The following is a 63,568-nucleotide window of genomic DNA, read 5'->3' as shown; positions in this document are numbered from 1 at the left end:
CCCCTCGCCCTTCTTGTACAGCGGTGAGGAGATGGATATTAGGATTTGATGCCCCTCTGCTTTCCATAATGGGCGATACCCAGATTCACCGGAAAGCAGAGAGACTTCAAGCAGGGGTTCTCCAGCCATGATGTAGGTAGAGAAACCACCCACCCAGGTTACCAGGGGGCACAAAAAGTTGCTCTTGGTAACTTTAAGAGCCAAAATTAAGTCCCAGAATTCATCACTTTACAATTTAACAAGGTGAGGGAGAGGCGGCATTACACTGTGAGCCTTGTGGGGGTGGGGAAATAGTTTGTAAGAGTATCACGGTTTGCTTTCAGTCTGTAGAATCAGTAATATATATACAGTAGAACCCCCATTTTACATTTTTTCAGGGGACCAGGAAAAATTATGTAAAATCAGGGAATATGTAAAATCTGGGAAATGTGTTAAAGTAACTTTTTCTTCAAGTACTGAAAGGATATAAGCACAGGAGTCCGTTTTACTTTGAGATACAATATTTACTGTGTTAAAGGGGTTGTTCACCTTTGAGATAACTTTTAGTATAACGTAGAGAATTATATTCTGAGACCCTTTGCAATTAGTTTTAATTTTTTATTATTTGTGGTTTTTGAGTTATTTAGCTTTTTGTTCAGCAGCTCATCAATTTGCATTTTAAGTAATCTGGTAACTAGGGTCCAAATTACCATAGCCACCATGCAATGATTTGAACAAGCGACTGGAATATGAATATGAGTGGACCTGAATAGGAAGATTAGTAATAAAAAGTAACAATAACAATACATTTCTAGCCTTACTGAGCATTTGCTTTTTAGTAGGGGTCAGCGACGCCCATTTGAAAGCTGCAACGAGTCAGAAGAAAAAGACAAATAACTATAAAACAATAGGTAAATAAATAATTAAAACCAGTTTAAAAGTTGCTTAGAACTTAGATTCTATAGCATACTAAAAGTTACCTGAAAGGTGAACCACCCCTTTAATAACAAGGGTTAAAGGAGAACTAAACCCTAAAAATGAGTAGAGCTTAAAATGCCATGTTTTATATACTGAACTTATTGCACCAGCCTAAAGTTTCGGCTTGTCAATAGCAGCAATGATCCAGGACTTCAAACTTGTCACAGGGGGTCACCATCTTGTCTGTGACACTCACATGCTCAGTGGGCTCTGATTGGCTGTTGAGAAGCTAAGCTTAGGGCTCGTCACTAATTATCCAGCAGAAAATGAGCTTCCCCTGTAATATAAGCTGATGCTACAGGGCTGATTATTAAATTCTGATGCTAATTGCACTGGTTTCTGTGCTGCCATGTAGTAATTATCTGTATTAATTACTAATCAGCCTTATATTGTGACATTTCTATTCTATGTGTACTGTATATTGTGAGTGGGTCCCTAAGCTCAGTAAGTGACAGCAGCACAGAGCATGTGCAGTGAATCAGTAGAAAAGAGGATGGGGAGCTACTGGGGCATCTTTGGAGACACAGATCTTTACTGCTAAAATGCTTTGGTTGCCTGGGGCTGGTACAGAAAACATAATGTACAACATTTCTAGCCTACTTTTTTAGTTAAGCTTTCCTTGTTCTTTAAGCATTGCAGACTCTCTGTCAGTCACATACACAACCTAAAGCAATAAGTGATTGGCGCAGGACTGTATAAGGGGCAATTAGTCATTAGAAATGTGCAGGTCGAGAAAAATCATGACCCGGAATCGCAATCGGCTGACCCGCCGATGACATCACAAAATGGCAGGGGCATGAGCAAGCCTATAAAACAGAAAGTCGAAAGCCATCAGTCTTAGGTCAGAAGAGCTCAACCCAAATCTGCCCACGATCCACAAGAAGAGCAGCAAGGTGGCCGACCCGCGGGTATTGGGCCAACCCCACATCACTAATGGTCATAAGCCACAAGGCTGCCGTGCTGCTTCCCACAGCAAGTTCCATGCCACTGTGGGCACAACCCAAAACCCTTCAGGATCCCCTGACGCAGTTCACGCTTCACAGTGTGTCTTATACTTATTATACGTAAACTTATAGCCTCCGTACATACAAAAAGAGAGAGTAACTTCTGCAGTAATAATTTTAGGGTGTGGTACCTGCAAACCACAAAGCACACGGCGGTGAAATTAGCCCTAGTTATGACAGCGATGAGTCACAATAATCATGGTGTAAAGAGAAAGGGAAGCAATGTAATCACCCCGGGGGATACAGAAATGTAACATCCTGCAGTATTCCAGGTAATATAGCATTAAGCTCAGCATGTGGGAGGTGCTTCCAGATTTAAAGGGCAACTTAACCCAAATGTTTTACTCACCACACGAGACTTGACGTAAAATAAAACAGAAGATTTTTATTTAGAATACGAACACCAGGACACTCAACAGACACTCCAGCACACACTTGTTCAAAGACGCTTCCAGTTCAATTTTCTTCAAGGAATCACTGCAGAGTAGGCACACCTGCCATAGGATCTTGGATCACACCTAACCGACTAGTGGTCCGATATATGCTCCACCCGTATCCCCCCACTCTCTGATAGTGGCCCGATACCTCTTGGGTGATATCCCTCCACTCTTCCAGGTTAGGACCCTTTTCCATCCAATTCCTGTCCAGAGACTCAGGTGTTCTTTCCTACCTTGTCCTAAACTATCACTGATTCCCTGACTTACGGAGTGCCCGTAGGAAACTAATTCCACTTCCTCCTTGATGGGGCCACAGCTGCCCTTACTAACTATCCTCACTATCTCGTGCACCTAGTGCTCGCTTTACTTAAAATCTTTCCTATTCTAACTTTTCCTATCTATCAATGTTGTCTTCACTCACCGATCAGCTGATGTCCTTCTGTCAAGCCCTCCCATCAAGACTGCTCACCTTGGGCGGGGCACCTCCTTTTATAGCCTTTGTGTGCTCTATAGTGGCCTCTAGTGGCTGGGGAAGAAATTACAACTAAACTAAGAACTAAAGCTCTACTGGCGATTTACACAAATTACACTCAACACTTTTACAAACACACAACATTTCACAATCAAACACATTTTTTGTCACATATCACACTTACATCTGGTTCACCCCCTTACAAGCAGGTGTACTTTTCTGCTTTGGGATTAGATTCACTGGAGCCCCCCAGTGATTTTAGCAGTGTGATATATATATAAACTATAAAACCCCTGTCCTGGAAGGAGCACAGTCCACTAAAAATTAGTGATGAGTGAATTCTGTGAATTCTGTTTCAGTTTGCCAAAATAATTTGGAAAACTGCTGAAAAATTCACTAAATGGTGAAAAAATCGAGAAACGCAACAATTTTTATGCATGAGACTTTTTTTCTCACTTCAAATGCATAAGTCAAAGGGTATTTTTTTTGCGGTGACTTTTTTGTCTTGGCAACTTATCGTACTAATGCATTAAAGTCAGTGAGCGTTTTTTCTGAAGTTATATCTCACTCAAAATGCATTAAATTCAATGGGTATTTGCATTAAATGGGGGACTAAATTATAAACTAGAATAAGGCTAGAAATGCTGTATTTTGTATACTAAACATAAACATGAACTTACTGCACCACAATACTAATCAAACAAATGATTTATGCTTTCAAAGTTGGCCACAGGGGGTCACCATCTTGTAACTTTGTTAAACATCTTTGCAAGACCAAGACTGTGCACATGCTCAGTGTGGTCTGGGCTGCTTAGGGATCGTCATAAATTATCAAAACAGCACAAGTCAAATAATATCTGCCAGAAGCCGATACAGCAAGACTGATTAATAATCAGAATATGCAGACTGCACTGGGTCCTGTGTTATTGTGTAATCTAATGTGGATTTTATAGTTTTTGTATTTAATACAAACTTTCTCAAACTCTGCAGAACCAGTGGCTGCAGCAAAATAATCCTCCAAATAGAATACCAGTATTTCTGTTCAAATCTGGCTCCATGATCTCTGTCCCTGCAGCTGGAGTTGGAAACAATAAAGGGGATGTAAAGACAAAAATAAAATCCAATACAAATCTCTACACAGTCACTGACTGCTCTACAGGGTAACAAACAAAGCTGCTTGAGTTCTGGACTGTCTGACAATTCCTATCCACAGCAGTAAATGGAGAATTTCACTGCATACAGTTGGGTTTCTCATAAAAACGGTACACATTTTTTAATTAAAGTATATTGGAGATTATTGGGTTTCTTTTTTTATCAAAGAAAATAAAAATGGGATTTTATTTTTTTGCCTTTACATGCCCTTTAAAGTTGAATGTCTGTGTATTTCCTAAATTAACATTTTACATTTGTTCTTTAGAAATCCTTTCCGCTGTTTCATGTGCCAAGTCTCACCCCGTGCAGCTCCTTTTCTTCCCCTGTTATTTGAGTGCAACGTGGTGCCACAAATACAGCAGGAACCCGCCGGTGAGTTGCAGTTCTACTATAATAACCTTGTAATAATAATAACCGTAATCCGCCCTTCCTCGACTCCCACATCCTTCCTCTCCATAGTTCTTGTTCCTCTGCATCTTGGGATTTCTGAAGGCCGCCCCTCTATGAGGAACACGTGCCTATATTGCACTCTGCAAGCCGTCACAGTTCTTCTGTTTAGGGATGCACTGAATCCAGGATTCGGTTGGGGATTCGGCCAGGATTCTGCCTTTTTCAGCAGGATTCAGATTCGGGCAGGATCCAGAATCCTTGTGCCTGGCCGAACTGAATCTTAATTTGCATATGTAAATTAGGGTCGGTTAGGGAAATCACATAACTTTTCGTCACAAAAGAATAATTTTTTCCATGTTTTCCTTTCTTGTCCCTAATTTGCATATGCAAATTAGGATTCGGATTTGGTTCTGTGTTCTGCCGAATCTTTCACAGAGGATTCGGGGATTCGTCAGAATCCCAAATAGTGGATTTGGTGCATCCCTAATTCTGTAAGAAATTAATATTCAAACTGTTAGTCCTTTGGGGTATTTTGTTAAATAATGACAAAAAATTAAATGGCTGACAATTAAACACGTCAGTTATTGATAACGACTTTTGTCACAGTGGGCTGGGCATGATACCGTTAGTATAGACACCCAGAGATCAGGTGGAGCAGTACCACAATACATTGCTGCCAGCGCTGCTATAAAAGTAGAATGTACTGAATGGCGAATAGTATGCCAGGATGGGAAGGTGGCAGCATGGAAGCTCCAGTGAGATTTGATGGTGACTATTAGAGGGTTATTTACTAAAATCCAAATGTATCTATTTTTTTATTAAACAAAACTCGACCAAACGCCCAGCCACGATTTTGCCTTATTTATTATTAAAATAACTCAAATAAATCTGGATCACGGTAAGACTAAAACTAAAATTGATCGATTTTTTCATTTTATTGGCCAAATATCCAGAATTTTTCGGATAATCGGGCTAAACCCAGCGCAGATAGCGATATCATCAAAATGGGATAGGGACATCTGCTATTGACGTATACAGGACCTAGACAGGTTTTAGATGCCACATTTTCAGATTCTGGCCTTTTGCAGCATCGGATATAATAAATCTCGAAAAATTCGAGTTTTTCTATTCCATGAAAAAATTTGTGCTTTTGCCCAAAAAAGTCTGACCATAAAAATTTGAGTTTTAGTAAATAACCCCCTTTATGTATGGGACTAAATGGGACTAAATGGCAGCATGACCATGAGGTTTAGGGGACACTTATAGAAGTGGTTAATCATCACAGAAAAAACTATGGTGAACCCATAGAAATGAATAGAATGTGAGTTTTACTGTGACGAGCTATAATTTTGCACTTTGATAAATCTGCGCCGTAGTATTTTAAAGCGGTGGTTCTCCTTTAAGTAAACTTTTAGCATGTTATAGAACGGCCGCTTCGAAGCAACTTTTCAATTGCCCTTCATGGTTTATTTTTTATAGTTTTTTTTCAATGTATTTGCCTTCTTCTTCTGATTCTTTTTAGCATTCAAATGGAGGTCACTGACCCCATCTAAAAAAACAAATGCTCTGTAAGGCTACAAATATATTGTTATTGCTACTTTTTATTACTCATCTTTCTATTCAGGCCTCTCCTATTCCTATTCCAGTCTCTTATTCAAATCAATGCCTGGTTGCTGGGGTAATTTGGACTCTAGCAACCAGATTGCTGAATTTACAAACTGGAGAGCTGCTGAATAAAAAGCTAAATAACTCAAAAACCACAAATAATAACACATGCAAACCAAATGCAAATTGTCTCAGAATATCACTCTCTACATCATACTAAAAGTTAATTTAAAGGTGGGCTTATGTATTTGTTTGCTCAATAGACTAACAATCAAATAACATGGGGAGCTCAAGGAGGACCAATTGAATTTCCTTACCTTCCTGACTGATATGTAACCAACCCAGATTATCTTTCAATGCGGGAGGACATGCACTTGATCGAGCGTGGTCATGTCAGCTGGCAATCTCAGCCCAAGCGTGGTCAGCTTTATAATACAACTGCTGATTTATGACACATAGGGGGTTATTTGTTCAAATCCGAATGTTAAAATCTTGAAAGATTCCAACAATTCGGGAAAAAGACAGAAAAATTCGAGCAATTTAGGTTTTATCACAAAATTTTCTGCGATCCAATTAAATCGAGTTCTTAATAAATAATTAATAAATAAGCTAAAATCGGGCATGGGAATTTGGTCGTGGTTTTTTTAAAATAAAAAATGAGATAAATTCGGATTTTAGTAAATAACCCCCATAAACTGCATACAGTCTTTGCTTTTATTTTCCATCTTGCACTAGACTGTTCAAAACCCGACTGCTGATTGGTTGCAACTGGTAAATGCCATTTATTTCCTGCAGTCTTGTCTGTAAATGAGACCCACGGCGCTGTTCAATACACATGCACACTTGCCGGGTGCCAGGAGGTCTGCAACCAACAAACATATGAATTAGTACAAACAGCAAAATAACTCCAGCTGATTTCATGTAGAACAGTACAACTGGGTACCTCGTGGACACCGGCACCACACTGCCTCCTAGTGGAACGTGTGATTATTTGTCATTAGATATACAGTGACAGATTAGATATACAATGACCCAATCTAAAAGAGCTAATTTAGGAAGAAAAGAAAAACAGCTGTGGTCCAGCCATTCCTCTAGTTAGGTGCTCTCTCTCTCAGAGTAACTGGACTTACTGGCACCCCCTGAACTACTCTGCCCTAAGCCTTTACACCAACACTGCAGTCTACACTCTAGGGTAGGACTATACGAACGATTTTGGAGCGATCAGACGCACTGCACAAAAACGCAGGATCAATGCTGCGACTTCCTCCGACAATGCATTTACTTACCTTATTTCCGTTGCATCCGATTTGACGCCTGCATTTTTACGTTGGATCGCTCCAAAATCATCCCTAGGCTAGGGTTGCCACCTGTTCAGTTTTGACCCAAATAGCTTTGTTTTTCTAAGGTCTGTTCGGGTCTCAACTTTCTGTTTGGTTTTCTGCCTTGTGAAACCTGAACAATAATTTTGCTAATCACGTCAGGGATTCACAATAGGCCCTGGCATTCCAAGTACACAGAGGCCCAAGCAGCCCCCCAGCTTTGTCGGATGGTGTCGCAGCGTTGATCTGACGCGACACGACTGTCAGATGTAGACGATGCGCTCTGTGTCTGCATCCGACAGTCGTGTCACATCGGATCAACGATGTAACACCATCCGACAAAGCTATTACTTACCTTATTTCTGTCGCATCTGGCTATTAGACCTTATGTGGGGGCTCACCAGTCATACATCAGGGATACTAGTGATTTTTTGACTATATTGACAAGTGTTCCACAGGATATGGACGGGGTCTGGTTGGTGACTCTGGACGTTGAGAGCCTCTACACCTCCATCCCACATGATGGGGGTGTGGAGGCTGTCGCGAGTTACTAAAGGATGACTCCATGGATGGTTCTCAGAAAAAAATTGTTGTACAATGTTTGGAATTACTCTTACACAATAATTATTTCCAATTTGAGAACGATTTTTATATGCAAATACGAGGCACTGCGATGGGGTCCAATGTTGCCCCCGCATACGCAAACATTTTCATGAACCAATTCGTAACTAAATTTGTATATATTAATGGATTGTTTAAAACACATTGTAAAAAATGGTTACGTTACATAGATGACGTGTTTGCGTTGTGGGCAGGGCCATATTGGACTCTTGAGATATTTGTTCAAGAAATAAATAATGCCTTACCCTTTATAAAAATTTTCCCTAAATGCACATCTGGAGGAGATCCGGTTTTTAGATACCAGGGTCTATAAGCAGGGTGGATGCCTAATGACAGATCTGTATGTAAAACCCACAGACCGAAACTTATTGTCACACTATCGTTCTTTTCATCCGCCACAATTAAAAAGATCATTACCCAAATCTCAATTAAGCAGAGTAAAGTGAATAGGGACCTCAAGTGAAATAGCAGACAAGAGATTGACGGAAATGTATAACAAATTTTGTGAGAGGGAATACCCAGATAATCTCTTAAATAGACAACTAGAGGAGATAAAAAGTCAGGAAAGATCAGAGATGCTTAAAGAGAAGGAAAAGAATAGGGAAAACCATGTCACATTTGTAACACAATATAACACCTTGAGTAAACAGGTTGCTAATATTCTACGACGACATTGACCACTAGTTAAGGATAACCTACCCCAAGTAACGGCATTCGACAGACCCCCAGTTATAGCCTATAAGAAAGGGAGGTTGCTTGGTTCGATGCTAGTGCATTCAGATATTGGAAAAAATAGTAAACAAAAGAATATGGAAATAGGGGGAGAGTAGGGTCTTATCCTTGTCTTAATTGCAACTGTTGCTCTAATGTACAAGTAGGGGAATGTATTTTTCACCCCAGAAAAGGTAACCCCATTAAAATAAGAGGCCTTTATACTTGTGGTTCCACATATGCAGTGTATGTGATCAAATGTCCATGTGGACTAGCATATGCGGGTCAAACCAAGAGAACGGTCCTTGAACGGATACGAGAACACAAATCTGCAATTAACACCGGAAAAAAAGATCAAGCAGTGGCCGGGCACTTTATCGAGCATGCTCACAGGGTCAATCAGTTAAAATTTCAGATTGTAGAGACCATTGAGCCTAAGCGTCAGGGAGGGGACAGGTTAAAGGAGTTATTATACAAGGAGGCATATTGTATTAGAAAACTTGAAACCCTGGAACCAGGGGGCCTAAATAAAGAATATGACTTGAGTCCCATTTTCCGATGATTTTAATATTTTTCTGACTGGGTTTTTATACTGATTTTATTTGTTTTATTATCTTTTTATGTCGTACAGATAATTTCACATTAGACATTTGGTCTTGATATTGTGCACTTGTTTGCATAATTATATGTTGATTGTTCCATGTTAATTGAATTAGTTTGCACAAATGACCACTAGATGGTGTAATAGAGTATTAGTAGCACTATTGAATCACATGTTGGTTAACTTGATAAAAGACCATTTGGTCTGAAACGTTGCTGTAATGCCCCTGGACCAATAAAGGCCGTTTTATTGAAAACTGTGGGTGCTGGACTAATTTCTGTGACCAACTTTGAAATCATAAATCATTTGTTTGATTAGGCTTGTGGTGCAGTAAGTTCATGTTTATGTTTAGTATACAAAATACAGCATTTCTAGCCTTATTCTATTTTACACTTTACTTCCCCTTTAAAGTCAATGGGTGTCTGAATAATTTTAACGTGTGCCAATTTTATGCGCGCGCTTATTCTAACGTGCAACAATTTTTTTTGTTGCAGTGAAAAATCCGCCGTGACAAAAAAAAAAATTTGTGCCTGGAGAATTTTTTCGCCTCTTCACTAGCCACAACCCACAGATTGTCAGTCCCGGCCTGTGGCCAATAAATGAAAACCAATTAAATACCAAGATACTCACCTTGACATGCTTAGTTATTATGAAGTGAAGTTCATTACATTACATTACAGTTCATTACAGAAGCAGAAATAAGCAAATCAATCATAAATCATATTTCTAAATGAGCATTGCTGTACTTCAGAGCTTTCTGGATAACTGATTTCTGTATAATAGATCCCATACCTGTAGTTAAAGGATTGGTCTTACTCATCAGGCAGAATAGATAGAGGTAGGGTTTTCAGCCGTGTAGGTTTCAACTGTACGTCTCAGTTTGTCAAAGGGCTGTCCCATTTAAAACATTGCAAAAACTGGACAGAAATCCAGCCAGTTGCATATAGGTGATGCAATAACCTTGACCCAGCATCATAACTCCTTAACATCATCTGATGTCATCATGCCAATCCCAACATCACTGCTCCACCCCCAATGTTATCTGCCCCGCCCCCATTGTTCGGGTTTAGCCATTGGCAAAGGTGGCAACCCTACTCTAGGCTCTGTAGGTGCTTCTCCTCTGGGCTCCAGAGTCCCTTTGGTCTCTTGTGGAAATCCCCAATCGCATACCTCCCAACAGTTGAAAAATTAATAAAAACTTCTGCAGTGCACAGTGCAGTGACTTTTTGGCCACACCCATTTATGACCACACCCCCTTATTACCATGTCCATTTACAAAATTTGCCAGGGTATGAAAGTTTGAACACATTTCTGGGAGTTTTACAGCAATGTTTTATGTGTTTGGCTAATGAAGAGCTAGTCTCAGTTCTCCCAAGAAACCTGCTTATCTTAAAGGAACAGTAACACCACAAAATTAAAATGTTTTAAAGTAATATAAATATAATGTAGTGTTGCCCTGCACTGGTAAAACTGATGTGTTTGCTTCAGAAGCACTACTATTGTTTATATAAATAAGCTGCTGTGTAGCAATGGGGGCAGCCATTCAAAGGAGAAAAGGCTCAGGTAACACAGCAGATAAGCTCTGTAGAACACAATGGTGTTATCTGTTATCCACTATTTAACCTGTGCCATATAGACTTTTTTAGCCATTGCTACACAGCAGCTTATTTATATAAACAATAGTAGTGTTTCTGAAGCAAACACTTCAGTTTTACCAGTGCAGGGCAACACTACATTATATTTGTATTACTTTAAAACACTTTCATTTTTTGATGTTACCATTCCTTTAAATAGTTATAAATGATACTTAGCTTATCTTAAATTGTTACAAAAGTATCTAAGTGCAGCGGATTACTGTTCTGGGTTCTCTGCCAACAAGCCTTTTATTTAATTACATTTCAGAAACTTTGTATAATTTTCTGACTGTTCGGTGCATGAGGTCAAAGAGAATTTTGGGACATTTCAGTAACAATCCGGGACGGCGGGCTGAGCTGTCAAAATCGGGACTGTCCTGCAGAAAACGAGAGGTATGTTGTTGGGCTCATTGCAACACGTGAGCAGTTGCCTGGTAATTAACCAGTGTCAAACTTATTTTTGAATTCCGGGCTTTAGTTGCCTGAAAACCATATGTGCTGACAAACAGCACAACCTATATGCTGTCAGAACCCAAATTTGGCAGCCCCAAGAACTTTTTGCATGCTTTTATTTCCCAACAGTCTATAGGGATCCCCACTGAGAAGTCTGATTCTCATTGCCTTTTCATCAATGCAATTATGGGATTTTACCACAAGAGGTCACAGCTCTCCTTTCTTTTGTACCAAATAAACCCCAGTGACACCACAAACATTTGCAAATAACGTTCAAAGGGGTTATTTACTAAACTCCAAATTTATCTCATTATTTCATTAAAAAGAAAAAACACCCCCAAACTCCCATGCCAGATTTCGCAAAAATCGAGAGACCTGAATCATCCAATTTTGCTGACTTTTTTCCTGAAATGCTCGATTGTTTCCTGAATTTTTCGGATTTTCGGGCGAAACGCAAACCGTGATAAATTCAAATTGAGATAAGTGCCTTTCTCATTGACTTATACAGAACCTCGACTGGTCTGAGATGGCGGATTTTGTGATTAGGGCTTTTTGCAGCATTGGGGTATAATAAATATAAAAAAAAAAAAATGTATTCAACAAAATAATTTCAGTTTTGGCCCCAAAAAGCCCAAGCAGATAAATTTGAGGTTTAGTAAATAACCCCCTCAATGTTTATTTTGAAAACTGTGAAATTATGAAATTTTCAGACCAGACATTAAGGGGCAGATTTACCTAGGGTCGAATATCGAGGGTTAACCCTCAATATTCGACTGTCGAATGTAAATCCTTCAACTTCGAATATCGAAGTCAAAGGAATTACCGCAAATAGGTTGATCGAACGATCGAATGAAAAATCGATTAAGAACGATTAAATCCTTCAAATCGATTTTAATCCATCGATCGAATGATTTTTCTTTGACCCAAAAATTGTTACAAAGCCTATGGGGACCTTTCCCATAGGCTAACATGGCACCTCGGTAGGTTTTAGGTGGCGAACTAGGGGGTCGAAGTTTTTTTTAAAGAGACAGTACTTCGACTATCGAATAGTCGAACGATTTTTAGTTTGAATCATTTGATTCGATGTCGTAGTCAAAGTAGCCAATTCGATGGTCGAAGAAGCCAAAAAAACATTCGAAATTCAAAGTTTTTTTTATTCTATTCCTTCACTCGAGCTAAGTAAATGGGCCCCTAAATAAACCCAATAGGTTTGTTTTGCCTCCAATAAGGATTAATTATATCTTAGTTGGAATCAAGTACAAGCTACTGTTTTATTATTACAGAGAAAAAGGAAATCATTGTTAAAAATTTATTTGGATAAAATGGAGTCTATGGGAAACAACCATCCGGTAATTTGGACCTTTCTGGATAATGGTTTCCAGATAACAGTTCTTATATTTGTACCATTTTGCCAGCAACAGTATTACTTCTCTGTTTGTTATTTTATCAAGTCTCGACCTTGTGCTGCTATAGAAGTGGAATATGTGCATTAAAGTGCATGTGTGCCTATGGGAGAAAATGGAAACATTTATTTATTTACCCAGACCCATAACTGACACCATCTCAGGCTCAGAAATAAGAGAACTGAGCCATAAACCACAAATAATTAAAATAATTAAAGGGGTTGTTCACCTTTGAGTTAACTTTTTAGTATGATGTAGAGAGTGATATTTTGAGACAATTTGCAATTGGTTTTCATTTTATATTATTATTTATAATTTTATGAATAGGAGAGGTCTGAATAGAAAGATGAGTAATAAAACGTAGCAATAACAATACATTTGTAGCCTTACAGAACATTTACTTTTTAGATGGGTCGGTGACCCCTCATTTGAAAACTGGGAAGACAAATAAGTAGGCAAATAATTAAAAACTATTAAACAAAATTGATAATGAAGAGCAGCTGAAAACTTGCTTAGAGTTAGCCATTCTATAACATACTGAAAGTTAACTTAAAGTGATTCTGACTAGGGATGTAGCGAACTGTTCGCCGGCGAACTAGTTCGCGCGAACTTCGACTGTTCGCGTCCGCCGAATGTTCGCGAACGTCGCGCGACGTTCGCCAATATGTGTTCGCGTTCGATTCGAACAAAAATCGTTTGACCATTCGACCATTCGATTCCTTCGACCGCTAAAATCGAAGGATTTTCGTTCGAATCGAACGATCAAAGCCATTCGATTGAATGAAATCATTCGATCGAATGGTTTCGATCGTTCGATTCGAACGAAAATCCTTCGATCGAACGATTAAAATCCTTCGATCGTTCGAATCGAACGATTTTGCGGATGTTCGAAGTTCGCGAACTGTTCGCGAACTGTTCGCATTTTTGCCGGTGTTCGCGAACGGCGTTCGCGAACACATAAACGGCAGTTCGCTACATCCCTAATTCTGACACTAAAAAACTCTTCAAAATATAAACGTACATTAAAAGTTACCTATAGGTTATGTTGATAGGTAATGTAAAAGCATTGAGCAAATACTTTTATAGCAAGATTATAAATAGTATGCAAAGCAATCTTATGATAGATTTAAAAAAAAAAAAAAAGCTTCATTTCTGGTGTCAGTAGCTCTTTAAGGTGAACCACTCCTTTAACGAAGAGTTTGGAAAGTTCAGTTAAAGGAACAGTAACATCAAAAAATGAAAGTAAATAAAAAATATAATGCAGTGTTGCTCTGCACTGCACTGGTAAAACTGATGTGTTTGCTTCAGAAACACTACTATTGTTTATATAAATAAGCTGCTGTGTAGCAACGGGGCAGCCATTCAAAGGAGAAAAGGCTCAGGTTACACAGCAGATAAACTCTGTAGAACATAATGGTGTTCTTTTATCCACTATTAGCACAATTCTTCTGTTCTGTAGTACAATTTCAGATATGGCTACACAGAATCTTGTTTATATGAACTATAATAGTGTTTCTGAAGCAAACAGATCAGTTTTACCAGTGCAGGAATAGTTTGAATATTCGACCATTCGATAATCAAAGTACTGTCTCTTTAAAAAAAACTTCGACTTCAATACTTCGCCAAATTAAACCTGCCAAAGTGCTATGTTAGCCTATGAGGACCTTCTAGAGCAGTTTTCGTTCAATTGAATGATTTTACTTTGACCGCAAAACGGTCAAATTCAGTGAAAAAAACTTCGACTTCGATATTCAAAGTCGATGTAAAGCCATTCGATTGTCGAATTTCGAAGTATTTATTACTTTGAAATTTGACCCTTGATAAATCTGCCCCAAAGTGTATTATTACAGGGGAAACTATTTCTATGAATATAGGTCTTTAGAGAACAATCATTATTCCGCCCCATCTTTGTACAACTGTCACGATTAGAGTGGGTGCTGTTTGGCCGAGGCATTAGGCAGAGAGTGGCAGTGAGTGTCAGCATGTTGTCCACTTATTTCCAGCTCAGTAGATCATTTAAATAGTGTAGTGAGCCAAGCGTGAAACATGCACAGCAAACGTGAATATCCATCCCTGTACATTTGCTTAGGTTAATATATAGGAATAGAGGTCACTTTCACTTCCCAGCGAACCTATCCCCAATAATTACTGAATGGCAGAGACGCTTCAAAACAAAAAGCAAAAAGGGAGGCCCGATCTATGTGCAGGATATTTTGAATACATTTTATACATACTTTTATAAGTATAAGTGATCTTCATCTTGTTTATTGCAGACATTGTGGCACTGTAGGACAGCCTCTTCTTTGGGGCGACTAATCTCCCCAAACTGCATTCCTCTGCCTTCCAACTGCAAGAATGAAAAATCGCCAGCGGCATGGCACTCACGGAGGCAACTTTGTGCGACTACGGAAAACGAAGCGCTGCGAGTGCCATGCTGCTGGCGATTTTTTGGCACCCCCAAAAAGGTTCTAGATGCCTTCTGCAGATGATTCTACTTAGTCTTTCTGCATGCACTTCAGCCTTGAATGCTTTTCTGCTCGCTTGACGTCAAGCACCTTTCATTAGACGCCTCTCCGATAAGTCAGAAGAATTTGTTCCGTCACCTTAGATCATGTTGTACGCTATGCTAGAATGGCTTCTGGTCTATTATTAGCCGTCTTGCAGAGAAAGAACTCTACGGGAGAAGTGTCTGGTCTCCAAGGGACTTCTGGCGGGTGCTAGTTGTAGGACAGTGGCCCAGACAAGGGCCTCAGAATATCATCAGAAGTCCTGAAATAAACACTGTGTATAAGTGGTGTTGAAATGTCTTCACACCCTTTGCGCAATGAACTTATCATTCCTTATCATAAACCACTCGTCAGCTAATTCCATATTGCCTTCCTAATAGCACGCAGAGTGCACAGCATCTGAAAAATGACTTCCAGTTTATTGTAAATACTTAACTCTACCTTAAGCTGGTTACGTAGGAACTAATGCCTCTTATGACATTTTCCCCCGACAGATACCTTACGGAGTTCTTTCGCTTATAAGAAAACACTGATACCTTTGTTACAGTTCAGATTGTAACCAGTGTTGCCAATGTTTCCCTTAGGATGTACGCACGAACATTGATTTTGTTCAATTCGGGGCTGATTCACTATGGGTCGAATATCGAGGGTTAATTAACCCTTGATATTCGACTAGGAATTGAAATCCTTCGACTTCGAATATCGAAGTCGAAGGGTTTAGCGCAGAAAATTCGATCGAACGATCGAAGGATTATTCCTTCGATCGAACGATTCGAAGGATTTTAATCCAACGATCGAAGGAATATCCTTTGATCAAAAAAACTTAGGCAAGCCTATGGGGACCTTCCCCATAGGCTAACATTGACTTCGGTAGCTTTTATATAGCGAACTAGGGGGTCGAAGTTTTTTTTAAAGAGACAGTACTTCGACTATCGAATGGTCGAATAGTCGAACGATTTTTAGTTCGAATCCTTCGATTCAAAGTCGTAGTCGAAGGTCGAAGTAGCCCATTCATTGGTCGAAGTAGCCCAAAAAAACCTTCGAAATTCGAAGTTTTTTTACTTCGAATCCTTCACTCGAATTTAGTGAATCAGCCCCTTCATCTACTTATTTCCTCAAGTTACTAAATTGCATCTTCTCTGTCATCCGGTGTCGGTTTGAGACAGGATTCAAGACTGGGACAAATCCTTAGTTCTATTATTATGGAAATAATATGCAGTGCAATTACCATCATTTTGCAATCTACAGTTTGGGGTGTGAGCAGCAAAACAATCACAACTGCACCTCCTGTTACATGAAGGGTGAACACCTGGGCCATGACCTGGTTTATTCATGGGTCAGTGATTCTTTCTCAGAAACGCATCAGTAAGCATTTCTAAGTTTTAGTCACCTGAACAATAGATTACCATTCAGGTCAATAGAGGGGCAATGGCCCTGACCACCAAAGGAAACAATTTATTTTTGAAAACATGTTTTTTTTTCCATTATCCTCATATTTGGAATTATGGTTTGGGTTGGATTCAGAATTTGGACAACTCGTTTGCATAGGGTCCAAATTCTAGAAGTTTTGCCTTTGGTGCATCCTCATAAGCAAGTGATGTAAAAACACGTTCAAGACCCAAGTCACTACAAACCCAACTTTCTCTACCACTCAAATGAGTTACACCAGTGGCTCTGGAGCAGCATGTAATCCACAACCACAACCCAAACGTTGGAGACCCCTGAGTTAGACAATATTTGAGGCAGGAGGAAAGGCACAGAAAACAGGAGGGTGCAGGCTGTGTGTTGTGTACAAGGTAGGTTACTGCTACTAGAATCATAAAAAGAATGTTCAGTGGCGAATACAGTAATGGATGGGGTTGACTTACTCAGAAAAAAGGGGGGTCCAGGTGCTTAAGCCCCAGACCTTCAGCTCGGGGAGGCAATTTGTTGCAAATAGAAAAATAATGAAGGGCTGGCACATTCCAGACCACACTCCACAATTGACATAGTTAAAAAAGATATTTATTGTGGCAAAAACATTACAGCAAAAGCCTTACGCGTTTCATGCCTTGGGGGCACTTAATCATAGGCTAAACAAACACTGAAACATACAGTCACATTTAAATGAAAAAGGACCAATCAACACATGTGTTTGGCTGCCAATCAAGAATATGGGCAGTACTAAGAGAATGGCCAATCAAGAATATTGTAAGAGAGGCCAATCCCCAACATGGTTATAATTTAGGTTTATCCGTCAAGTAGTTTACGTATAAACTTTCAAATACAAAAATTAAAAACACGCAGAAATATTTTTGCCAAAAAGTTATCAAAGCAGTTGAACAGCAATAACGTCATTTATAATTTATAATTTTATAGTTTTAAAGATTAGGTGACAAAGATTATAGTATTAAATACATATATAAGATGAACATTTATTTTTTGTTATTATTAAACAAAGCAGGAAACATTGTATTCCAGATACATGCCGTAAGGCTGTCCGGGTTCTAAAAAGAATATCCACTTTGCTTCTTGTTTTAGAAGTTTGTTTACAATGTTCCAACCTCTGATTACAGAAAAGAAAGAAAGAGATCTATTGGTGCAGATGTCAAAATGGCCACAGTGGTAAAGCTATTTGGATCCTTTATATATTATGGACATTTTCTCTAATTCTCTGTTTTAATGTACGACTTGTTTGTCCAACATATTGTTGGAGACATTTTTTACTTGTAATAAGATATACAACATTTTTAGAATTACAATTAATGTATTGTCTAATGTTTAGTGTTGCCACCCAGCCGTTTTTTTTACCGGCCTAGCCAAGGCCGGGGCCAGTATTACAAATTTACTGGCAATGTAGTTGCCGGTAAATTTGTAATACACCTAAAGAAAGCCCGTAGCCTGCCCCCGGCCTGCTCCAAACTCACCTTTTTTCCTGGGCTTCTTGCCAAATGTGTGTGTTTGGCCCCGCCTCTTTGACGTTACGACCCGGCCAGCCAATAGCATGTCACGGCCCCGCCCCTTTAGCATCACGGCCCTGCCCTTTTAACCCCGCCCCCTCCACCAGCCGGTGAAGATTATTTTAAAAGGTGGCAACCCTACTAATGTTGTATATCTTATTGGTCCTGGAAGACTGAAAAGTTGTGGTTCTATTCACATAGTTACCTGTGATGCATTTACGAGCTCCACATTTATACATACCCTGTGTATTCAACCAGATGTCATAGTAAATTCAGAGCTTAGACTTGGAGATACTGCTACTAACCTGCATTATCCCATGGGATCACTGAGAGTATAGCTAGAATAAAGAATATATCTAAAATCTCTTCCCAAAAAACAAAAACTGGGCCACAAAGGAAATTAAACTAGTCGTATGAGCACAAGGAATTAGATTCACCCATGTAAGCCCAAAAATAATTTTAACAGCAATTTTCTTTTCCCTAAAAATATACATTGAAAACAATATGAAATTGATTAAATTGATCCACCCAAGAAACATGGTAGTCATGCCTCCCAACTTTCCCGTTTTTCGAGAGACAGTCCCGATTTTGACTTTTGATCTCCTGCACTGAACAGCAAGAAAAAGATACAAAGTTTCTAAAACTTAATTGGCAGAGAGCCTAGATTATGTGGCAGGTGCACTTAGATACTTTTGCAACAATTTAAGATAAGCAAAGAAACAATTGTAACAATTTAAGATAAGCAGGTCTCTTGGGGAAACTGTGACTTGCAGCTTAAAGGGCAATTCACCTTCATTAGCAAAACTGTAACAACACATAAAACACAGAAATGTGTTCAAACTTTCATAACCTGTCAAATTTTGTAAAATGAACATGGTAATTAGGGGTTTGGCCACAAAATGGGCATGGTCAATTAATTTGCCTCTCTACACACGCCAAATCTTTTTGTCCCTCTTTCTGTTTCCAAAATGTTGGGAGGTATGAGAAGTGGTGGTAGAAAGCATAACAACAAGATGGAAGTAGGTCTGTTCCGTTGGCTTACACAGTCAGGCCCGGATTTGTGGAAAGGCCACCTAGGCCCGGGCCTAGGGCGGCAGGATTTTAGGGGGGTGGCATGCTGCCCAACCACACCCACATTGGTTCAAAAACACTGGGGATGCGCAGGAGATACAATCTCCATGAAGATTTGCACGAATAAAGGGAAGGGGACAGGGACGACGAACGGCAGTGGGCCTAGGGGCGTCCGCTATGTAAATCCGGCCCTGTACACAGTGAGCATGACCCCAAACAGTTGTTATGTTATTTGTCTCCTCAACCCAACAAATAGTAATGCATTGTGCCATTTACCCCATGTTGATAAAACCTAACAAATATTTTAATTGCATCAGGTGCGATTGGCAGATCAGTGGTAACTCTGGTAATAAGGGTTATGTCCATTTTTAACTCTCTTACCCAGTTCTATAAGGCAAAGTAAAATAAGAGGCCAAGGCATGATTCCCACACCAGTCAGAAAGGGATCACACTCAGCAGTGTAGAAGAACCCAGCAAAATGGAAAGTTACAAAAGCAACCTATCCTGCTAGCTTCAGATGAAGGGGCAAATTCACTAAGCGATGAAAATACTCTAGCGACGCATTCGCCGCACTTCGCCAGGCGAATATTCGCCAGGGCGCCGCTAATTCGCTGAAATCCGAAGTTGCGCTCACGGTGGCGAACGGTAGCGAATTTTCGCAAGCGTTAATTCATCAAGCAAAGCGAAGTTACGTTAGCGATGCCTAATTTGCATACGGCGCCAAGTTAAACTTGAATGGACGTATATGTAGCGGCAAATACATTACACTACACAAGCCTGGGAAACCTTCATAAAATAAAATAGAGATGTTATTTTGCCCTATACATGTGCCCACTGTATAGTTTATGTGCCATATGTTAGGAAATGTAGGGGGGAAGGAGGGTACCCCCAAAAAAATTTACGATCTTTTTCAGCCAATCACCCTTAAAAAAGGAAAAAACGCCAGTGTTTTTTGGAACTTAGAAAAAATTTCAACTATTTTTGAAGCAATCCCTATCTACTCTATTGCACTTGCCTAGTCTGAGGTGGAGAAAGCAAGTCTGGCGCAAGAGGTAACGTTCAGTAAAATGCGCAAGTTAATGAATTAGCGTAGCTACATTGACCCTTCGCCAAAGCGTAACTTCGCCTGGCATAAAGGTGCGAAGTAGCGCTAGTGTAGGTCCACTTCGCTAGCGAATTTACGCCAGCGCCCGGCGCCCGAATTTGCGCTAATGTTAGGCGCTTTGCGCTTTAGTGAATTTGCCCCGAAATGTGCTACACAAGAGCTCCCAAACATTTTTACCCAAAAGCCACATTCAAATGTAAAAAGAGTCCGGGAGCATAAATATGTTCCTGGGTGGTGCAAAAGTGCTGTGAGCACATTTGCGCCTGGCGAAGTGTAGCGATGGGTGCAAAGTGGTCGCTGGCGACAATTCGCCCTTTAGTAAATCTGCCCCAAAGTGTTTGCTAAATTAGACTTAATTGACTTTTCACTCTCATTCTTTGGTCAGAACGTTGCTCAATCCTAATATACGGACCAAATTTATCTCTCATCTCTCTGTCAATGCCAACCTGGCGCACTGTCTACCGGCCAGAACTTCCTTGCGCTGGTTTTAAGCAAGTGCGGGTAACTAGCTTAGAGGGCACTCTGTACCCGAGCTCAGAATAATAACACTGCAGATTGTCTTTGGGAATCGGTGAAATGTTTTGACGTTAAGAAGATGGGATTAGTGATTGAAACTGTGTCGTTTTAATCTCTATTCCTCCAGCTGGAAAGCCAATCTGCTCTCTATGTGCTCTGACCTTGAGGCCCAGGCATGCTGACAGCACATTATGGCTCCAGCAGCGCAACACAGACAGGCAGATGTTGAACAGAAAGGAATTGCCCATTATAGTAGCACCTCTCAGGCATGAGATGTCACCACCACCTCAATATCGTTCTATCCATGATAACGCATTTGACTCCTTCTCCAAAGAAATTGTTCTATATGCATCTCCGTCAGACATGAATCTATGGACAGGCAACGAAGGCTGTGACCAGGGAGTTGGATTTTTAGGGGTGTCAGGCCCCCCACAATTCCTGCAGTAGATTAAATACGTGGAGGTCACCTCAAAAGCAGGAGTTACAGTTCTTATTAGGCATGTAGTAGCACTCTTTTTATCCAAAGGCAAGGATTAAAACCCTTTGTTTTTTGGATCTCCTTTCAGTAAGTCCACCGTTTTATTAGCTCTGTGCCTTCTATGTAATAAATACAAGAAAATATGATTGTTTTTCCTGGAAAGGTATGCGGCATTGCTCCATAGACCTCTGGCCACTTAATCCAATGAACAAGCAAAGAGCTATTATAAGCAGGCCTTGATCGGCATTAGCCTCATGTATGGGAACAATTGATCGGCAAGAGCTGTAATATAGGAAAGTAAATTACATTTCCAGCTTTGACTGGTTCAAGGCCACTATTTATATCTAAGCTCACGGTTTAAATGTGGTCTTGTAAATTCTGTGCCTGTAAAAAGGCTAAGAGGCGTATTTATGGAGATTCGAGATGGCCATTGCTAGAAACTCCTTCTTGGCCTAGAACGGATATCGACTACATGTCAATTTTTTTGTACGCACCCATAAATCATAAGATATAAAACAACAAATGATAAGAGGGGCTAAACAGGGGTAACCTCTCACATCCATGTAGGTTCTGCTTGCACCCACAGCTCTGGCAAGAAAGTTTGGCGATGGCTGTGGTACCAAAACGAGGTTTGACGTAGGTACTGTATTATGGATCAGAAACTATAAACTTATGACAAAAATCTTTTGGGACTAACATTTGTTTAGCTTTCAGTGGTGGATAAAGGCTACCTGGTGGTCTGTTGCTACACTAGACTTGGCTTTGCTAAATTTCTCAAGACTACAGACCTCCTGTGCTGCTGGTTTGTAAGGAGATGAACTATGGGCTCTAATGGGACCTTTCAGTTACTGCTTGAGAGGCCAAGCAATGTTATGTATCTATGTATTTGTGTACCATGGGAAGCAGAATGGCGTAGGTAGGGGGTGAGAACAAACTGTGTGTGCTGGGGCCCCCCAAAGATTCAGATTCTACAAATTTCACTTCCTTTAGGTGTAGGAAAAATAGTCCTATACTCCCCATTTACAATGGACAGTGGATCTGGAGTCTCGTAAAGCAGGTTCTGTCGCCCATGGAAAAACGAAACCTAAACACCCAAATATCCTTCTACTCTGTAAGTCTCTTACCAATATCACATATCTGTTAGTGATGAGCAAATCTTTACGTCTGTTTTGTACATTTTTTGGTGAAGCAAAAAAGTGAAAATCCACGCAGAACACATTGGTGTCTTTGGGGACTTTTTTGAGGCAACTTTTTCCATGTAGAACACATTCACGTCTTTGGGTATTTTGTTGCCATGTCTTTTTTTTTTGTGGCAAAATTGTTCATGACTGAAAAAATGTTGCTGAATTTTGCCACAAATCCATACCTGCCAAAAAATGTGTTCATCAATAATATTTATTTGCCAGCAACCAGAATCTGAAAGATGCATGCATGAAAAAAGGCCCTGCCTCTCCCTAGACCAGGAGCGCTCTTACTTTACTAATGCGGGGTCTACTTGAAGTGATGATGTTCCATTACTTTCACAGGTTTCAAAGTCAACACCCTTCACCACCAAATCACTTTAATCTGATGCACGTCCAATGGTTTCCACCTTCAATCCGTTCAATCAGACCACATTAGTTATTGACGGCACCAGTCAATGGTTTCTTTGATTAAAATGCCTTTATTAGGACATGGGCCTATATCCTAATAAAGGCATTTTAATCAAAGAAACCATTGACTGGTGCCGTCAATAACTAATGTGGCCATTATGATCTACATCAGGAATCCCCAACATTTTGAACCTTTTGAACGTGTGAACAACATTCAGAAGAAAAAGCAGTTGGAGAGCAACACTGGCATGAAAAATGTTCTTAGTGGTGCCAAATAAGTGCTGTGATTGGCCATTTGGTAGCCCCTATTTGGACTGTCAACCTACATTGAGGCTCTGTTTGGGAATACACATGGTTTTTATACAACTAAAACTTGCCTCCAAGCCTGGAATCCAAAAATAAGCACCTGCTTTGAGGCCACTGGGAGCTACATCCAAGGGGTTGGAGAGCTACTGATTGGGGATCACTGATCTACATCCATAAAAGCATTGTTAGCATTCTGTTCCATGGAAAACATTACTTTAATATTGATGTATAAGAAAATGTATATTGCTATATTTAACAAACAACTATTTCTTATGTTACCTTAATGTAATAAATATCTGAATGAAAAGCATGAAACAGGAGGGTGTTTTAGACAAGCTGTTAGTTGACAGTGCTTTGAGATCTACTGATCACCAGCTAAAAGTCTACTGGTAGATCCAGATCTACTTTTTGGACACCCCTGCCCTAGACAGTGGTCTGAAGCAAAGGACAAGTTAGGATTCCCAATAACTTTTTTTTTAGCAGGTACTGATTTACAGGTGAACAGGTTAATATGGAGAAAAGGCAACCAAAGTGGGCAGCTGGAAATCCAAGTTGATACTTGGCCTTATAGTACCATCCTGCATTAGTAAGAATATTCTTCATTCTCCTGAAGCCCAGGTAAGCCAGTACCCAGCTGCCCAGGCCTCCCTAGAGTCCCTGAAGGGTCTCTGCACACCCTGCTGCACACCAACCCTCTATACCACTTTGCCAGAATCTCTCTCAGCTGATCGTTGTGCCCTGCTGAGCTCAGCGGTGCAAGTATTTTCTCTTCCGCACCTCCAGTGACTGCTCTTATAATTGCAGGTGCATTTGTCAGCAGAAGGAACTCACACAAAACCACCAGGGACCACCTCCCTTACAACAAGAAGAGATTTTACATCACTACAGTATGAAAGTCTGCAGCAAAAGGTACAGGAAAAAGCTGCCACAAAGTGAACTTAAGGGCGAATACTGCACAGGAATTGGTTCAAACAGGAAATGAGAGCCACAAGCCTGGAGGCCAAGCACAGAGGAGACAACAAAGCAGCAGATCAGAGCAGGTAGCAGAGACAGCAGTGTCTGAGAAGAAATGTCAAGAAGGACAGACTGCCAGAGACAAGGGTGAGTACTTACATATAAATCTTTCTGACTCCGGCACTGATTCTTCTCAGGCAAATAGTGAGTTTTGAAGGGAATATGACATAAATTACACTTGAGAAATGTTTAAAAGTTTTTAAAAAACAAGAAAATTAGGATGAGAGCTAAAAAAATTTACGGATAAGAAATTTGATGGTTACAGTACATGTATGGGATACATTATCTAGAAACCCATTATCCAGAATGCTGTGAATTACGAGAAGGCTGTCTCCCATAGACTCCATTTTATACAAATAAGCCATATTTTTAAAAAGATTTATTTTCTCTCTGTAATAATAAAACTGTAGCTTGTACTTGATCCAAACTAAGATATAATTAATCCTTATTGGAGGCAAAACCAGCCTATTGGATTTATTTAATGTTTACATGATTTTCTAGTAGACTTAAGGTATGACAATCCAAATTATGTAATTATCTGTTATCCATAGCATTATGGTTAACAGGTCCCCTACCTGTATTATTATTAAATGGAAGGTAATGCCACACTGAGTTTTGGTCAAAAAGACATGTAGGTGTGGATTGAAGGTTTGGGTAGGAGCTGAAAGGGGGAAAAATAAGGAAATAGATAAAGTATTGGCAATTATTTTAAAAACAAAAAAAGTTCTAGGGCTTTAATGAGATGCTTGTTCCTACTGTTGGGGGTAACCACCCATCATTTGACTATTAAAAAGAGGAATCTCTTGGAGTAATGCTAACCAGAGTACTAACACCAATTAAATCTAAATTAGGAAAGCTGCAAAATGTATTCAAAACAGGTTTTCTGAAGGTTTTACAATCTTTGTGCAGAATCCAGTGCAAAAGTCGTCATATGATAATAGAAAAGCTAGAAAAATAAGTTTCTCTGGGCAGGAGAGTTGAACTATTTAAATGAAAACCCTCAAAATAAATACTTAACCAACACATAGTTTATATTAAGTTAAGTGACCTTAAAGGGGTTGTTGTTTGAAATAACTTTAGTATGATGTAGTGATATTCTGAGACAATTTGCAATTGTTTTCATTTTTTATTGTTTGTGTTTTTTGAGTTAATTAGCTTTTTATTCAGCGGCTCTTTAATTTGCATCTTAAGCAATGGGGTAACTAGGGTCCAAATTTTCCTAGCAACCATGCATTGATATGAATAAGAGACTGGAATAGGAGAGGCCTGAATAGAAAGATCAGTAATAATAAGTAACAATAACAACACATTTGTAGTCTTACAGAGCATTTGTTTTTTAGAAGGGAGTCAGTGACCCCCATTTGAAAGGTGCAAAGAGTCAGAAGAAAAAGGCAAATAACTATAAAACTGAAATAAATAATGAAAACCAATTTTATAAGTTGCTTAGAATTGGATGTTCTATAACATAATAGTTATCGTAAAGGTGAACCACCCCCTTTAAAGAATCTTCACAAACTGGTATATATATATATATATATATATATATATATATATATATATATATATATATATATATATATATATATATATATATGTAGAAAAACGCTTGCACTCAAATCCAGTCTTGGAGATACTGTGGGTGCTCGGAACATTGGAGTGCGGGTCCTTATCGAATGATTATATATATATATATATATATATATATATATATATATATATATATATATATATATATATATATATATATATATATATTATATCAGTAAATATTGCCCGTTTACATCTCATACCTTGAGCCACCATTTTGTGCTGGTCTCTGCGCTGCCTCAGAGATCACCTGACCAGAAATAATGCAGCTCTAACTGTAACGGGAAGAAGTGTGGGAGTAAAAGCCAGAACTTTGTCCATTAATTGGTTTATGTGACCAGGCCGGATTGGCAATCTGTGGGTTCTGACAAATGCCAGCGGGGCTGCTGGCTGTAGACAGTCACTATTTATTGGACTTGTGGGGGATTACTTGGGCCTCTGTGTATTGGAATGTCAGGACCTGTATGTGACCGAACATGTATGTGTGCCCTTGGTTTGTTTGTGTGTGCTGTGAATTGTATGATCCCAGGAGGTGGCCTTTAGCACATAAAATGGCAATTTTATATTTAGAATCACCCAATGGCACATACTACTAATAGAGTTGTCACCTTTTGGCCCAGTTGAATCCAGACAAGGGCAGAACTGTGATGCAATGGGGGTGGGGCTGTGATGCTGCAGGGGCGGGTTGTGGCTTTGGGGGTGGGGCTATGGCATGGTGATCCGCGATTGTCTGATCGCCACATCAATCATAGTTTTGACTCGGGCAGCCCTTCAAAAAAGCAGCTGTCAAGGTCAAAACCTTGGGAGAGAAGTGGGAACCCTAACTACTAAAAATATATATTTTTATAAAAATGGTGTATTTAGATGAAGCAGGGTTTTACATATGAGCTGTATTATGCAATATCTTTTTGTATTGACCTACATTGATCAGGGGGGGATTCAAATACCTTTAATAAACCCTCAATAGATGGGCTGGTTATCTTCTCTTTAGGGGAAGTGCTTATGTTAGAAACAGGAATACAGGCTCATTCAGCACCTGTCATACCCCAAAAAGTTTGGTAAATTATGCAAGGAGGTAGTCCACTAAGTTCAATTTCAATGATTTGATCAAGCCTTAGAGATAGTGAAGGAACAGACAAGACAAATGCTGATGCCACATGAGGCTGATCTCTAACTGCTGAAGAATGAGCCCCAATGCTGGCATCAGCCTTCCTCCTTGCTTGAACCATTGCATTGGCCCAGGTGCAGGCACACGTGCCAGATTTTGTCACCAAAGAGCGAGAGTTACAGGCAAGAAGGAACAGGCCCGGATTTGTGACAAGGCCACAAAGGCCCGGGCCTAGGGCAGCACGATTTTAGGGACGGCACGGTCTTGCCTGGGTGTGCTGGAAATAGAAATCCGGCTCTGAGGAGGAAGGCTGATGCCAGCGTAGGGGCTGATTCTCGGCCTGTGTTTTTTATCAGGCTGAGATTCAGCCCCATGGGGCATCAGCAATATTTGATATAGATTCAGCTGATTGTTAGTATCTTTACATCCAGAAATCTTCAGCTTCCTACGTTGCTTTTTTCATAATGGTGGATGGGTATCTGTCCATGGGTTCCAGAATATCCTGCACGTTTTCGTAGCTCATTTTTACATTGGTGCTTATCAATCAAAACTGGTCCTCACAGTATCTCCCATTATCTTGATCATTTCCTAGTGGCAGGTCAATAAGGAACATTGGTATGCAAGAATTATTAGCAAGCCTAGAGGCCCTGCTAATGAAATTTGGGGTACCAGCTGCTAAGGAATAAACAGCGGAACACTGCACAAAATTATCGTTTTTATGAACAGACTCTGACTTTCACTCAACTAACTCCGGTACTGTTAGGGATTCTTAACTTTGTTTTAAAGGATGTTCCTAAAAAGGAAAGTTTGTAAGCAAAGGCAAAATCATATAGTAAAATAAGACAAACAAAAATGTAAAGGAAGTCCTAATGGCAACTGAATCCTTAAACAAGGAACCTAAGGTTTTCTTTCTCATAGTGGTGGCCCTGGAACGTGGGCCAAGGCACAAAGATGTTTTCTGGACAGACAATACGAGCATAGTAAGTATAATTAGTAACTGTAATTTTTAGGGCTTCCCACATAGCAGGTATTGAAAATATGCTTGCAGATTAAATGAGGCTTCTGTTCTTCTTCAGGCCTCAAGAAGGCTTCAGTGTTGAAAATGGAAGGTTATGAGGCCTATAGTTCTTGTGGGGTATATATATGTATGTATATATAACCCCAATCCAGCAAAAACAAAAAAATCATACTTGGTGGGTTGTACAGCCTGTTTTTTATAGGAGGCATGTTCTGTTTTTTTTATTCTCGGTATTAAGACCACAGAATATTTTCTGTTGTAGCTGAGTCTGTGGTAAAACCACAGGCTTGCACTACATTTCTACTTCCTCTTCAAGTGCAAGACATTGTCTAGAGTTTATTATCACTTGTATTTGTTTGTATACCTGGAATATGTTCTTGGTGACAGGTAAAGTGAGGCCATTCAGGGTTTGGTTGCCTAAAGTGAACAGACATTGGGAATTTGCACTCGGATGCTGCAGCCTCTAGGGTTGCAGTGATATGTAATTTAGTAACATCTGAGGGGTTTGCAGGTTATGTAGAGATTGTTCAGCAGGAAAAAAACAACAAAAATAGTGATTAAAACTAGTCTAAAGCAGTTTGGATCACAAAGTTGGTATTACAAATTTATTTAAAGAAATGCTGTTCTGCTGGGTCCCATCGGTATATGTTCCTCCATGTTCTTCATAACTGATGGTATCAGGACTTATTATTAAAGGGGAACTCTGGCTTCCAAACCAAAATTTGATAAAGAGGCCCACTTAACACAGAAACCCCTAATATACCCATCACAGTTACCTGTTTCTTCAAAAGTATGAATAAATGCCATTTTCTATGCTGAAATCCAGTTGTTTAACAATTCTTCTCTTTCTGCATCATTCGAAATCCTGGCAGGGAAGAAGGGACTAAATATTGATGTTACAAATTGTAACAACTTCTCCACAGCTTACAGACAGCATGCAGGAACTACATAACCCACAATGCATTGCACTGTGATGTTCTGTTCCTTACTGAAATCACATGTACCGAATGCATATTAGGACATCTTCAGGGGAAATCCATCCCCTGTATGAGATCTCCTATGCTAGAGGAATGCAGCGTTGCCTGCTTTTACACTCACCCCTCCTCAAAACAGATGTCACACCTCATTCCTCCCTTCTCAGCTTTCAGGTCCTGCTCCTCACTCCTCCCTCCTCAGCCATCAGTCCTGGGTCCTCGCTCCTCCCTCCTCAGCCATCCGTCCTGGGTCCTAGCTTCTCCCTCCTCAGCTGTCAGCTGTAGCGTGAATTTGATTGCTGCAATTAAAAAACCTAAAACGCTTATTGGCTAAAACAAATGGCAAGAACAAGTAACTTTAATCAGGGCGCAGGGCTGAATATGCGCACCCTGAGGAGTGAGGCGCAAGAGCTGATGACTGAGGGAGAAGCTAGGACCCAGGACAGATGGCTGAGGAGGGAGGAGTGAGGAATGAAGACCCAGGACGGATGGCTGAAGAGGGAGGAGTGAGGAGCAAGAGCTGACGGCTGAGGAGGGAGGAGCGAGGTGCGACATCAGCCTCGGAGGAAGGGTGAGTAAAAAAGCATGCCATGTCGTATTCCTCTTGCTTAGGACAGCGCATGTAGGACAATGATTTCCCCTGGTGATGTCCTAAAATGCGTTCCGTACACGTGTGCAGGGAATTGTAGGGTTTGGAGGATGCAGGCTAAGGACAGATGGCTGTTGATACAAAGTAACAGTAGTCAGCCAGCTCAGCAAAGTAGTCAGACAGATCAGCAGGAGAGCAGGTGGCTAGGCTTAGGGAACTGTTCCAAAAATCATGAAAAATCATTAAAAATTATGAAAAGTCTGCATATTTTTGAATTGATGTATATTGCAAAGTTGCTTGAAATTATGTTTACTTTTCAAAAAGCTTAAGCTATGTTTGTGTGGAGTTCCCTATTAAGTTATTTTCATTAAACCTCACTTTCACCTTTTCATGGTTTCCAGACTGTTCTGCTATTTACGGGAATACACCAGGTTACCCAGTGCTTATTTTTATATTTTTACCTGGTGTACTCTGGTGAGTCCAGAGATAAGAGCAAATAGCCTACATAGATGAAACCAGACACAGCAGAGGAAGAGGCCGAACCTGAATGGGGAAGAAAATAAATGTGGGTCAGGGCCTAGTGACAGGAAGATGACAGTGTCTTCACTTTCTCATATTCAGCAGAGCATTGAAAAGGAGGAAACCCAGAATCTGGTGATGTCCATGAGTTCAAGACTTCAGGCTGTCATTGCCAGCAAAGGGTTTTCAACCAAGATTTAGAAATTAACATTTTATTTTCAGTTTTTTAATATAAATTAAATTAAAGCTGAAAGTCTGCAGTTCAACTGCATCTGAGTTGTTTCATTTAAAATTCATTGTGGTCATGTACAGAACCAAAATTAGAAAAAAGTTGTCTCTGCCCAAAGATTTATGGGCCTAAGTGTACATCTGGTTCCCTACGATGCTGAATGTTGGAACCTGCATAATATGTTTGCAAACAGTGGAAGCCGCTTAGCATATAAATATATTTTCTTGCTCATCGTGAATTGTAAGCTGCATTATTGGGTAATAATGTCAGAGGTTAAGGCTTCTATTAGTTTGCAGATTATTATATAACTGGCAGATGGATCCCAATTTCTTTCCTTAATTCCCGTCATGCTGATTAAAGATAATATTGGGGGGACGGATCTTACAACTTACCCCCATTGTGCCAATGCCGCACTCTCAGCCCTCCAGCTGCTGGATTTTTGTAATAAAAGCATCTTGGCTAGAGGTAAGGGACAGGGTGTTAGCATCTATCTAATGCCAGTGGGACTTGTGGAGGATGAAGGGTAGATAAACGAATGAGGCGTGAATTTTTTTTTTATTATTATATACTAAAGGGATAGCTTAAAGCAGTGATCCCCAACCAGTAGCTCATGTATACCTCCCAACATTTTGTAAATAAGAGGGAAAAAAAAGTTGTGTAGCCCATTTTGTGGCCAAACTAATTACCATGTTCATTTTACAAAATTTGGCAGGTTATGAAAGTTTGAACCTATTTCTATGTTTTTTTTTCAGTTATTACGGTTTTGCTAATGAAGTTGAATTGCCCTTTAAGCTGTGTGTCTATTTTTTCCCAAGGGACCTGTTATCTTATATAGCTCGAAATTATTACAAAAGTATCTTATCTGCAGCTGTGTCTGTTCTGGGCTCTCTGCCAAAAGCCAATTAAGTTAGAAACTTTCTGTTCAGTGCAGAGAAAAACTGGACTTTCCAGTACAAAAGAGGGACTGTGGGTTGAGCTGTCAAAAGAGGGACTGTCCCTCTAAAAACGGGACAGTTGGGAGGTATGTACAACATGTTGCTCACCAGCCCCTTGGATGTTGCTCCCAGTGGCCTCAATTCCAGGTTTGGAGGCAAGTTTTAGTTGTATAAGAACAGTTGTACTGCCAAACAGAGTCTACTGTAGGCTGCCAGTCCACATAGGGACTACCAAATAGCCAATCACAGCCCTTATTTGGCTTGCCAGGAAGTTTTTGCATGCCTGTGTTGCTCCCCAACTCTTTTTATTATTGAATGTGGCTCATGGATAACAAAGGTTGGGAGACAGTACATTGCCAGCCTCAATTATAAAATTAGGACAAAACATGGGTGCAAAGCACTACAATTTTATACTTTGTATCATGCCTCCTTGTAATTTGCATTTAGGGCCCATAGGCAGGGTGTATTTAACTATTTACCATATAGGCACTCGAAGACCTAGGGCAGCAACTTTAAGGGGGGTGTCCTATATGCCTGCATGGTAAAAACCTACTTCCCTTGCTGCCAGGTAGTTTCCTATTAAATACAATAGGAGAGGTGGGGGTAGGGGGCCCATCTAGTGTAGCACTGTGACATCACATGCTTGCACAGCATGCCGTGACATCACATCCACTGATGTCATGCGGGGGAGCTTGCAGGTTCCATGCTAGGGTAGAACTGGACCTGAATACACTACTGCCTATAGGTGCAACTCACCTTCCTCATTTTCCAAATCATGGGGCACAAGACTGCACCTCTCAGTGCTCATCTAATGTGCATTTGCATCCTGGGGAAAAGCAAAGTCAGGATGGAAAGGGCAGGGCCTAATGCGGGTTCTGCCTCCTGATGCTCAGTAATTTACACATCTGAATGGATCTAGCACTGCCATATGCAGGTACCCCCCCTGTGTCATCACCCTACGAGATCTGCAAGCCAAAAAGTGGAAAACAAAGTCCTTCCATATTATCACCACAACTAAACTACAGAACCCTGTACAACATTAATTACAAAAGGGATGATAAAGAAGAAAGGGAACAGTGTGATTTTTACATCTTTATTTGCATCAGTTCAATTGCATTGCATTTAGTTCATTTGCACCATAGTAGTAGGGTATGACAGAGAAATATGTTGTGCATTTTACACAAGGACTAAACCACTTCCAACATCAGCAACACTGCTGAAAATGTCATTTGGCAAAATGTTTGTGGGCAAAAAAAAAATATACAAATTATTTCCCGTATAGTTTTTTGCAGTGTATCAGGATTGTTGAGGTTTTATCTCATACACACAAGTTCAGATCCCACCCCCTGAACTGAACTCACACCTGCAATTCTTCATTATAGTGGTACAATAGGGATGTACTAAATCCAGCATTCGGTTTGGAATCTTAAAGGGATACTGTCATCAGTGAATGAATCAGTTAATAGTGCTACTCCAGCAGAATTCTGCAATGAAATCCATTTCTCAAAAGAGCAAACAGATTTTTTTATATTCAATTTTGAAATCTGACATGGGGCTAGACATATTGTCAATTTCCCAGCTGCCCCTGGTCATGTGACTTGTGCCTGCTTTCTGGCAGGCTGCTGTTTTTCCTTCTCGATGTAACTGAATGTGTCTCAGTGGGACTAGGGTTACCACCCGGCCGGTATTTTACCGGCCTAGCCGGTAAAACACCTGCCAAGGCCGGGGCCAGTATTACAAATTTACCGGCAATGCAGTTGCCGGTAATTTGTAATATCCTTTAAAAAAAAGCCCTCGGCCTGCCCCCATTTGCGCAGAACGTACCTTTTTTGTAGTCTTCTTTGCATCGCCGCAATGTTGCTCCGCCCCTTTTTGCGGCTCACTGTGAAGCACCGCCCCTTTTTGCATCATGGCCCACCTCCTTTTTGTACCCGCCCCCCACCAGCCGGTTATTTTTTTCATTAAAGGTGGCAACCCTAAGTGGGACGTGAGTTTTTACTATTGAGTGCTGTTCTTAGATCTACCAGTCATCTGTTATCTTGTGTTAGGGAGCTGTTATCATTTACCTTCCCATTGTTCTTTTGTTTGGCTGCTGGGGGGGAATAGGGAGGGGGTGATATCACTCCAACTTGCAGTACAGCAGTAAGGAGTGATTGAATTTTATCAGAGCACATGACTTGGGGCAGCTGGGAAATTGACAATATGTCTAGCCCCATGTCAGATTTCAAAATTGAATATAAAAAATCTGTTTGCTCTTTTGAGAAATGGATTTCAGTGCAGAATTCTGCTGGAGCAGCACTATTAACTGATTCATTTAAAAAAAAAAACATTTTTCCATGACAGTATCCCTTTAAATGATTATCCAAACGAAACCTGAACCCTTAAAAGTCACGTAAAGCTCTCGAAAACTGAATGCGACGATGTTCTGTTCATAATTGATCATTGGAATATTCAAATTATGGTTTGTTTCTACAGCATATTTTGGATTGGCCCCAATCTTAACCAGCCAAATCCAATAATGATGGACTCACCCCTACATTACAGTAAAGTGTAAGAGCCCTGCAGCTTTTTACCAAAAGAGTTTGAGCATAATATCCCCTCTGTAGAACGAACTCTGCAGATATTCATATTTGGCACTTTAAGATAAAATCATTTGTGGATCCGGGAAAGTGACCCCTATTTGACGCTGCTGTTTAATACTTGAGGAATCTTGTATATTCTGCAGCTTCTAGGCTTTTCCATTTATATTGCAGACTGTTGGGTTTTCCGTGCACCTCACTTAGCTCTTTTGGGGAAAGTCGCTGCAGGGCCCTACTTTGATTTCATTGATTTATGTCATGAGAAAGGGAAACGACTATGAAAATATACAGTACCTCTTCCTGGTTTCTATTATTCATACTGATGACATTTACAAGAAAGCAAACCTGCTGTAAAAACCTACTCCACCAAACCTAATTAAGCTCAAATAACCTTCTTTGTATGAACTTCGCTTTCAGGTCAGTTTTACATCTGTTTCCACTTGCTACGGACTGCTTATATAGTCGGGTAAATCTCTAATCAATACATCTTTACTCTGCATCATAAACGGAAAAAAAAAAAATGGATTGAGATTGTAAGAAACACACAGTAAAACCCTCTTTTACGCAAAGCAACCCTTTAAACATGGGTTGAAATCAATATTCCGTCTATAGCAGTAGCAAAGTATAGGGAAGATACAGTATAAGGTAAAGGGGTTTTACGCTTTGTACGAAATCTAATGGCATTCGGGTTTGAAGCATGAGCTTATTCGGGTCAACTTTCAGGCTACACTTCATGGAAGTCGTTACAATACTCTCCCAATTAGACAAGAACATCTAGCCATATTTAGGAGTATTTAAATTACAATTTGCATATCTTTTATTTCTCAGTCGATATTTATATAAAACGTACCAGTGCTGTACTGTATGTGTGACTCATGAACACCCATCTTTTTGTTTACCTGAGCCACCAAACAAAAGAAAAAGAAAGGAAACCTGTGCAAAGAACCAAAGATAGAAAATCTTGATGTCAAGATCATTTGGTTTTAGGAAGGTCCTTCTCATTGAATGAATGACATTCCTCCACCTTCATGTAGAAGAGTAACAGTTCATGGGAAACTCTTTTGGTTCATTGGTTGCTTAATCCACGTAGTCCCTTTTTTAACTTGTCTTGGGCGCGAAATGCTTCTTAATGGATGGAAGTTCAAGTTGATAGTCAGTAGAACCCATCTAATTGAGATTTCAGTTCTTCAAGCAGAAGATCATGTCAGTAATATTTCCTCCAGGGGATCAGGAACTCCAAGCATGCCAAGCTCATGGGACATATTAGGAACGGATAACATTGTGTTCACAAGGGTAGGGGACTCTTCGTCGCTAATGCAGTTCAGCGCAACTTCATTCTCGTAACAAAAAGAACTGCGACCCACCAGCGCATATTTCCTCTCTGAAAGTTCTTTCGCGCTGCAAGTGGGCATGCTGGGTACTTCATATGTGCTGTTAAAGTGAAGGTAATCCACCTCGTAATAATTGCGTTTCTCAAAGAGTACTGGCTCGAAGCGACTTCCCCACAAGATCTCAGAGGGAAGGTAAGAACTTCGACATTGTGTGGTCATGGCTGTGGCCTCCACCATGCCTTCAAGGATTACAACCAACTCAAAGTTAGCTGCCTCCAACTCATCCTTGCCGATCTCATATAGCGGGGATTCTTCATCAATCTCATGAACAATGGTTACCGGAGACACCAGGAAGATTCTGTCTACGCCGCTGTCAAACCCAACATTGATATCAGTGTGATCCAGAGGGAGGTACTCGCCTTCAGGGGTGACACGAGGCTGGTTAAGAAAATAAGAATGCAGGTCAATATCACAACGTTTAATTAGAAAAACAATGCCTATTTATATACGTTCTAAAGGTGGGTTTTCATTTTGTTGTATCCAAAGAACTGGCCCCCTGTGCATTATAGATCAATAACTATTGTACAGATCAGTTGTCAAAAACATTCTGTTTATCTAAGTCAACTTCTGTGGCTTATTCTTAATCCCTAAGCAGTTAATGTTGTAATGTAAAACATGGCTTCAAAATGAATATCTTAAGTAGTTGAAAGAAGGGTATATCTGCCGGACTAGCTGCGCCTGCACATGTTCCATGTTTCAGCAGCAAATTGGATCCAGCTTCGACCAGAAAAGGGACAAAATCATGAGGCTTTGTGATGTGATTTGTTGGAATCCACTTAAAAAAGATTTGTACAGTTTGCGGTGCACATGGCAGCCAGTGTGTCTCTAAAATTAGATGCAGATTGTATTGCGTGTGTATTTTTAGTTACCTATATATATATATATATATATATATATATATATATATATATATATATATATATATATATATATATATATATATATCACTCTATGTTCAGGCAGCTCTTTACAGCAGAATTATACATTCATAGAACAGACAGGGGGTAGTACAATAATAATCACAAAAGTCTCACAATTGGTTCACAAGAAAAGAACATTTGTCTTTAATCATGGTCTGTTAAGTGCTTAGCTTTCTCTTCGGGACAGATAGATATGAGAGAGAGAGAGAGAGAGAGAGAGAGAGGGATGGATGGATAGACAGACAGACAGACAGACAGACAGATAGATACAGTAGATAGATAGCTCACCACTATTTTTTAAAAACCATTAGGCTGGGGTGCAATGAGGCTGTGACCACAAAATACATATAGTCAAATACAAGATTCCTCTGCACTCAACCCATTATCAATATATTTAAGACAGAGACATTTTGTGTATTTGACTATATGTATTTTGTGGTCACAGCCTCATTGCACCCCCGCCTAATGGTTTTTAAAAACTAGTGGTGAGCACAACTTTCCCCTGTTTGTTATAGTTATACAAGAGCAGTGACCAGCTCCATGTTGTAGCTCCCACCCTTCCCAGCTATAGTCAGGTGATCCCACTGGTGTCTAATAAAAGGGCAGCCAAGTTTGGGAGTTTTACTTTGAAAGCAGCAAGTTAAGTTGCAGGTAAAACCAAGTCCCTTTGTAAAATGTATAATGAAGCAATAGAATTCTTAATGAATCAGATAAAATTGAGCATAGGACTGGCCAGATATGGGATGACTTTGACGTAGTTGGCCAGCTTAAATATATTGCAATATATGGACAAACAATCCCTGTTTTGTTTAAAGGGTAAGACATTTTTTAGTAGCAGTATGCACAAAATGTCTCTGTCTTATATATAAATATATATATATATATATATATATATATATATATATATATATATATATATATATAGATAATAGATTGATAGATAATAGATTGATATATAATATATAGAGAGAAAAAGATAGACAGACAGACAGATAGATAGATAGATAGATAGATAGATAGATAGATAGATAGATAGATAGATAGATAATAGAGAGAAAAAGATAGATAGATAGATGATAGATAGATAGATTTATGTTTTTATCTTTAAATATTTTTGACTTTTACTGCTGTTAGGCTTGTCCTCACTAATCATTCCATTAGTGATACATAATTAATATAGTTTACGTTATACAGTATAGTTTAATATAGCAAATGTTCAGGAGCCAGGCTAGTAGACAAACCTTGGGTAATGTTTTGGCAGAGGTTTTTGGTATTTTTGGTTCAACTTGCCCTTTCAGGTCCAACATTTGGTAATCCAATATCTAGGGCAGCAAATAAGCCTTCCCCCCAAAATTTACACTAACCTTCAAGATGGGCTTTCAAGAGTAATTAGAAGAGCAAAGCTGTATTCTCCCCAAATACAAACTGGCCTTTATGTTGGTTCCCAGCCATTGGTTCTGACCTGCCTAGAGGATCAAGCCACAAAGTTTAGGAACCACTGTTCTAATGCAAGACTACATGGATTGTCTGCTAGATGACTTTTGTCTAAGGCTGCACTGCTGGCCCCTATGTGGCTGCAAAAACACACCCAGAATGGCTGTCTCAGATTGCAGTGTCGGACTGGCCCATTAGGATTCCAGGAAAACTCCCAGTGGGCCCAGGTGTCAGTGGGCCTCTTGCTTCTAACCATGTGGCTTATTTCATGGTCATTCCCTATTTCTTTCAAGGCCTTAATAAATGAAGAATAAAGAATAGTATGTAGAGATGAAAGATTTAGGAGAATAAAGAGGTTGCGTGAAGAGAGGAAGAATAATAGTTTGGAAAGTGGGCCCATGGACTAAGGTTTTCTGGTGGGCCCCTGACATCCCAGTCGACACTGCCTGATTGTTTATGTTTGGACTATGTTTGCAGTGGGATACAGAAGACAGTATAGGTGACTATCCCCTAGTAATTTAAACACCATGCCCCATATGTAATAATAGGCATTAAGTTTGCTCAGGAGCAGTAACCCATAGCAACCAATTAGAAGTTTGTGTCCAAGAAATTCTACCTGTGATTGGTTGCTATAGGTTACTGCCCCTGGGCAAACTTAGTGGCTTTAATTACATAACCCCCCCCCCCCATGACTCTTCTTTGACTGTATCCCATTAAAAAGCAAGCTGAGATTTGGCATCTTGGCCCACTCTGAACTAGTATTTTCTGCAGGTGTATAAATGACTGTGGAGAAAAAACCTTGAACCCCCTGTATGTGTAATTATTGATAGACAGGGGTTCTGATGGTCAGCACACACAAACACATTAGATTTTCAGCATTTATTTCTGTTATGAATCCCAATCTGTGCACTGACAGGCAGAGAAGTGGAGAAATGACCTGTGTGCTATTAGCTTTAGTTCCTATAGGCTGATATAGAACTGTAAGAAATAAAGATTGTGTCTATCAATAAATATTGAATTTACAGTTGTTAGAAAGACCAATACAATCTATAAATTTGAACCAGGTATTTTGTATATTGGTTGCTACAGGGATATCATGAGCCACAGCCTTTGTCTGTACATCTAGGGGCAGATTTATCAAGGGTCGAATTTCGAAGTAGAAAAAGCTTTGAAATTCGACCATCGAATTGGAATACTTCGGATATGGAAGTCGAAGTTTTTTTTACATCGAATTTGGCCATTTGTGGTCAAAGTAAAATCACTCGATCGAACGAAAAAATCCTTTGAAACTAAACGATTCAAAGTATTTCATTCATCGATCAAACAATTTTTCTTTGACTTCAAAAAACTTAGAAAAATGCTCTAGAAGGTCCCCGTAGGCTAACATAGCACTTCGGCAGGCTTAATTTGGCGAAATATTGAAGTCAAAGTTTTTTTAAAGAGACAGTACTTCGATTATCGAATGGTCGAATAGTCAAAGTTGAAGTCATAGTATCCTATTCGATGGTCGAAGTATCCAAAAAAATTACTTCGAATTTCGAATTTTTTTTTACTTAGAAAATTCCCTCAAATTCACTTCGACCCTTGATAAATCTGCCCCCTAGTATTACAGGAATGGGATCCGTTACCTAAAAACCTGTTATCCAAAAAGCTCCGATTTACATTAAGGTCATCTCCCATGGTTCCAAGCATTCTAGATAATACATAGGTCCCATGCCTGTACAGCATAGTTTTCACAAAAGATGAAAGATGTTTTTGCATATGGTGGGAGAGAGCATTAAAAACATATACAGGTATGGGACCTGTTATACAGAATGCTCCAAACCTGGAGTTTTCAGGATAACGGATCTTTCCATATGTTTGTGAAGATTCTCATTCATCCAGGTCATGGCATATCTGTGGAAATAAGCCAAATCAACTGGACTTGCTGTGCTTTTCTTGTAGAAGTTTCCCCAGGCATCCAACTTGTTTTCTCAATTCAGGGTCCACCAAACCTATACTGTTAACTAAATATCTGAGCTTATCTGGTATCATTTGCATTAGAGCTACCCCAAATACTTCCATTTTCATGTGCTAATCAAAGTAATATTAAAGGAGAAGGAAAGTGACCAAAGCAGTTTATGGCCAATAGATTAGCCACAATAGTGCAAGCTATAACACTATATTTATTCTGCAGAATGCTTTATTATAGCTGAGTAAACAACTCTAGGAGCGCTCTGTTTGTTTAGGATAGCAGCTACCATATTAGCTTGGTGTGACATCACTTCCTGCCTGAGTCTCTCCCTGCTCACTCATAGCTCTGGGCTCAGATTACAGCAGGGAGGGGAGGAGGGAGGGGAAAAAGTAGGGGGAGATAGAGAGGAGCAAACTGAGCATGCTCAAGCCCTAGCCCTGGAGGTATATGCTGAAAACAGGAAGTCTGATACAGAAGCCCATGAGTACACAATAGAAGGAAAGAAATGTGGTGTTTCTTTTGACAGAGGACTCAGAGCAGCATTACTTTGAGGGTTTACTGGTGTATTTATATAGACCTTTCTGATAAAGTTTACTTAATTTTAGCCTTTCCTTCTCCTTTAAACAAAGCCATATTGCATAAAAATAAACCAATGCGCTACACAAGAATCGATAAAACATTACGGACAATATGATGAACATCAAGAGAATTCCAAAGAATATAAACATACGACAACCACTAGTCTACAAAGAAAGAGTTGACTTGACTTGACAATACAAAGCAAAGCTCCATTGGCCTATAGTAGAGAGCAGTAGGGAACTACATGATAGAAGGGAAGAGATTCAACAGAAACTGGAAACTAAAACCACACTGCCTGCCACTCCATGTCTTAATCCCTAGTATACAGTTTATTCTCAGCAGAAGACCTCTCTTATCCAGAGGTCAACATATTAATTGTACAACATCTTAGGAATGCATTGTCCATCTATTCCTCCTGTGACCACCTTCAAGTTCCTCTTCCAGCTACATCTCCTCAGTGATCTGCTTTAACTGTCCTCATGAAAATGTTCTCTCTGATGCTAGCAATAGACTATCACAACTCCTTCTATCAATATACAGTTATGGGACCTGTTATCCAGAATGCTCGGGACCTGAGGTTTTCTGTATAAGGGATCTCTCTGTAATTTGGCTCTCCATAGCTCAATTCTGCTAAAAACCTTGTTAACATTAAAGGGGTTATTTATCAAAGGTCGAATTTTAGAGTTTATTATACCGAGAATTCATAACTCGAGAATGGTTTCTAATTTAAGAAAAAACTCGATTCATCTGGGCCGATTCACTAACTTCGAGAGAAGGATTCGAAGTAAAAAAAACTTCGAATTTCGAAGTGTTTTTTGGGCTACTTCGACCATCGAATGGGCTACTATGACCTTCAACTACGACTTCGAATCGAAGGAATCGAATTAAAAATCGTTCGGCTATTCGACCATTCGATAGTTGAAGTACTGTCTCTTTAAGAAAAATCTTCGACCCCCTAGTTCGCCATCTAAAAGCTACCGAACTCAATGTTAGCCTATGGGGAAGGTCCCCATAGGCTTTCCTAAGTTTTTTTTATCGAAGGATATTCCTTCGATCGTTGGATTTAAATCCTTCGAATCGTTTGATTCGAAGGATTCAATCGTTCGATCGAAGGAATAATCCTTCGATCGAACTATTTGCGCTAAAATCCTTCGACTTCGATATTTAAAGTCGAAAGATTTTAATTCCCAGTCGAATATTGAGGGTTAATTAACCCTCGATATTCGACCCTTTGTGAATCGGCCCCATCATGTTCGGAGTTAACCCGAATGCTTGAATTAATCGAGTTTTCGGCAGGAGAAAACTTGAATGGCTCTAATTGTTTGAATTTTCAGGCAAAACCCTCCGAAAAAAAAACATCATGGCTATTAACACCTTCAAATGGCTCAAGGTACTTCTGCCATTGACTCCTACATGACCTCAACAGGTTTTAGATGGAGCTATTTCCAGGGTTGGGTTATAATAAATCTTGAAAAATTTGCTTTTTTTAAATTGAAAAATGCGATGTTTGACCAACAAAAGAACCTCGAATTTTCGTTGAAAACACAACTCAGTAGGCTGGTTTTGCTTCCAATAAGGATTAATTATTTCTTAGTTGGGATCAAGTACAAGCTATTGTTTTGTTATTACAGAGAAAAGGGAATAATGATTATAATTATCCGATCAATATGGAGTCTATGGGAGACGACCTTTTCGTAAATTGGTGCTTTCTGGATACTGGCTTTCCTGATAACGAATCCTACACCTGTACTCTGGTTCAGTACTAGAACTGTCTCCACTTTGCTTTACAAATGATGGATTTATATAACATGTGTTTTCCAAATCTGCTCCCCTTCAGTTTTTTCAGTCCTGTGCAGATGTATCTTATATTACATTATATCCATATATGAGGCATAAATATATATACATGTATCAGTACAGCATGGAGAGGGGAAAGGGACAACATCTTGAACTGCTATATTGTTTACGGACATGTTATTATGGAATTAATGGCAGCATAGCAAATAGAGGGCTGGGTTGTTGAGGGCATATGACCTGAATAAACTAACAGCAGATGGAGTCGATTGAACATCCTCTTTCAGCCCTGCCCTAAGGCAAGTTTCATTTTCCATGAATTCTCCCATTAATACACAGTAAAGATACAGTAGGATGTCAGAGTAGCCCAGCTAGATTTGCATGTAGCCACGTTGCGTGCCTTAGTGCAGGTTTTTGCTCACTTAAAAGCATTAATTAAGGTCATAAAGAATTGTGCTAATCTGCTGAAATCTAGGGAGGAAGTCTTGGCGTAGGCAAGTGACATTTCACATACTCTTCATATGAATAATTGCAAATATAATGAGAGATTTACACTTTTGCAGAAACATTTCTGTAGACCCTTTCACTTTGCTTTTAATGAACGCTATAGTTCGTATAGTACAGGTATAGGATCTGTTATCTGGCAACCCGTTATCCAGAAAGCTCTGAATTACGGAAAGGCCATCTTCCATAGACTCTAATTTATCCAAATAATCATGATTTATAAAAAAAATTATTTCCTTTTTCTCTGCAATAATAAAACAGTTCCTTGTACTTGATCCAAACTAAGAGATAATTAATCCTTATTGGAATCAAATCCACCCTATACAGTTTATTTAAAGGATAAGTAAACCTTTAAAATAAGTGAATGTATAATTAATGAGGGGGCTATTCTTAGTGATTTTGCAATGTGCATTCATTATTTATTTTGTTTTTATTCCAAGATATTAAGGGATACACTTAGGGGCAGATTCATTAAGGGTCGAATTTCGAAGTTAAAAATACTTCGAAATTCGACTCTCGAATTGAAATCCTTCGACTTCGAATATCGAAGTCGAAGGATTTAGCGCTAAACGTTCGTTCGATCGATCGAAGGATTTTTCGTTCGATCGAACGATTAAATCCTTCGAATCGAACGATTCGAAGGATTTTAATCCAACGATCGAAGGAAAATCCTTCGATCAAAAAAAGGTTAGCAAACCTATGGGGACCTTCCCCATAGGCTAACATTGACTTCGGTAGGTTTTATCTGCCGAAGTAGGGGGTCGAAGTTTTTTTTAAAGGGAAAGTACTTCGACTATCGAATGGTCGAATAGTCGAATGATTTTTCGTTCGATTCGTTCGATTTCGTTCGTATTCGAACGAATTTAACCAATTCGATGGTCGAAGTACCCAAAAAATACTTCGAAATTCGAATTTTTTTCATTCGAATCCTTCACTCGAGCTTAGTGAATCGGCCCCTTACTGTTAATATGAATGAATTGTGTTACAACAGCACCACCTGCTGGTCAGTTTCCCACCAGTCTGACCAGCAAGTAGTCAAGGAAGTTGTCAGGAGAAAGAAAGAGGCTGATGTTCTTCTGCTTACGAATAAAATTAGAAACCTTTCTCACATCTTTCCTAAGCAGAAGAACATCAGCCTCTTTCTTTCTCCTGACAACTTCCTTGACTACTTGCTGGTCAGACTGGTGGGAAACTGACCAGCAGGTGGCGATGTTGTAACAAAATTCATTCATGTTAACAGTAAGTGTATCCCTTAATATCTTGGGATAAAAACAAAATAAATAATGAATGTATATTGCAAAAGTGCTTAGAATAGCTCCCTCATCCATTTTACATTCACTTATTTTGAAGGTTTATTTATCCTTTAATGTTTACATGATTTTCTAGTATTTGGAGATACAAATTACAGAAAGATCCATTATCCGGAATACCCCAGGTCCCAAGCATTCTAGACAAAAGGCCCCATACTGAATAGTTTTCTCTGTTCATCACAGAATAGCTATTTTCCCTAGAATTGAAATTTACCTGAAGAAGCTGCGCTCGGACATGCGCTTCCACCAAGTGGCTCTTGCGAAGGTTTGCGACCCTCCACATGAGGCATAGCTTCTCATCTCTTAATGCAATCACAGCATTTTCCGTGAAAACAAGAGTTTCATTCCTCTTTTTGGGTTTGGCTATTTTTGCCATGATGGCTCCAATGATGAAGGCATCAATAATACACCCCACAATACACTGGAGGACCACAGTCAACACAGCCATTGGGCATTCCTCCGTCACGCTTCTGAATCCGTAGCCGATAGAAGTTTGTGTCTCTAATGAAAACAGGAAGGCGGCCATAAAACTAGTGACTTGTAAAAAGCAGGGGGAATTGTGTGCCTCCTCAGAGCCAGGTTCGGGTGGTGGTGCCAGGTCCCCATGCAATGAGGCAATTAACCAGAAAGTAAAACCAAAAATGAGCCATGAGACCACAAATGTAAAGGAAAAAATGAGGAACATCCATCTCCAGCGTATGTCAACGCATGTGGTAAAAAGGTCCGTTAGGTAGCGTTGGCTTTTCTCACTGAGATTGATAAATTCTACATTGCAATGTCCATCTTTCTGGACGAATCGACTGCGCTGGCGAGTAGGTTTCGTATGCACTTTGCCATTGCGGTAGGGGGTAGGCCTCATCGCCTGTGTCAGTTGTGATTCCTCTTCCTCGCGGAGTGGGTCAGGGATATCTGTACTGAATCGACGGATGGCACGTGCTACCCCCATGGCCAGTGCACCCCGGGGGAGGATGGTGGTGCTAGCCAGCTTGGCTGAGAAGGTGCCAGATGGATGAGAATGTTGGTATCCTGGTGGTTTAAAGGCACAGAGTGTTCATCTTGCAGTGCTTTTAGCCAACCCTATACCAACAGAGAAAGCAATATATTAATACATTATTTAAAAACACATGCATAGCAATCCTGATTGGATGACTGGTGCTGCCTGATGCTGTATTATTATCATCTGTACATATTGGGCACATGTTTTTTTTACACACTATATGGTTTTGGCCAGAATTCCAGCATCTTTGCATGGGCAGCAACATTGCTCCTGCAAGTGATCCTCTAATGCAGTGGTTCCCGAATTAAGGTATTGCTCCACACAGGGAAGATTAGCAACTTGGCTGAAAGATCAAGGGACAGTTAGGATCATATTTGGCTAGAATGCATTACTGTTACTGAAGCCCAACTTAAAGTTCAATTCAAGGAAAATTGATGCTGAACACTTATTTTATGTCTTAGATCAGTGATTCCCAACCAGTGGCTCTTGTACAACATGTTGAGCACCAACCCCTTTGGCTGTTGCTCCCAGTCAGGCCCGGATTTGTGGCGAGGCCACATAGGCCCGGGCCTAGGGTGGCACATTTTTGGGGGCGGCATGCCGCCCAGCCACTCTGTGGGGAGCCTGTGCTCCCCAGTGCTCCGGTGCTCGCACGCTGGCGCTTTTGCACCAGCGTGTGGTAGTGTGGGCGGGTGCTAGGACCGCGCGGAGCGCACGGCCTAGGGGAGCCCGTCCAGCGAATCCGGTGCTGCTCCCAGTGGCCTCAAAGCAGGAGCTTATTTTTAAATTCCAGGCTTGGAGGCAAGTTTTGGTTGTATAAAACCAGATACACTACCAAACAGAGCCTAGAGGCTACCATATAGCCAATCATAGCCCTTTTTTGTCACCCTTTTTTTGTGTTGCTCCCCAACTCTTTTTACAAATGAATGTGGCTCACAGGTAAAAAAAGATTGGGGACCCCTGTCTTAGATATTCTGGAAACTATGGCTGATAGAGCAATGTTATCATATGTGTGTAATCTTGTTGTTGGCTAATGGTCATGGTCAAATGTTTGCCGAATCTGAATCCTGCTGAAAAAGACAGAATCCTGGCCGAATCCAGAACCGAATCCTGTATTCGGTGCATCCCTAGTTATAGCTCTCTCAACATGTAACAGCAGCATGACACAGATGTGTCTGTCTTTTTTGCACCTAACATACAATGCACTGTGTTTAAACGGGGCCCTTAATGTATATCTTAGTAAATTTGCATTTTTTATTAAGTTTAAGGATGAGGCAACCTTCAACTTTCTACCTTCTGCAGAATCAAATAACTCCGCATCCCTTCTGTCCAAGCTCAACTATCTGAAGAATGGTGGGGCTTCCATAAATTCTCGATGGAGATTCAAAGATCCCTTATTATCACTATAGCGCCTGCTACCAAATGACCCATCTCTTTGCTCCTCGTGATTATATTACAATTCATTTAACCATCAGCAGTAATGCTTAAATACAGGTTTATCCTAAGGGAAGCCTCTTAGCACTTCTTTGTTGACTTGTTTGTGTTTACCTTGAGGCTATTGTCCCAGCACCTCCCACTGCAATTCTGTCTCCTTGTGTGACATAAGCCTTATCTGACAGTTTCCTACTGTTACTATATAGTTACTTCCCCAAGAAAAATTATTAAATATATGGTTCAGGTACTTCTTTCCTTTTATTTGTTTTCTGGTGCTAGTATTATAATTAGGATGTAAAGATAAATGCACATATATACTATGATAATAATACATTTGTATTGGTATCTTTTAGTGTGCGTCACTGCTAAGTTGGTCGTTCTGAGCATCACAATAAGGCAGCACCCCATCTACAAAATCTGCATTTTTTAAAATAAAATAACTTAATGGATTAGGGATGTCCACGTCATTCTTTCACTCTGAAAGTCAGTTTCATGACAAATTTCATATAGTTTAGGGGGTCCTAAAATAGTTTTGCTGTGGGATCCAGCATCTTGTAGTTGCAGTACTGTTGAAAGTCAACACATCTACAAAAAAGTGATTAGTCACTGCATTAGCATTATCGATGTGCCTTTCAAACTTTTTGGGTTCTGGTCCCCCTCTTTAAAGACCAACCTTTATTCAGGGTTCCCCTGGACAATGGGGTTACAGATAGTTCTAAGAGTAGCTAAGATTTATCTCCAAATCTCACCCTAATAGGTGTTCAAGTTGGGCTTCTAGCAGTATCTTATTAGGCATCTCCAGAAAGCTCACTCTACCAGGCCTTTAGACTGGTTCCCCATCCTTGATCTGTTTCAGGCACCCTCCAGTTTGGGAACCATTTCTGTACTATTTGTTTGACACTCATTCTTAAAGCAATTGATAGAGTAATACTAAAGTTGTGTAATCTCATTGGCAAACCTGATCATTTTTCCTGAAATAAGTAGAACTGTAACAGAAATAGGCACCGATCTATTGGGTCATACTGGCTTTAGTATATATAGTCATAAATCCAGTTGGTGGTGTTACTGAATCCCTTGAAGGAAACAAGTGGGCTTTTTTCTGATGGCCAATAACATGGTCTGATATCACTCAGCTGAAATCATGATTGAAATCCACCATATATAAAACTGTCCAGATTCTGATTAGAATGTTGGAGCTGATGTCGAAATTTACCATATAGACAAATACAAGAGGTCCTCTGCACTCAATCCATTATCAATATATAATACACAAAAGCCATGAATATCTTGTAAATTATATCCTTATAAACGGTGAGTACTGATGTCATCAGTTATAAACGGTGAGTTCTGATGTCATCAGTTATAAACGGTGAATAGTGATGTCATTTCTGTCACATGACTCACTGAAACTTGTGTATTATAATAAATAAAGTACCCCCAGTTGCAAAATATGAGGATATTAGAAGTTACCTCAGAGTTCCATGACCTGTATAAAAACGTTTGGCATTCGGCCTTGTGTTTTTATATGGTTATGAAACTCCTCGGTAACATAATATCCTTATCATTTACAATAGGGGGTACTTTATCCACTATATTAAAGACATTGAGACATTTTGTGCCTTAAGCTACTAAAAAATGCCTTACCCTTTAAACAAAACAGGAGTTGTTTGTCCATTTATTGCAATATATTGAAGTTGGCCAACTACGTCAAAGTCATCCCTGGTCTGGCCAGTCCTACACTCAACTTCCATCTGATTCATTAAGAATTCTATTGCTTCATTATACATTTTACACAGGGACTAAGTTTTACCTGCAACTTACTTTCTGCTTTCAAGGTTAAAACTCCCAGATATGGTTGTCCTTTTATTGGCCACCACTGGGATCACCTGACTACAGCTGGAAGGGTGGGAGCTACAGTCCGGTGAGCTCAGTGGTGGCCAATGGGTTGAGTGTAGAGGACTCTTGTATTTGTCTATATGAATTTTGTGGTCACAGCCTCATTGCACCCTCCCCCTAATAGTTTAAAAATTAGTGGTGAGCACAACTTTCCCTTGTTTCTTATAGTCAAACGTGACCATATATTTTTTTATAGTCAAAATTGACCATACGTGCCCATGCTTGACCTCTTATTGCCCTACTTGCACAAGTGACAACCTTAACGTATAAAACTGCACCGAGAATGGAAATAAGAGGTAAGTCTAGAATTGTATTGTGGAGGTGCGGCTGAGCTCCTAGATGTATAGCTCCTCTAATATTTCCACTAGAGAGAACTTTCAGTGCAGTGTATGTTTCATGGGAAACTGTGTAAACATTTGGGCTTGTAAAAAAGAATAACTAAATGATGGGTGTAAGGCTAACAGGAACCAGGCATAAAGTTGTGTTCTCCTTGTGTTTTATGTCCAATGCTATGTCGTTCTTTATTAAAGTCAGTGGATTGAAGTTGCGTTAAATTACAACAGTCGTTTAGTTTTCATATTTTGATTGGAATTAAATACATATGAGCAAATCCGCACCGTGTCCTCCGGTCTATGTGGGTCAAATCCTTCTCGTGGCTTTGGCCCTCGTGACAGCTAGAGACCTCACACACACACACATACACACACACACTTGTCTCCACACAAGAGCTGCTTATGTTTCCATATAAAGCAGATGTGAAGCTTAGTGGCAGCAGACGAGGAATTTCATGACAATGTCATATCTAATCTCCGACAAGGTATCCAGTTTAAATGTGAGGTCAGTGATGCAGCAAGAAAAGGAAAGGCTCTGATTCCCATGTTGACAGCAACGTGAGAAAGCGATGGTCCTTATTCCAAACGGTGGAGGTTGAGATTGTTTAATGTTACATTTAAAAAGGCCTTACTAGTTTATTAACTGCAAGTTCTTTTGAAATCCCAGGGAGTTACAGGAGAACTAAATCCTAAAAATGAATAAGGTTAAAAATGCCATATTTTATATATTAAACTTATTGCACCAGCCTAAAGTTTCAGCTTGTCAATAGCAGCAATGATCCAGGACTTCAAACTTGTCACAGGGGGTCACCATCTTGGAAAGTGTCTGTGACACTCACATGCTCAGTGGGCTCTGAGCAGCTGTTGAGAAGCTAAGCTTAGGGCTCGTCACTAATTATCCAGCAGAAGATGAAGTTGGTCTGTAATATAAGCTGATGCTACAGGGCTGATTATTAAATTTGATGCTAATTGCAATGGTTTCTGTGCTGCCATGTAGTAATCATCTGTATTAATTACTAATAAGCCTTATATTGTGACATTTCTATTCTATGTGTACTGTATATTGTGAGTGGGTCCCTAAGCTCAGTAAGTGACAGCAGCACAGAGCATGTGCAGTGAATCAGCAGAAAAGAAGATGGGGAGCTACTGGGGCATCTTACTGCTAAAGGGCTGTGGTTGCCTTGGGCTGGTACAGAAGCACAAAACATGATCCATATCAATTACATGGAATGGAAATTCAGACCCTAGCAACCAGATTGCTGGAATTGAAAACTGGAGAGCTGCTGAATAAAAAGCTAAATAACTCAAAAACCACAAGTAATAAAAAATTAGAACCAATTGCAAATTGTCTCAGAATTTCACTCTCATGTGTCATACTAAAAGTTAACTCAAAGCTGAACAACCCCTTTAAATAAAGTACAGTCCAAAGTATGGACTGCATTTTAAATTTTTTTTCAATAAACAATTATTTTTACTTTCATATTTGTGGCCCTGCGGATTTCCTAGAGTGCCAGGATGCCCTTCTTTGTCTTTTTGCAAGATTAAAGGGATACTGTCATGGGGATAAAATGTTAATAGTGCTGCTTTAGCAGAATTCTGCACTGAAATCCATTTCTCAAAAGAGTAAACTGATTTTTTTATATTTAATTTTGAAATCTGGCATGGGGCTAGACATATTGTCCGTATTCCAGCTGCCCACAGTCATGTGACTTGTGCTCTGATAAACTTCAGTCACTCTTTACTGCTGTACTGTAAGTTGGAGTGATATCACCCCCCTCTGTTCCCCCCCCCAGCAGCCTAACAACAGAACAATGGGAAGGTAACCAGATAGCATCTCCCTAACACAAGATAACAACTGCCTGGTAGATATAAGAACAGCACTCAATAGTAAAATCCAGGTCCCACTGCGACACATTCAGTTACATTGAGTAGGAGAAACAACAACTTGTCAGAAAGCAGTTCCATCGTAAAGTGCTGGCTCTTTCTGAAAGCACATGACCAGGCAAAATGACCTGAGATGCACCTACCCACTTGCTGGTTCAGGAATAAAATTTTATATTGTAGAGTGAATTATTTGCAGTGTAAACAGTATCATTTATAAATAAAAACGACACCATAAAAATCATGACAGAATCCCTATTACAGTATCTTGAAAGCAGCCATGCACAATTGTAGAGGATCAGTGACGACCATGGGAACCACTATTGCGACAAATCCTTGGAAGAAAAATAACTCTTTTATTGGCTATGCACTGTATTCGGGAAGGCCCCATTGCAGTCCGTGATATACGCTGTGTAATCAATGTAAATCCAAACATGCAGCACCATCTGAATTCATATGACATCCGTACTTGGCCTATAGACTGTCCTGTGCCGCACTGCTGTGCAAGTTAATTAGAGCACATAACACTGTCAGGCTGTGTAAAACAGTTATGGATCCAGCCTTGATGGCAAAACTTTTGAAGTGGACTCCCTAAGGCATGGCTTGTCTGTTTAATAGGCTGTTAGCTTTAACTCTTGCACTGCTGGAAGCTAACATGTAAAGAACTAAGCTGCCCTTCATTGATGGGTATTTTTCAATGGGATTTTTCTAATCGGCAGCCAGTGTATGACCAGCTTAAAAATAAGGTGAACTGCATTCAAGATATTGATCTGGGGATAAAGATCTCCTCTAATGTGTTTCTTGTTTATAACATTACAAGATTTGTGGGGAGCATTAGATCATTATGTAGCACAAGGACGCTGATAAGTATGTAAGAGCATATATACAGGTATAGGATACATTATCTGGAAACCCGTTCAGTCTATGCAGCAGAGAACCTCCCCCTGCAGTGCTATGATTCGCCATCTAAAGGCAATTTCCATCTTAAAGGAGAAGGAAAGGCTAAAACTAAGTAAGCTTTATCAGAAAGGTCTATATAAATATACCAGTAAACCTCAAAGTAATGCTGCTCTGAGTCCTCTGTCAAAAGTAACACCACATTCCTTTCCTTCTATTTTGTACACATGGGCTTCTGTATCAGACTTCCTGTTTTCAGCTTAAACCTCCAGGGCTAGGGCTTGAGCATGCTCAGTTTGCTCCTCCCCTCCGTGCTGTAATCTGAGCTCAGTGCTATGATGGAGCAGGGAGAGACACAGGCAGGAAGTGATGTCACAGAAAGCTAATATGACAGCTGCTATACTAAACAGACACAGTGTCTAGAGCTGTGGATAGAAAAGTATTTTAAAGAATAAAAATGGTGTTCTGGCTCGCACTGTTGCGGCTAATCTATTAGCAATAAATTTCCTTGGTAGCTTTCCTTCTCCTTTAATAAAAAAAAAAAGTACAAAAAAATTGGATTATGGAAAGGCCAACTCCCATAGACTCCTTTATAATAAAATATTTCACATTCAAAAAAATGATTTCCTTTTTCTGTATAATAATAAAACAGTACTTTGTACTTGATCCCAACTAAGAAATAATGAATCATTCTTGGAAACAAAACCAGCCTATTGGGTTTATTTAATGTTTAAATAATTTTTTAGTAGACTTAAGGTATGGAGATCCAAATGGAGATCCAAATTACGCAAAGATCTCTTATCCGGAAAACCACAGGTCCTGAACATTCTGGATAACAGTTCTCCTACCTGTATGGTAAATGGCATGAACACACCAAAGCAGTGGGTTCATATCCTCTGACCAAACCATTAAATACTACTACAAAAATAAAATAAATAAATGGATAAATAGCTGCACAACAATTATGTGCACCACTGGATTTCCACTGAACTTTGCACTGTGACTCTATCAAGCCTTCTGGAGTCCTCCATCAAAGTCCTCCTTCTACAAATCCTTAACTTGCAAATACTCAATTAAATTTTTTTGGTGGTTAGCACTTAAAAACTTGATAAATTCGATGTATTCAAGATTTTTAGCCTATAGCTCGATAAATTAGAGGTATTCAGGGTTTTTTAGCCTATAGCAGTGATCCCCAACCAGTAGCTCGTGAGCAACATGTTGCTCTCCGACCCCTTGTATGTTGCTCTCAGGGTCCTCAAAGAAGGGGCTTATTTTTGAATTTCAAGCTTGAAATTAAGTTTTAATTGCATAAAAACTAATTACAGTCCCAAGTAGAGCTTCTTGTAGGCTGCCAGTCCACATAGGGGCTACCAAATAGCCAATCACAGCCCTTGTTTGGCACCCAAGGGACTTTTTTCATGCTTTTGTTCCTCCCCAATTCTTTTTACATTTGAATGTGGCTCACGGGTTAAAAAGGTTGGGGACCCCTGCCCTATAGCTTATTAAATTCGAAGTATTCATGGTTTTTAGCCTATATCGCAATAAATTAGAGGTATTCTAGGTTTTTTTTAGCCTATAGCTTGATAAATTCTAGATATTTGAGTTTTTTTCCCTCGATTGCATTCAATTGAGTTTTTTACATTTGGATGTATACATAAATAAGCAAACCTTTGAGTTTTGAGTTTAATAGAGGTAGAAATTAACCTCACAACCTCAACCTTTCATAAATAACACCTTAAGTCTACTAAAAAAACATTTAAATGTTAAATAAACCCAATAGGCTGGTTTGCTTCCAATAAGGATTAATTATATCTTAGTTGGGATCAAGTACAAGCTACTGTTCTATTATAACTGGGGGAAAAAAAGGAAATCATTTTTAAAAATTTTGATTATTTGGATAAAATGGAGTCTATGGGAGATGGTCTTCCCATAATTCGTAAATTTCTGGATAACGGTTTTCTGAATAACAGATTCCATACCTGTGCTTTATAGTTGTAGGTTTTTTTCATAACCATGCTGTTTGTCAGTTGTGGATTGTTTTATTGCATCATACAATTAGAACAGACAAAAACTACCAAGGAATCACAGCTTTTTTTTTTATTTAGTAAAACAAAATCTGCAATTTCATTCAATTTAACTGCTGTTAAATTGCTGTAGGTTACTGTGCTGCTGAATTAACCCTACAGTCCCATTGGGTGCATTGAGAGCACGGTTAATGGATATGGTTTGCCTAGGGATGAATTAAACAAAACTAATGTACTATGTGTTTTCCTTTATACAGCCTGTGGGGACAGAGCCTGGGAAGGAAGAGCAAGTTCTCTATTTTCAGATGTATTCATTGACTTAAATTGGGCCAAATGCCTTCAACTATTGAAACAGAGTATTGTATGAAATAGGGACTGGGAACAAACAGCTGTGTGGCCACGCGTTCCTTGAAAATGAATACGGAACATTCAATATAATCTGCATTCTAGGCCTGTGTGTTACTGAACTCTGCAAATGGACTATCTCATGTATTCAGGCATAGATAACTATCATTATGGTCTTAGCCAACTGTGCTAAAGGCCATTACTTTCAACAGGCCCTGGTTTAAACGGTCCCTAGGCTCGAAAACAATCGGTAGGAACATTCATTAAACCTCAGAGACTCTTTACCCCTTGGTATTAGGAATTATTTGCACTCCCCACTCTGCATAAAAATAGTTTGTTAGCATTTTGGTTTCATAGCTTAAATAGTTATCCTGTAATTGCTGCTATACAATAGAGCATTAAACAGAATTGCTTATGAATATGACTCTGTATGAAAACATATAGTTACGTAATAGGCTTTATGGCCCACAGTTCAAGGGCATGATAGAGCTTTCTCATTCTTATATAACACATCCGCTTAGTAATGCACAGCAATTAACTCGGCTTTGTTACAACAACATTAAAGCCCATCTTCCTCAAAGCATTAGATTCAAATATATAGTTTCCCTTTTGTTTGTGTGTCAGATAATTGCATCAGCTACTTGTCTCTGAACCTGAGACTGTCTATAATACTTGTCTCTGGACCTGGGACTTTCTATAGAACTTGCCTCTGAACCTGAGACTGTCTTTAATACTTGTCTCTGGACCTGGGACTTTCTATAGAACTTGCCTCTGAACCTGAGACTGTCTATAGTACTTGTCTCTGGACCTGGGACTTTCTATAGAACTTGCCTCTGGACCTGGGACTGTCTATAGTACATGTCTCTGAAGCTGGGACTGTCTATAGTACTTGTCTCTGGACCTGAGTCTATAATATTTGTCTCTGGACTTGGCACTGTCTATATTACTAGTCTCTGGACCTGGGACGTTCTATAGTAATTGTCTCTGGACCTTTGTCTGTCTATAATACTTGTCTCTGGACTTGGGACTGTCTATACTACTTGTCTCTGGACCTAGGACGTTCTATAGTAATTGTCTCTGGACCTGGGTCTGTCTATACTACTTGTCTCTGGACCTGAGACTTTCTATAAAACTTGTCTCTGAATCTGGGACTGTCTGTAGTACATGTCTCTGAAGCTGGGACTGTTTATAGTACTTGTCTCTGGACCTTGGTCCATCTATACTACTTGTCTCTGGACCTGGGACTTTCTATAATACTTGTCTCTGAAGCTGGGACTGCCTAATAGTACTTGTCTCTGGACCTGAGTCTGTCTATAATACTTGTCTCTGGACTTGGGACTGTCTATACTACTTGTCTCTGGACCTGGGATGTTCTATAGTAATTGTCTCTGGTCCTGGGTCTGTCTATACTACTTGACTCTGGACCTGGGGCTTTCATAGTACTTTCCTCTGGACCTGGGACTGTCTATACTACTTGTCTTTGAACCTAGGACTGTTTCTAGTACTTGCCTCTGGACCTGGGACTGTCTATACTACTTGTCTCTGGACCTGGGACTGTTTCTAGTACTTGCCTCTGGACCTGGGACTGTCTATACTACTTGTCTCTGGACCTGGGACTGTCTATATAGTATTTGTATCTGGTCCAGGGACTGTATATAATATTTGCCTCTGAACCTGGGACTGTCTACACTACTTGTCTCTGGACCTGGGTCTGTCTATAAAATGTATCTCTTCAAATAAATATATTACAGAAGTGTATTGCCCTTTTACCCAATGACTGGTGATGATTGACCCCTGTTGGATATTGCTATTAGGACCAGTGGTCTGATATGGTCCTTGCTCTATGGGATTTGCAGATGTGCCAGTTAGATATCAGTTACATATATGACCGAACCCTGAGCAGATATCAGGCAGGCCATTGCTTTGGCCCCATACACAGGACAATAAACTAGTGTACATATATAAATACACATTATATAATTATCAGTCCCACCTCACTCACTCATACACGTACAGCAAAAATTTATATTATCAATTTTAGCCCTATTTTATTTCTTTATTCTAAAGAAACATTGTCATCAAATAATAATGTTTACATTTTGGGAAAAGTGTGACATTCTAACAATTAAAGTATTGCTTTGTTGGGAATTGATTTTATGAAAGGAGATATGAACCTTCAATTGCAGTGTTGCTCCACCCCGATATTGATGTGGTGCATCTCCCAGCATCCATTAACCTATTATCGTATTTTAAAGCTTGCCGGGGGCTGTAGTCTCGCAATATCAGCGATGAATTCTTAAAGCAACACTGCTCAATAAAATTTTTCTAGAACTCTCCAGGATCTTCAGCCCTCTTTAAGGAGCAGTATACCCACTTTTCAACATGAGTTCAATAAATAGGGCTTGTGCTTAACATACTTTTTGCTTTTTTTTTTTTTTTTAATTGAGCTGAACATGGAAACTGGAGCTACTACATGTTAGGTCCTTGCGAGGTAGTTCTAAATGAATTCTCTACTTTGCAAGGACTAAACATGGAGGTGCTTCAGTTTCCATGTTTGCCCTGTTTAGCTGAAAATCTAACAATTTGTAAAATTGTAGCTATTTATTTTGCCTTCACTAAGATGATTATTGTACTCTGAGCATATTGATAGTATTATTGCATGTTGCTTTGTAGCTGAGTTCATCTGGTCTGCAGACACCCCAAGTTACACTCTCCTGGTTTTAATTAGATATTGTATACAGGTATGGGACCTTATTCTGAATGCTGTGGACCTGGGGTTTTCCAGATAATGGATCTTTCTGTCATTTGGATCTTCATACTTTAAGGGGCACGTTTACTTAGCTTGAGTGAAGGAATAGAATAAAAAATACTTCGAATTGCGAAGTATTTTTTTGGCTACTTCGACCATTGACTACGACTTCAACTTGGAATCGAACGATTCAAACTAAAAATCGTTTGACTATTTGACCATTCGATAGTCGAAGTACTGTCTCTTTAAAAAAAACTTCGACCCCCTACTTTGCCACCTAAAACCTACCGAGCACCAATGTTAGCCTATGGGGAAGGTCCCCACAGGCTTTCTAGCCAATTTCTGATCGAAGGAAAATTGTTCAATCGATGGATTAAAATCGATTATTCCTTCGGACGTACGATCGAACGAATAGCGCTAAATCCTTCAACTTCGATATTCGAAGTCGAAGGATTTAACTTCGACAGTCGAATATCGAGGGTTAATTAACCCTCGATATTCGACCCTAAGTAAATGTGCCCCTAAGTCTACTAGAAAATCATATAAACATTAAATAAACCCAATAGGCTGGTTTTGCCTCCAATAAGGATTAATTACATCTTAGTTTAGATCAAGTACAATCTACTGTTTTAATTTTTTTTGTTTTATTATTTTTTTTAAAAAATTAGGATGATTTGGATAAAATGTAGTCTATGGGAGACGTATTTGGAGCTTTCTGAATAACGGGTTTCCAGATAATGGATTCCATACCTGTATTTTCCTTTTATATAATAAACAGTTGCCCTGTTGCCACTGGGAGTTCTTTTTTTAGTCTTTGTGTTTCTAAGCCGTGCGAAGGTTACACCGTGCCACTTATATTTAAGCCCTCCAGCCGTACAATATCGTGTCACACAGAGGTTCCACTGAATTCTGACACTCAATTGTTTCGGCTCATTCGGAAAGTATTCAAAGACAAACCAAGCACACAGAAAACCCCCCACTACTGCCCGCTCTTTCAATATATTGTGGTAACTGGAGCAACATTTTGTTTTCAAACCATCCTATTAAAAACTTGAAACAATCCGTACCCACCTCTTTATTAGCTGGTGTAACCCAATCTGCAATATTATTATAACATTTTGCTTTTCTAGTGTCCTCGGAATGATATAACTTACATGTACACAGAATAAAACTGGGGCGGAATATTCTGCTCATTTAATTGCCTCCTATTTCTATCATTACATCAACTGTTTCATTTGCTGGCATTTAGTTGAACCGATTACTGTAATAAACATAATAAACACGAACCACAAGGATAAACAATACATTCATTAAACTCTGTGTGCTTCTTCCATAACGGAACACTGTTCATTTGAAACTGTGCAATGTCCTAACTTTTCCCCCTCCATTTATCACTTTCAATTTCTTTTGGTGATTATATAAGCAAAGAAAATTAATGTATTACTTAACATCCAGTAACACCCCTTTTTTTTAGACACAGTCCATTTTTGAAACAGAAAAACTATTTACAAAGACATTATACTGCTATATAAACTATATTTAAGTATACCTTTAATTTACATATTATTATAATATATACAATATTATATATTATATAATATAATCCCAAACATACCCTTGTAGCTGTTATTATATCTGAAATTTACTACATATTAAGGCTCTATCGATCAGTAAATGTAAAATATACAATACAGGTATGGGACCTGTTATCCGGAAACCCGTTATCCAGAAAGTTCCGATTACAGAAAGTCTCCCATAGACTTTATTTTATTCAAATACTCCAAACAATTTAAAAATTATTTCCTTTTTCTCTGTAATAAAAAACAGTAGCTTGTACTTGATCCAAACTAAGATATAATTAATCCTTATTGGAGGCAAAATCAGCCTATTGGGTTTATTTAATGTTTAGATGATTTTCAAGTAGACTTAAAGTCTACTTCATACTTAAAGTATGAAGATCCAAACTACAGAAGAATGAGTTATCCGGAAAACCCCAGGTCCCGAGTATGCTGAATAAAAGGTACCATACCTGGATATTAGTAAATATACAGTAAATCTGTGTATTATACTTAATAGACTTGTACTTAAACATATATATATATACGATTGTTTTGCCCCCCAATATGGATAACCTTCGTGTAACTTGGAGCTTTCTGGATAATGGGTTTTTGGACAAGGGATCTCAGACCTCTACTTAGATATACAGTATATTATTATAAATATAACCCATACATTGCATATTGTTATAATTAAGAAAAGGTCCCAGATAAATGATTTCATTGTAGTACTTTGTATTATTAATAGTAACAAAATATGGGTTATATGCCTTAAATTACTGCATATTTTTATACATGTGAATATGCAACATTTTTTATACCCCAGATATACTACACATTGTTATTCCCTAACTCTATACTACACATGACTAGTAACGTTTTAGTTTGCATGCAGACCTTTACAGAACCCTATGGGATGCCCCAAATTCCTATCTCTAGAAATTAACCCTGTCAACACCTGGGAGCTCCCAATGAAGGCTGATTACTTTCTGTGACAGCGGTGCCTCCAATTATTCTGCTTGGAACGTGACCTTTCTGTAAGAATGTAATGTGAGCCCTTGTCGGCCCTGATATTTATTGCCCTGAAAATATTCCTCCGAGCTGATAAAGCTCATACATAAAAATTGTTTTTCCTCATGCGCTAACACGTTATAAAGGCTCTAATTGTATTTTCTGTATACACAGTTTGCACACAAGGCATATGAAAGATATGTTAGTACTAGGGATGCACCGAATCCAGTATGCGGTTCGGGATTTGGCCAGGATTCAGTCTTTATCAGCAGGATTCGGATTTGGCCGAATCCCTCTGCCTGTTTGAACCGAATCCGAATCTTAATTTTCTTATGCAAATTAGTCTCGGGAGGGAAATTGTGTTACTTTTTGTCAGAAAACAAGGAAGTAAAAAATGTTTCTACTTCCCATCCTTAATTTGCATATGTAATTTAGGATTTGGTTCGGTATGCGGCCAAATCTTTCGCGAAGGATTCAGGGGTTCGGTCAAATCCTAAATAGTGGATTTGGTTTATACCAATATATATGGGATCTGTTATCCAGAAATCTCTGTATTATGGGTTGTCCATCTCCCATAGAATTCATTTGATCCAAGTAGTCAAAATTTGTCTTTTTCTCTGTAATAATAAAACAGTACTTTGTACTTGATCTGATTCTTATTGAAAGCAGAACCAGCCTTTTGGGTTTATTTAATGTTTATATGATTTTCTAGTAGACTTAAGCAATGAAGATCCTAATTATAGAAAGATCTGTTATCTGGAAAACTCCAGGTCCTAAACATCCTGGATAACAGGTCCCATACCTGTATATATATATATATATCATAATGCACCTATTGTAAACTCACAGGACTTCTGGGACTCTGAGATGACTTTATATATTCCTATATTTTGCAGTATGGTGTCCATTATTTCTCATGCTATGCAAGATTCATTACGTCATGTGACACAAGCTACATCACAGGCCACCGATTAGAACTGATGACATCATTGAGCAGAAGGATATATTTTACAGGTTAGTGTTTAGTGTTAATGTTTATAATATATAATAATGTCATGTATGTCTTCCTTCTTCGGTTCAGCATCCTCTTCAGCAGTATATGATATGATATGAAATATGCATACGCTGGTGTTTAGACTTGGTAGTTTTCCTATAATATATATATATATATATACATATATATATATATATATATATATATATATATATATATATATATATATACTGAATGCAGATATATATATACACATATACACACTTACATTATTCTATTATGGCAAGGAAAGATGCAAATATGCTTACTTAAAGGGGCTGTTCACCTTTAAATGAAGTATTAGTATGATGTAGAGAGTGACATTCTGGGACCATTTGCACTTGGCTTTCATTTTTTATGTTTTTTGAGTTATTTAGCTTTTTATTCAACAGCTCTCCAGTTTGCAATTTCAAGCAATCCAGTTGCTAGGGTCCAAACTACCCTAGCAACCATGCACTGATATGAATAAGACACTGGAATATGAATAGGCGAGGACCCAAAAAGAAATGAGTAATAGAAAGCAGCAATTTGCAGTCTTTCAGAGCATGTGTTTTTAGATGGGGGTCAGTGAGAGCTTCAAACAGTCAGAAGGAATTCAAAAACTATAAAACAGAAAAAAAATTAAGGCCAATTGAAAATTTGCTTAGAACATACGTTAACCACCGCTTTAAAATTTCCTTCAATGAATGTACAAAAAGCAGCACACACACAGGATTTGTGTAGTAAAAAAAATAAAAATAATATTTTAAAATCTTTAGGATAAGTTTTTCTTTGTAGTGAAAGAGAAAGCTTTTTTCCCCCTAATTCTGTAACGAGCACAGGCACTCAAATACACAATACTTTCTTATAGAGTAACACAATATTCCATAAAGTGCAACACGACTGTCCCCTTAAATACATGGACAAGTCACTACGTAGACAAAGCAGAGCTCAATATCAAGTTCCTTCAGTGACTTTATGTACTTTCTTCTCAGCCTGTGTCACGTAGATCTAACCCCCTTGTCCTGGCCTCTTCTGAACTCACCTCTTTATAACAGTCTGGGACACATCGACTTATTGTGAGCAAGAAATGTTACCCCAAAGTAAAGCCTGAGTAAAAAGCAAATCTGTGCCAGTCTTACCTTTCATATCGGCGTGTCTTTGCAACATAGTCACTTCTCTCTTTAATGCGATAATTTCTGCCTATAATCACATAAACCGGTTTTCCTCTTTTCCTTCTTCATGCGGTTTTTCTTTTTTTTAAAAAAAAAATCCCTCCTTTGTTGTGCGAAATGCACAAAGTGAATTCTTTTGGAGTTCTTTCCTTCCTTGCAATGTTAGTGTGCCGGGCAATTCTCTGTCAGTGTCTTTGCTTCATGCTGCCAGGGCTACATGTGGGCATCTCAGAGAATAAAATTAAATCACCACTGAGGTGGCTCAATCCTTTGATCCAATCACTGCCCTATCCCAGGCCCTCAGCCAATCACCTCTAAACCCTAGTACCCTTTAGGATGAGCCCTGATTAAGCAGGCTTGGCACTGACAGGAGGAGGGACCCATCCCACTCAGTCCTTTTGCACTAGTGCATTGACAAGCATACAGTCAGTAGTGACATTATAATACATTAGCCTGAAGCACTTATATTCGCTTATATACCCTTATATGTTCACTTATACTATTACCATGAATTAATTCGCTTTGCAAAACCTATCATTTGTTTCATATAACTAAAAGGTCACTAAAGATATTGATCAGAAATGTAATCAGGATGGATACAAAGCTTTTGCCTGCAACAACGGCACACTGGGGCCAAACCTACAAGCCCACCGGGATCGGATCAGCCCACTTTTGGCCCAGCAGATTCTCTTTAGGCAACTTTACTTAATAGGCATTTATGTCTAGTTATTTGAAGACAGAATTGAGGAACGTTGTATGTCCCATAGCACCATACTGTGTGTCTGTCCTATTTCTTAGTACACAAACTAACACATGGGTTGGACCCTATTCCCTGCTAGTATTTATTCTATTATTATTATTATCTACAAATGTGTAACTACAGTTATTTTGTTTCGAACCAGTCTTCTATACTCTTCATTCTGTTCTTTGCTTACTAATGTGCCAGGGTAGAAATGTTCGGGGGAACGTTGCTTCTAAAATATCCATCTTTTTGGAATACCCTGTAGGCTGTAGCTCACCCAATAGGTTTGAAAGCACAACCAGAATATCTACTGATTAGACCCCAACTATAGACTGGTTTGGCTCTTATTGGGGTTCATTGGTGTAGTGCAGGGTTTTCTGATCAGCATGTACCACATTGGGGAATAGGTTTCATATGAACAGCAGAGTTGGGGTGTTGGGAACCTTACAACATTTGTGTGCAAAGCAGCAGGAATCATAGGAATGAAACCAAGTATCACTACATGGAATACCCTATGGCTGAGGCTCACCATTCGACGGTGCTTTTAAACCCAGTGTCTTCATCTGAGATGGTATTCCATAAAGATGTTTCATCCTCGTTCCTAGGATTTCTATTATTTTGCCTACAAATGGGAAAGGAACAATAACTCAGAGGTTTTATGTTCTGGTAACATCTTGGCCATGTCCTGACCTTGTCTGGGCATGCGAGGGTGTGCAAATTGCTAAAAGACACTAAGCAGACCATAGTACAGGTATAGGATCCCTTATCCAGAAAGCTCTGAAAGGCCGTCTCCCATAGACTCCAAATAATTCACATTTTTAAAAATGATTTCCTTTTTCTCTGTAATAATAAAACAGTAGCTTGTACTGAGGCAACTTTTCAGTCAACTCTCTAACCTTATCCAGGTATGGGATCCGTTATCTGGAAACCAGTTACCCAAAAACTGGGAAGGCATTCTCCCATACTCTGCTCTGTACAAAAAATCCAAATTTTAATCATTATTCCTTTTTCTCTATCATAATAAAACAGTAGCTTGTACTTGATCCCAACTAAGATATAATTAATCCTTACTGGAGGCAAAACCAGCCTATTGGGTTTATTTAATGTTTACATGATTTTCTATAACACTTAAGGTATGAAGATCCAAATTACAGAAAGATCTGTAAATGGTAATGTAAAAAAACATTATGGTGGTTAGGACCAACAATCACACAATCAATAACCTGATGGTGCTTACTGAAAAGACACAAAGATGTCCATTTGCAAACGTATAAAAGACCTGCCCCTACCAGTCACCAGCATGTGTATTCTTCTTAGCATAAAAGCAAAGCACATTTTTATCCCCTTAACAAAATAGTACAAGTGATTCCTCACATAAATACATACAATGGCAGACATTTTTTTTTTATTCTTTTATTGGCACTTAATTATAAGCTGTGATTAAATCCACGACATGAAATGTTTTCGGCTTTTTTATGCCCTAATAAATGATTATGTTGTTTTTTTTTTCCTACATTTTTTTGCCATTGTACATTTATATATATTATTGTAAGCGATCACCTCTACTATATTGTTCCAGTTATACAGAGGTTAAATGGGTTGTTCCCCTTTAAATTAACATATGGGGGCACATTTACCTAGGGTCGAATATCGAGGGTTAATTAACCCTCGATATTCGACTGTCGAAGTAAAATCCTTCAACTTCGAATATCGAACGATTCGAAGGATTTTAATCCATCGATCGAAGGATATTCCTTCGATCAGGAAATTGTTAGGAAGCCTATGGGGACCTTCTCCATAGGCTAA

At 39.3% G+C, this 63,568-nt stretch overlaps 1 protein-coding gene across 1 annotated transcript; it reads right to left on the bottom strand.

Annotated features, from left to right (window-relative positions):
* Positions 1-33,531: 33,531 nt before the first annotated feature.
* Positions 33,532-61,298, bottom strand: kcnj14.L (potassium inwardly rectifying channel subfamily J member 14 L homeolog). The gene is made up of 3 exons (XM_018226401.2): positions 60,988-61,298; positions 43,926-44,788; positions 33,532-35,594 (listed from the first exon to the last, which is right to left on the bottom strand). The coding sequence occupies exons 2-3, from the start codon at positions 44,655-44,657 to the stop codon at positions 35,025-35,027; spliced, it is 1,302 nt and encodes a 433-aa protein (XP_018081890.1). The 5' UTR covers positions 44,658-44,788; positions 60,988-61,298; the 3' UTR covers positions 33,532-35,024.
* Between the last annotated feature and the right edge of the window lie 2,270 nt (positions 61,299-63,568).

The sequence above is a fragment of the Xenopus laevis genome, chromosome 7L (genome assembly GCF_017654675.1).
Source record: "Xenopus laevis strain J_2021 chromosome 7L, Xenopus_laevis_v10.1, whole genome shotgun sequence".
Classification (NCBI taxonomy): Eukaryota; Metazoa; Chordata; class Amphibia; order Anura; family Pipidae; genus Xenopus; species Xenopus laevis.
This window is presented reverse-complemented; position numbering and strand designations above follow the sequence as displayed.

Bases quoted from the DNA above. Each gene is read 5' to 3' on its own strand.
- kcnj14.L (XM_018226401.2), bottom strand. From the start codon at position 44,657: ATGGGGGTAGCACGTGCCATCCGTCGATTCAGTACAGATATCCCTGAC. The intron at 35,595-43,925 runs GTAAATTTCAAT...TTTCTTAACCAG, and splicing joins TCCGAGCGCAGCTTCTTCAG to CCTCGTGTCACCCCTGAAGG.